Source organism: Gavia stellata, chromosome 28 (genome assembly GCF_030936135.1).
Source record: "Gavia stellata isolate bGavSte3 chromosome 28, bGavSte3.hap2, whole genome shotgun sequence".
NCBI lineage: Eukaryota > Metazoa > Chordata > Aves > Gaviiformes > Gaviidae > Gavia > Gavia stellata.
The window spans coordinates 8615276-8683127 of NC_082621.1; the positions used below are offsets into that span (position 1 = coordinate 8615276).

A 67852-nucleotide genomic window follows, 5' to 3' on the forward strand; every position below is an offset into this window, starting at 1 on the left:
TTCTCTGTTTTTTTTCAGCCATGACCCATCTGTCAACATATACAGAATGTATCGATGTATCAATGTATTCTCTATTCTCTACTTATATCTCAGACAGGACAGGTTCATAGGTTTACTGTGGTAAAAATAAGGAGTTTCTCTTTCATTTTATACACTGGGAATGAAGTGAAATTAATCTGGCTATATTCAGATGCCTATACTTGAGCAAACTGTCTAAACTTTCACATTCAGTGGGGAGAAACAAGCGCTTCTAGGGCATAATTATCTGATTGTATGAGGATGACGTTTGAACTGTCAAATGACACACATTCTTGAAATGACTATTTATTTTCATGAACTACCCCTGTTCATGGTGTAAGCAGACTAGTACAGATATACATGCACACATTGCTGACATCTGGTTTATGTTAGATTAACACTCTTCCCTCTGACAAGTGTGTAAATAAAATCTAAGAAACTCATTTTACACGGTACTTCTTTGATAGTCACTAATCAGCCAGTGGAACAAACTGCACAGATCTATTGACAGAAACAGACAATGTAGTATTCCCTGTTTGCACAACGTTTTTCCCACTAGACATTAATTAATTAAACAAACAAATAAAACTGTGTCAAAAAGAGATAATATACATGATTTTCAAAACATAAATACATCTAAATAGAGATTTTTTTCATTTTATTTTACCAACTTTGAATCATTTATGCAAATGTGAGCTCCCTTTCTCATCAGTGGAGATACACAGGCAGCCCAATAGGACTTCTCTTAGAAGTCTGTTTCAGGAAGTGAATTTCAGTGAGTGAATTCACCACCTGTGTGTGATTCAGCAGCCACAGGGTTTATTTTAAACAACTGAGAGGAATTCAGGCGCATAACTTGTATTTATATGTGTAAGTTCCTGCTGAAATCATTGGTCATTTGGCTTCAAACAGAGAAAATTCTGTAACACAGATTCATGGATTTCTTTCTCCTGTTCTGACACTCATTTTGTTGAAATGGCATGTCTTGCCACCCTCCCCACATCTACACTTGGCTCTTTAGTGGTAACATTCACATCCTACACCTATATCATTTCCACTATGTTGGGAATCCCATGAGCCCAAGGTTGGCAAAGAGCTTTTTGCACAAGCTTGGCTCATCTTACTGTTGTAATTTTGTGGTTTGACTCCACCATCTTCCTGTACATCAGGTGCTATCATCAGACTTCTCTGATTTGAACAAAATTCTGAATACCCTCAATACTGTTGTGACTTCCATATTGAATCCTTTCATTTACACTCTCGAGGAACACAGATGTGAAGAAAGCCTTGATAAAAGCATTAGGCAGACATGACAATGCCTTCCTTTCATTTACACTCTCGAGGAACACAGATGTGAAGAAAGCCTTGATAAAAGCATTAGGCAGACATGACAATGCCTTAAACTGACTGCAGAGAAAAGTAGATGGAATAACCATAAACATATAATGCACTGTTTTACTGCATGCCTTCGTCAGTGGTATTCCTCTTCCCTATCTTTACATGTTGGAGCAGACATCTACCTCTGAGTTAACTACTCAGGTTCTCTTTACAGTCACTGCAAAGAAAGACCATTAGTGTGTGTAGTTAATTAGGTGTGGTTTAGATACTATTCTTCTGACAAGTATCAGTCAAATGATGTCCTAGAAGTTCTTTTTCTCTCTGCTGTCTATGAGGAGATTTTAACTCAGCTGCAAATCTCTGCCTATAGGTAGTTGCATTTGATCAGATTAATGCCATCCATTTAATATTCTTATCTGGTTGACAATATTCCCTGCAAGGCAAAATGTCTGCATCAACTTTGATGGATAAGAAAAGAAAGATTTCTTCTCTGCCAAGGCTTAGTAGTTAGCATTCTGGAGTCCTGTCAAGTTCTCTTGGCCTTACAAGAATGAATCATTGTTCATCTGATGAAGAAGAATCACATGCATCATTTAGTCTGATGATTTTAAATATGTGTCATCTCCAAATACCACAATCAAAATGACAAAATTAATTGTTAATTTGAAAGTATCACTTTTGCTTATGAAATTGATATCCTGTTACAGAGTTTAATTAAAATTTCGGTTTACTGAAATTTTTTGTTTGCCTAGGAAATGGGCTCACCAGTGTCTTGACTGCAAGGAAGATGCAGAATTTTTACATAAAAAGCAGGATTCATGTAATCTAATATTGGATATCTACAATGTACATATTTCTCAAGTCTTCGTTTACAGTCAGCGAAGAGAGGCCCCTTCAGAGAGCCATTATTTTAATCCAAAAATTTTCAGTTAAGACAGGCCACATAACTAACTTTCTACATGTTCTTATTTCTGTATAATGGTTCTAGATAGATTTAGATTTCTAAATCTTAAATTAGATGTAGAGTTAGGCAGATGAGTGTCACACTCAGTTTCATATGGAGTCACAGCACAGTTAATAGGATAAATAGTTTTCACACAACCATAAGTCTGTCAGAATCCAAGGTCAAAAACATTACAAAATGTTTCCATGATATTTTACCATTTCTTTCTGTGTGCCGCCCCGCTTCCCTTTCCTGGAATTGTGTGACATGTCCTTTTTAAAGATGTAAAAACAGAGCAAAAGAGAACAGAGAATAAACATTTTTAAAAAAACCCCAACCCTATGTCATGGTGTCCCTGTCAGATGAGCCCTATAATGCTTGTCTATTGCGTTTTGGAAAAGAATAGCACATAACAAGACACAGTATATGTCAGATAAATAAAATAGATTAACACATTTTTACAATCCATATCAGAGAAGGAGAGCACAAGAATTATATTACTTATTCAGTAGAGAGTATTTCTTTCTCTGCATGTAGTATGTAGCCCAATTTTTCAACATACTTCGTATTTTGGAAAACCATTTCCTTAGTGTCTTCTGAAGAAAACCTACTGAAAATAATGGTACCCTACATAAGTTCTGTTCGTGATATATCACGAACTAGTTCTCTGCAGTCTTTGCAGATTACTGTTGGAGTCCATGCGTCAGTCTATAATTCTCTAGCATAAAGTGGGCACACATACTGCATAACACTTACCTCCAATATCTGGGGAAAAAAAGGGAGGTATGTTCTGTCTGTAACAGGAGTTCAGATTTTTAGTTCATGTAGAGTCACATTTCAGTGCCTGGATATAGGCATCTTAATCTCAAACTGAATTCCAGACAGATGTGATACTCCTGCAATTCAGACACAAATAAACAAGCAATAGCTGGGGTTTTATTTGTTTCTGTCTGAATTGCCCCACATAATCATACCTGTGCACCGCAGCCTGCCAGAACGCCAAAATTATAGTATGATGCTTCTAAGGGTAGGTGGAAGGTAAGACCATCTGCTTCATTAGGGTTATCTGATCAAGGACCTTTTCAATGCAAAAGGCAGTAATAAGTAGAGGGAAAAGTGAATAAACAAGAACACAGAGACACAAACCTGGTAGACAAGAGATAATGGAGACAATGGCAAAGACCAACTACTAATTAACGGGCCATTAAGAAACTCTAGGCACAGCTTTGGAGAGGCCCCCCCTAGACTTTTAGTGCATCAAGCTGGACCAGCTAGCGAGCAAGGGACTGTGGGGTGGGATCAGATGCCAGGATCCAGACAGGGGTACCAGGCAGACAGAGGTGCTGTGCTGATGCTTGGGGGATCCGCAAATGTGTGTGTGCTTGTGAACCCAAGAATGTCATGTGTGTGCCCGCACTAGTGACGTCCTGTCTCTGCCAGCCCCAGAGGAGGAGGAGACACGGCTGCTTGGGCTTGCGTGTGATGGCGGTCTGTGGGACTGGCTGTGTCAGTGTCCCCTGTGTGTGTCTGTCTGGGCATGTCCGTGTGTGCTCACCTTTGCTACTGGTTGAATCTGTAGACAGGAAAGTGACAGCTGCGTCCCTCAGACTGGTCAGAGATCCTGGGTTCCCAGGAACTGGGCTGGGTGCTGGAGTTGGCAGCCACTCCTAATATCCCTTTACAACCTCTGCACTCATCTTGACTGAAGACCATTGTACATCAAGGACTTAGCGCAGGCTGTAGCGCTGTGTTATGCTGCACTTCCAGTGTGGTCTTCAGGTCTGTGTTGTGCTGCACAAATCCCCTGGCTGCAGGATAAACTCAGAAGCTTATTGTAGCAGAGGAGCCTGCGGGCAGCTCCCACTTGGTACCAGCAATTACACCACCTGCATGGCCTTGCCTTTATCTAACAGTGCAGCAAGAAGTTCTTAGGTGAACATCCTTTCTGTTTGACAGTAGAAATGATGGTTATAATTGTTTTCTTTTTAAAAAATCCTATACTAACTGAAATGACCAAAATGGAGTAACCCTTCCATTGACAGAATGTACATGGTATGCTGTGTGTTAATCAGAGGCCCATGTGATGCTTCACAGCTTGGGGTTCCCAGTATCTGAAGTGATGCAGCTTTATCTATATTATGCTCTCCTCTACCGTGTTAGCTCTAATAAATAGCTTTTTAAAAGATACTTGACACAGTGTGTGTCTGTCTTATTGGGATCATAATGATCTAGCAACTCCTGATGCAAAACACCCTCCTATGCTTTTCCCATCTTAACGATTAATGTCACATTCACTGTCTTAACTTGGCAAAGAAAATGAGAAGAGTGAAGAGGTAAACTAGGATCCCATGAATCCTCCAGATGGGTACATACCACAACCAGAGGAAAAAAGGAAAAACAAATGAGGTTTTAACCTTCCGTTTTAAAATAATGGGTCTCAAACCAACTTCCCTATGACCACCTGTTTCCTTAACACTCAAGTAGTTTCTTTCATCCCACAATCAACCTTTTATTTGCACAAAAAGGGACATTGTTTTCATCTGCTCTCAATTCAGAAGCCTAAGATATAGATATGCTTACATAAACTTATCATTTTGACTTCACACACAAACAATATACAGCAGTGGAGATGTCTAAGTGATAGTTTGACTACAGCAGAAATCTAGTTTAGGACACATAAACTGTGTTTTTACTTTATCTGTTTCACTCCATTTAATACCAGTGGAGAACAGGGTTATCAGCCCAGCCATAGTTCTTTACATTCAAGATACTTGAAGTAAAGTGAATCACTACCCCTTCAGGCCTTCAAATAAACTTTCTTCACAGAATAGAGCTGAAGACCTCATCTGGGAAACATCTTAATCAGAACTCACCAGAGAGTAATGTCTTAGATATTTGTGGAGTGCTTCTCATTAGGTCTATTGTCCTCTTCTCTGATAATTTCTTTCCCTCATCACTGTGTAATTATTTTTAGATAAGCACCACAGAAATGTTTTCACAATATTCAGAGAATATTGTGAGTTTCATCTTACCACAGGTAAAGATTTCTGCAAAGTACAAAACTATTTCTGTATGGATGGACAGGACATAAATGATACAGTAGCATGCAATTCACTTGATCTGTATGCCCAACCTACCTTAAAATGACATGAAAAATAATCTGAAAAATACCTCTTAAAAAAACCCCAAATACCAAAATAAAAATGGAATTATCTGGAGGATTGACAAGATAGATATGAATTTTTGGTAAGTGATGGCAAATCATTGTCCTTGCAGTAATGCACACAATATCAAAGCTACTGCTAGATTTAATTTAATATAATTCATAAACATGTCACACTTACATTTTTGGCTATCAGTCTTTTCAAGGCTTGTTTCACTTCTTTGTTCCTCAAGCTGTAAATCAAAGGGTTCATCATTGGAGACATCAGTGTGTAAGAGAGAGGAGAGCAGTTTGGTACTGCTGCTTGAATAAAAAGCTTTGGGTGTCAAGTAGGTCACAATGCCAGATCCATAAAACAGAGTGAACACGACCAGATGAGATGAGCAGGTAGAGAACTTTTTTCTCTTCCCCCCAGCTGATGGCATCTTGAAGATGGCGTGTAAAATCTGGACATATGACACAACTATGAGTAAGAAGGGTACCATGATGAAGAGGACAGCTATTATGTAGGTGGTGATTCCATTCTTGTAAGTATCCACACAAGCCAGCTTCAGCAGAGGTGACAGGTCACAGAAAAAGTGATTGATCCTGTTGGGCCCACAACAGGGAAGGGTAAAGATGAAAGTTGTCCTCCCTAAGGCCACCAAGACCCCAATAAGCCAAGATACAGCTGATAGCAGGAAGCACGTATTCCAGCTCATGATGGTAGTGTAGTGCAGGGGATGGCATACGGCCACATAGCGATCATAGGCCATGGCAGCCAGCACACAACATTCTGTGATCCCTAAGAGGGAGAAGGCATACATCTGTATGGCACAGCCCAGAAAGGATATGCCCTTCCTTTTTGTGAGGAAGTTCACCAGCATCTGGGGGATTGTGGATGTAGTGTAGCCAATCTCCAAGAAGAAGTTCTTGAGGAAAAAATACTTGGGGGAGTGAAGGGCAGCATCTACGATCGTGATCATAATGATGAGGCTGTTTCCCACCAAAGTACTGAGGTTCACAAGCAATACCAGACAAAAGAGAGAGCCTTGGATCTCTGGAATGCTGGAGAAAGGTAAAAATTGGAAATGGGTCACCACTGTGTGATTCCAGCTGGTCGTGTCCCTCAGGTTTTTTTTAAGTGCAGAAATCATTACATATCCATTTTGTAGTTAATCTAGAGAAATACAAAATAGTATATGAAGTATTTATATATATTGCTTTGTAATAGGACAAGATCCCAGAAGAGGAAGTGATATTTTACTTACGTGTTTTAGTATTTTTAGTGATAAAGATTGTTTAGAGGAGGAGGGAAGGTGGTTCCCTTCACATAGCTTTTGATAAGTAAGAACAACTTTTCCAAATGAGTGTACTTTGCGTCTAGTCAAAGGAAAGGAAGATATGTCTTCTTTATGATGGTAGAATATTTTACTCTTCCTGCCTTTTAGGATGAGGATTGTACTCTACTGCCCCAGTCTCTGAAGTCTTATCCTGCTGAGATCTGCTACCCTAACACCTACAGCCAGGTAAAGAAGGCTGGTCCTTAAAACCCAGAAATTATTAATTTGTTGATAGAGTAGTTTTTTTGGCAATGAGTCCCTCTTGCTATCATTCTGTGGATGGGGCTCATTCTAGAAAAGACTTGCCTATTGAACACACAGAATCCTGTATACGCTCCACAGTATCACACATAATAACTATCGATCATCAGTGTGTGTATTCACTTCTATCCCCTTCTTATCCAAACAGTAAAGGGAGGTTTTCTGAAGATTTTTTTTTTCTTTTACACATACATTGAAGAGGGCAGGGAAGACTTTCTGTTCAAAATAGCTGCTCTGATTTCATTGACATAATTTGAATGGGATGGGGGACATAACTTTCAGTTAATAAGAAAAAAGCCAGACCCAAAGCACACACATGTGCAAACACACACAGAAAAGCCCAGACATTATAACCCCTTCCTGTTAATAATTAGAACAAAAAAAGTACTAAAGAATGTGGCGAGCTCTCCGGGAAATTACCTTTGTCCCAGGCACTCTTCAGGAGGATCAGTTGTTTTCAAGGATAAAAAGTGTCTTAGAATTTATTGTCTATTCCAATAATCCATTCACTTCATAGAGAGATGGGTCTCCCTTAAAGAGAAGCCCTGTGTAGGTGGCAGAAGAACAAGAACATACAGAAGAAGAGAAAGAAGTAAAATAAGGTAGCTCACCTGCCATTAGGAGAAGGCTGTGGTTAATATCTTTGGAAAAGCCACATCACAAACCTTGAGTATATCAATGTGTTTATGTTCCCAATGGGAAATAGTCTGTTGGGTATTGACTGCTTGCAATTGTAGGAGTCAGTTATTTTTTTGTTCATTGTTTAGGTACGACAAAACCTTCTCTCTGGTTCTCCTGTTAGCTCCTGCAACTAACTGTAAAGAAAGACCTGTAGAGCACTTGCATATCTATTTTAATCTGTTATTTTTTAACCAGTCATGGTCTTGGGGCTGATCCCACCTAAATTTAGGGATAAAAATTTGGTATCGATATAATCTACACAAACTAGGCACAGGAATAAGGCTTTGCAGGAGGAGAGGACATATGCATAGCTCATGTCTAACTCTGGCTTTAAGCTCCCTAATTAATGGTGAGGGACAGGCCCCTCCATGGGAGAACTCATCATGCCATCTCAGATAGGCCCTTCAGATTTTTCAGAAATTGTCCTCGATGGATAATAATTTTTGTCTTTATTTGGGTTATTCATACTATGCTTCCCTTTAATTAAACAAAGACACAGCACTTTTAAGCAGTCACTTACCTTATCATCCAGAATACACCTACATCACATTAGGTGATCACTTGCTCTCTGCTGTTCACAGAAGATGACTACAATGCAGAGGCCACTCTACAGTCAATGACTAAAGAGAAGAGTGGGGAAAGACAGTCCCAAGGCCACGTGAAAGAAAGTCAGACAGAATAAGATGTCTTAACTCTGGCAGTGCAGATGTCAGTCAGCAATTCCACTTTTAATCAAATACAACCCCCAGATTTCTAGAACAAATTGCTCTAGTCTCTGTCTGCACTTTGGCCAAAATCCCCAGAACACCACAAGTGGAATTTTTCTGTATTGATTCAAATAAGCAACACCTAGTGAGAAAAATCTAAGTCCATCATCTGGGCCCTGTTCTGATGAGTGGGGCTGGGGAGGGGTCAGGAGGAGCAGGGGGAGCGGTTCTCCATTGTATGATTTATCTGAAAAGCTGCAATACATTTCTGTCAGAGTCAGGCCTGGAGATAGTCAAGTCTGGGTGCAGATTGACTCTCAACTGAGTTTAACTGGGGTCTGTTTCAATGCTTAATGTCCAACTGAGATGATGTCATGCCAGTCAACAGCCTAAGGAGTACATTGCTTTTCTTCCGACTGTGGAAGATGGGCGTCATCTCTTCTGCATTTGGAGGGACGCTGATTTGAGAGAGACGATGCAGGGTTCCTTCTGGATCTCAAGAAGAAAGGCGCAGCAACAAATGGCTAAATAAAAGAGCTGTTTTAATTGTATACAATAAAAATCAATATCGGTAGTGAGCAAATCGTTTATCCCTTACAATGCTGGGAATCCTGCCTTCATGCAGAAAGGGATGGATTTTCCCACGGCGTGCTGCGTAGATCCTGTTTGTGGAGGTAGGTCTCCCTTTCGGACATTCCATCTATTACGTAATTCCCTCATGAGAAAACCACTCTGTTCCTAAAGGATGTTCTCATGAGAACTTGTTGCTTCACTTTTAGACACAGGCAAGGTGGTGGTGTCACTGGTAGTGAGTGGAAGCTGCTTGCAGGCCCCTTGCTTGCCATGAGCTGCTGAGTTTATCGTGCAGCAAGGGATTGCGGAATAATTGCTGGAGGTAACTTAGGAATTAAATTTATATTAAAGGTACAGGATTGAAGAAATCTTCAGGGTGGAGTGTGGAGAATATGCATGGAATCCACCCCACAGAAGTTCCCTAGACAACCTTAGATGTTGGCAACACCAGGGGAGCTTGGTGTGCTGACTCTAAGCGAAATTGCATGGAGAGTGGAGCGGATTGAAGACACCGCGGCCAGGCTCTGCAATAAGATGGGAACTGGAAGGTACTATGGAAATGACAAGCTGCATATTTACTACCCTGAGCTGCATATTTACCACCCTGAGCCAACAATCTGTCATTTTTTGACAAAATACTATCCTTTGGGTGAACTTTGCTCATTATAATCTCATTATAATACCAAAAAGCACACCTCCATCCCAAAGCTACCCACCTCCAAGGTGCGACCCCCCCTTGAAGTCTATACCTTTAAAAGCAGAACGAGAAACTTTTACACCAATTACAATAGAGGTATGTATGACTAGAGTCACTCAAGCTCCACCTGTAAGGACAAATAACATAAAAATGGCTTAAGAGAGGAGGGTTGCTGGGGAAAATACCATCGCAGACCACCTCTGACACCTGGAATCAGTCGACGGGCTGAGCCTCTCTTCCCCCCGCCCCATAAGGACGCCTTTGGGTAAGATTCTAACACTTGGTTATACGGAGTCCTTCCCTGGGAAACTTAAAAATCTCTATAGAGTTGCTTTATAACTTAACGCGTTTGTAGCCAGGCTATATTACTCATATTCTGGGTATTTGCACATGCTTTGCAGGCAGTAATTTTATCACCGGCAATCCAAAAGAACTTGTGTATCTGTTGCTTCAATAAACTGCCCTATTCACTAATCTAGCCGTGAGAGTTCTCATTGAACACCACCAAATCCCTTAAGTGTGGCCATGCTAGTTCATGGATCGAGACTAGACTGAAAGTGTATGTTGTTCTGAGTGTATCCGTAATTGTGAGAGTTCAATACATTGAACGTGACCGGACTTGTAACACAGAAAAATTGGGCATCACTCAGAATCTAAGCCTAGCTGCCCCTAGCCCCTCTGATATGTGAGGACAAGCTGGAACACAAGGGGGTTTATTTTCTCTAAAATTGCCTTGTCCTTTAACGTGACAGGGATGTGCACAGCACAACACAGACCTGAAGGCCATTCTGGATGCTTAGCACAGCACAGACCTGGGCTTTCTCAAGTGAACTGTTACATGCATCACTAGCTCCTAAACGTGCAATGGTCTCCTGATCAGGATCAATACGAGGCCCAGCTTAAGTCATCTTAAATGTAGACCCTGGGCTCATGGGCAGAGGGTGTGTGGAGGCCATAGGAGAGTCTGGGCAGAAGCATTAAGGCCTATTCGTGCACTCAGGGTCTTTATAAGTTGGTTTGCAGTTTAGCATCTCCTTGCAGATACCTACAAGGTTGTAGTAAGATACAGGTCATCTAAGTTTAGATGTCAAAGTAGATGATACATCTGTGTCTGAATTCTTGGTCTGGGTGTCTGAATGTCTTTTATAGTCAACAGAGAAAAACAAGTACTTCTATGGTCTGTTTCACGTGATTCTAAAACACTGCAAAGAGCAAGATGATCTAAATTGTAAAAGTGTCCACTTCTCCCCACTGAGTATAAACGTAGTCTAGATGACTGACTCTGGCCAAGACCTCTACACCTTACTAAAGTGGTTTGAGTCTCACTCCTAACATAATGTCTATATAAACGCTTCCTCCATGCCTGGATGTGAAGAAAGATACTCTTTCGAAGGTCAGTTCACCATTTCCCAAGGAATGTATCTGACGAGAGAGAATGAATTATGTTGCTTAGGCAGTCCTACCTTCATGAAATACTGTGGGTTGTGTGAAGAAAATTCTCAAGGCCTCTCACTTTCTCATTCCTCGAGGTGTAGATGAATGGCTTTAGTGAAGGTGTGAACACCAGGGTCAGCACATTCACAACCTTCTTGATATCAAGAGAAGTCTGTGAAATTCTCGTATCTATGAATATGGCTCTGCCCTAGTATAGAGAGGCCACTGAGACATGAGCACCACAAGTGGAGAAAATGTTTTGTATTCCTGAGGCAGATGTGATTTTCAGCACAGTGGAGAAGATGTATATATAGGAGATGATTGTTCATGTTAATGAGCCCAGTAAAACAATGACTGCTATCACAAAGTCTGCAAATTCTAGAAAGCTTCTTTCATTGCAGGTAGGTTTCCCTACCTCAGTCAAATGCTGAAAATGTCATAACAGAATCCAGATTGTTCAGATACAGATAAGTGAGTGGGAATATTTACCAAACAAGGCAGACACTGAAGATTTTCCTCTTTGTCCTTGTTTCTGATGAAAGCAGATCTTTTTCTGAATAGAAAATTTAAATAAAAAAATATGTATAGCTAAAATTTACTAGAATTTTCTGTAAAATGAAAGCAGAAAAATCAAGCTCAACATAGAGAAAGTGCCTTTTTCTACACCTGGTGTTGTCCCTGTTTTTTTTTTTCCCCTGTTTGTTAATTGAAGAGCAAATCCTATACTGTCAGACTAGTATTAAAAGTTAAAGAAATAGTGGCCCTTATCACTAACTTATATAGGTCAATATAATAATCAGTAAGCCATATATGTATGATCTGTGCATTTATTCTCTTATGCCTAGGAGGATTTACTTGGATGGTTGGCTTTTTATCTTTTCTTCCCTCAGTAAAATTGTCCTGAAATGTTTTCCTCTGCCTTCTCTATAGATTAAATTGAACTTATGTGTGTCTTCCCTTCCTTAGAGCCAGTTTCCCCCATCTGTCTTAACATAACCAATTAGGCCTGAATGTGAAATGTATATTTCACCTCCACTGGGCACCAAAGAGGGTTATCAAGAGCCCAGTGAGTCTTTTGGCTACCTCTCTTACATATAGCAGGCTAAGGCAATTGCCTAGCACATGTAGCTACTTAACTGCCAGGATTGTCTAGAGCTGATTCTGCCATGGTTCATCTGGGTGGATGAGGTGACCTGTTGAGTGCCTGGCTAGCCTCACATACTATGAATACATAGACTACCATGTGTTCAGTTTCACATTTCAGAGTGTTTTAGTCCCTGTATGTGGGACTTTTTCAGGCTTTTACAGAAACACTGTGGAACAAGTAGTTCCAAGAAGCAAGAACTGGAAGCTAAGCCATTCCCAAAAGAGTGTGCTAAGCAATAAGTTATAAAAATTAGCCTAGCCATTGAATACAACTCCTAGAAAGCCATGGAGGAAGAAAGCTAGCCAGGAAGCTAGAATGTCATTCATTCTTAAACCTCCTCAGTTGCACTAAATTGTTGACTAATATTTTTGTAGATTTCTGAAAAGCAGGTGATATTGTGAAATCCCATGTCCAGAGTTTGCATTGCCTGAAAGAGGACAATAAAATTTAAAGGAGGTAAATTCCAAAGTAGATGTGTTCCCTGCCTTTCAGTTTTGTGGTTTAAGTTGTCCTCATCAGGAGTATTTAAAAAATAAGGAAAAAGAATTCCATTTTTTATAAAAAGCTAAGCACAGGGTTAAATTCTTCTCTCATTTTTACACTTTCAATTTTGATCTGTAGCAGTGATTTATATATCAATGTCTGGACAGGGAAGTGGGTGGAGGAAGGATAGTTAGGATAAACATTGTGACTCATTTTAAAGATATCATTCTGCATTTAGTTTCTTAGACCTGTGTGCCGAATATTACCAACATGTCACCCCAAATGTATTTTCCACGCTTCATGCAGCTGTGTACATTCTATGGCAGTACAACTCTATTAAAAATAGTAAATTACTATAAAAAGAAAAGGACTTGTGACAACTACCTTTAGCGTACACTCACTTGGTTTACACAAAGCCTAGTGAGAAGAAAACATGGTACACTTACTGTACTGTACTAGTTTTGGCCGGGATAGAGTTAAATTTCATCAAAGTTGCTTGTATGGGGCTACGTTTTGGACTTGTGATGAAAACAGTGCTGATTGATAAAACACGGACATTTTAGTTATTGCTTAACAGTGCTTCCATAGCATCAAGGCCTTTTCTTTTTCTCACTCTGCCCAGTGAGTAGGCTGGGGATGCACAAGAAGTTGGGAGGGGACACAGCCAGGACAGCTGACCCCAACTGACTAAAGGGATATTCCATACTATAGTATGTCACACTCAGCAATAAAAACTGGGGGAAAAAGGAGGAAGGGGGGGATGTTCAGAGTTATGGCGTTTGTCTTCCCAAGTAACAGTTACATGTGATGAAGCCCTGCTTTCCTGGAGATGGCTAAGCACCTCCCTGTTGATGGCTTTGCTCACACATGCAGTTTTTGTCTACCTGTTAAACTGTCTTTATGTCAACCCATGAGTCTTGCCACTTTTACCCTTCCGGTTCTCTCCCCCGTCCCACTGGGTGGGGGAGTGAGTGAGCAGCTGTGTGGTGCTTAGCTGCTGGTGGGGGCTAAAGCATGACATGTATCCATGATCCTGACTTACAGAAGAAGACTCATGTTCCCATGGCTACAGAAAGGTATCTGAACAAGCACCTCCATCTGCATAGCAGATTGTGCAAAATGAGAAAGTCATGCATCTGCCATTAGAACTCCCAAACATACATCCCAGATCATGATGGTCTAATAACAATATGGTTTGTAGTTGGTCATTTACTGGCTGGTGGCCACTCCCCTTACAAGAAAGAACATCGCAACAACACTGAAGTGGAAAAAACTTCTGGGAACACCATCACTGATTACAATTTTTTAGTGCTATGACAGGAGAACTGAAACATTGTGGGAGCATCAACTGATGAGTCACTAGCATCCAGCAAAAACAATCCAGCCAGTCTGTGGTATGTGTATGCAGGTATGGAGCTGATGTTCACTGACCATTGTGTAACAGTTAAGATTCCCAAGCAGACATGAAGTAAATCAGGAAAGTCCTACAAGTTTTCTGCAAGACCCAAAAGAACATTCTGGCATTGTAGCCTTGTTCCATTTTGCATTCGAAGAAAGAAAGTAATAACCCTCTCCTTTGGTTCTCTCTGCAAAGTTAATATTACTATTACACAGAAAAAAAAAAAAAAAAAAAGCCTTTCTGCTATTTTCTAAGTTTAGTTTGGAGTCTCCAGCAGTTTGTGTTCCTTCCCACAATGATCGTCATAGGTGGGGATAGGAATGTATCTGTTCTTAGTCACCAGGGATCTGTTCACTGAAAAAGCGATGTCCCAGCACAGATTTCAATGATCATTTTGCAGGCCTCCCAATTTCCATTAGTGGCCATTAGTTCAGGATACATGGTAATATGCTTTCCTGGGAGCAAATTGAGACAAAGATCATAGAATCATAATAGAATCATAGAACCACAGAATCATAGAACCATAAAATCATAGACTCATAGAATGGCTTGCATTGGAAGGGACATTTAAAGATCATCTAGTTCAACCCTCCTGCAATGAGCAGGGACATCACTAGCTCAGGTTGTTCAAAGCCCCATCCAACCTGACTTTGAACACTTCCAGGGAGGAGACATCCACAACTTCTCTGGGAAACCTGTTCCAGTAGCTCACCACACTCATCACAAAAGATTTCTTCCTTATATCCAATCTAAATCTACGCTCTTTCAGTTTAAAACCGTTTCCCTTTGTCCTGTCACTGTATCCCCAAGTCCCTCTCCACAGGGCTGTTCTCAATCCATTCATGCCTCAGCCTGTATTGGTAGTGGGGATTGCCCCAATCCAGGTGCAGGACCTTGCACTTGGCCTTGTTGATCTTCATGAGGTTCACATGGGCCACTCCTCAAGCCTGTCAAGGTCCTTCTGTATGGCATCCCTTCCATCTAATGAATCAACTGCACCACTCAGCTTAGTGTCATCCACAAACTTGCTGAGGGTGCACTCAATTCTACTGTCTGGGTTGCTGATGGAGATATTAAATAGTACTTGTCCCAGTATGGACCCTTGAGGGACACCACACTTTAATGGTTTCCACTTGGACATTCCACTAGGCCATCTCTACCTGTTCCTCCTACCTGAGTGTCATGACTTTATTCTGTGGCTCTGCTCTCTATGTAGTTAAAACCCAGGCCTAAAGAGGATTCTGATCTGAAACATAGGGCAGCTATGTCTAGAGGACTAGTCAAAATTGAGGGTCCACAAACTACATTTGCAGGGCGGATTTACCCAATCAAAACTATGCAATCTGCTTTCCAAAAAGCACCTGACTCCTTGATGAGAAAATGGAAATAATAATTTTGATGTTCTGCTATCTTCCCCCAGCTCCTCTGGTTCCCAAAAAACAGTCATAACAATAATGTGGAAAACATTGTAACCAAACCAACTGTGCACAAAATAGGATGGGAAAAATCAGGTGTTAACTTAGGTGTCTACAAAAGGTATGTATCTGGGCCAATTACTTTAGCCTCTCTTTATAGTCAAAGGGGAGAAACAGTTCCATTTAAAACATGGTTAGTCTCATCTACCTGAGGATGATCTTAAACACCCTGTAGAAGACCTCGCCATTAAGCATAAAAAGAATCTAGACAAATACCTCTGACTGAGAACCTTGCCAAATTGGAATAATAATAAAAGGGAGGGAGTCAAAACCACAGAGACATAAAACCTGAACAATTAGCACTAAGAGACAATAACCAGGAATAAACAGCACCAGTTGATGAGCTCTCAAGAAACTACAGACGACTGGGAATTTGCAACTAGTAAGGATGCAAACCTGGGGTGTCAAGGACGTTGGATGGGGTCAGTGGGACCATGCCAGCTGATAAGGGGATGTTCAGGTGAAGGGGAGCCAGGAGGAACAAAGAGGGGGATAGAGAGAAAAGGGGTCTAAAAGGGACCAGTTGAGTGTAAACTGGGGTTGGTCACTGCTGGTCTGGTTGAGCCCTGCGCCTGATCACTGCAGTCTGTCCCATCTTATTAAATCTTTTCATAACTCTCTGCATATTCTCACTCTATCCTGTGTGTACATGTGCTGCAAGGACCAAGTACTAGCTACTGGGGACAATGGTGTGCGTGGATTTGATGCCAGCTACTGAAGTCCGACTGCGGGTGTGGGCACCCTTGGCCTCTGGTGTGAGCTACAGCAGCCAGTGGGGTCCCAGTGCAGCTACTGGAGCCAGTAGGTTCTCAGTCTACAGCCACCAGGGTGAGAACAGCATGTGCCCCCAAAACCAGTTACTGAGGGGACTGGTGTGAGTGAGGTGAGTGAGGGCCTCAGCGCTGGCAGCTGGAGCAAGACCATGGGTCACAGCTCTTATGCCTTGTGCTGGTTGCTGGGGGCAGGGGGGAGTGTCTATACATCCCCCAAACTAGGTGTGTGTGAGGTGTGTATGTATATTCACCAGCAAACTTAAAGCTCGACCAGGCAGTGAGTAGGAGGTCCGGGCAAGGGCATCAGATGGGCAGAGAGTCTGTGCTGGCGCCCAGGGAGAACCTGTGAGTGTGGGGTGCCTGTGAGATGAGTGTGTGAGTGCTGCGTGTTTGGTGCATCAAGCTGGACCAGCCAGTGAGCAGGAGACCTGTGGGCAGGTCAGAGGGCCAGGATCTGGGCAGGGATACCAGACAGACAGATGGGCTATGTCAGTGGTCAGGCGACTCACAAATGTGCATGTGATTGTGAATCCTGGGGATGTTATGTGTGTGCCTGCACTAGTGACCTCCTGTCTCTGCCAACACCAGAGAAGGAGGGGGTTTGCACTCATGTGTGATGCGAGTCCTCAATGTATTGTTTGTGATAGTCTGTGTGGCTGGCCATGTCAATGTCCTTTGCATGTCTCTGTGTGTCTTTGTGTGTCTGTGTCCTGTGAGTCTCAAGGATACATGCTTAACTTTACTATTGGTTGGACTTGCAAATGGGATAGCAGCAGCTGCGTCCCTGAGATCCCAAGTCCCTAGGCAGTGGGCTGGGCTCCAGTGGCTGGGCAGGAGGGTCCTGGGTCAGGGCTGCAGGAGCCTGCAGCTGCTCTTAACATCCTTTAATAATGCTAAAGGTGTCTGAGACTTCAAGGAGCCTTGGGATAACACTGAAGCCCAGCTTGTGGGTCTCTACATCCTCAATGACTAGAGTAATTTCTGAAGAAAACAATTTTCTTTTTTGCTCCTGTGATTGTCTTTAAAAGGCACTACATAATTTTGCTGCAAAAGGAATCTCATGATTGAACTACCGTGCAGAGGCTCATGTATGTTCTCATGTACTTGCAAGTCAACATGCATGTGCATGATGTAGTTTCATTGTCCCTGTTCCTTGAAACTAATTGATTCTGCTACTATTTCAACTAAATTTAAAGAACTTGAACAAATTCCTTTTCTTCTTCTCTTTGAGGCTAATCTTTGGCAACTGGCATTGTGTGTGAAGGGCAAGTAAATTCCATTTATGGTGCTTCAGAGAAAACATGCCTGACATTCCATGGAATATGCCATGTGCTAATGTCACCTGTGGCAGGTGAGCATCTGCATTTAAAATACAATTTAAAAACTGCAACGTAAGCTGACTGTAAGAGTCATCAGCCCAACACTGTCCCTAAGGTAAGAAAACAAAGAAAATTCTTCTAGTGAAATTTGCATGATCCATTTTGGAAGCACTGGATGGCAGAACTGCTGAAGGTAGGACACTTCGAAATGCTTATTGTGAATACATAAAGCAAATCCAAGGAGGAAGTGCGACCAAAACTTAACAGTCCTCATAGCCACTAAACAGGAATTACACAAAGTGGGAGTTGTTTCTGAGAGGTCTTCTGTGTTAGGGAATAGAATGCTAACCTATCAGTAAAACAATGACTGCTGTGGTTTTATTGACTTTAATTAACAGCTAATGACCAAAGCAAGAGTCTAAAATTTTCATAAGAGATAAAAGAGCAGCACTAGGTAGATTCTACTTCAGCTACATGGATCTAAGAAGTTAAGAAAATGAGTGTGAATGTGTGCCATTACAAACTGCAGGGAATTTTTAATGTCATTCTCTATTCTGTTATGCACAGGTTATACTGAGGTATCTCTCAAAATTTGGAGCTTCAAATACCACAGTGTTCTTTCTTTTCTATGTTAATGGAAACAGCCAAGACCAGAAAGATTCATTTTAAATACATCAGACTTTTAAATGCCTGAGCACGTTAGGAGTTTCTTTATTGTGCTTGTAAGTAAAGATCGTCTGTGGCTCCCCGTTCCACAGCTTTCACTTTCATGTTCATGTTAGAAGAACCCACTCACAAAAAGGAGTATTGTGTGAGTTAAGTTATAGCAGAAAGAGAAATTAGATGGAGTCAGTATGAGGAGTGACTGAATCATGATAGGGTTGTATGCAATGCTCTTGCTTTAATGATGTGTTCTTCTCCATGTGCTGTGGTCTGTTGACCAGGTCCATGTGTGTACAGTGGAAAAGGTGCTTCCCTGCTCTGTCCCCATATATGGATACATTTTTGCTGCCAACATGCATTTTGTGTTTTAAGATTTACCAGTGTTGTCCAGTGGTTGGTCGCCCCTTCGGTAAGAGATGACGAATCTGAAGAACGCAGAATTAATGACCACTTTCTCCTCTGTGGCAGGCTGATTTCTTCTCTCTTTCAGTGCACCAGTTTCCCATTCTGGGCAGTAAGAAAACACAAAGCTGCCATGGCTGGCACAGTGCTGCATGAATATCCCATCGGCACCACACACACCGCAACACTCATCAGGGTAAGAAGGCAATGTGACTAATGAAGCAGGTAGTACTGAGCTTTACCTTCTACACTTTCTTAGAATTCTCCATGGATATCTTTCCCTCTAATTATTGCTTCTTCCATTTCCTTTCTATAGACAAAGTGTATTTGGTTTTGCTTTTTTCGGTTTAGTTTTGCTTTCTTTGGACTGTGGGTGTTTTGGTTCTTAGCTGGGCATTCCCTTCAGTGCAGACAGCACCTATGGAACCAGCTGGGACCACAGACCTGACATCTGGGGGGAGCACATGTTTTCAGCAATGAACCCTACACCCGTAATGGAGCCAACCCTTTAATACAAACTCCTCGTAGTTGTATGCTTGGTCACTATCCCAAACTACGCAACTTAGAGAGCACTAACATCACGTGCTTTCAGAATGCACAGCCATTGCTGCCTTACTTTGTACAGCTAAGCCAGCTCTAGAGTTGCACCCTTCGATCCAGTGCCTCTCCAGGGATTCGCAAGAGACGCATTGCTTCAGTAACTGGTTGAAGCATCGTGATCTTGGTGCAGCGCCTACCCCTCCAAAAATCTGTCCATTTGATTCCTCCCAGATGAAGCCAACAGAGGGACCAGAACCAGGAAACCACACTCTGCTGACCAAATTCGTCCTCTCTGGATTGTCCAGCCACCCAGAACTGCAGCACTTGCTGTTCTTCACGTTCTGCTTGACTTACACCATTACCATCATTGGGAACCTTCTCATCTTCATGGCCACAGTGCACCCCACCCTCCGCATGCCCATGTACTTCTTCCTCCGGGTCCTGTCCTTCCTGGATATTTCCACAGCATCGGTTGTTGTTCCCAAGATGCTGGTAAACTTCCTGTCAGAGGACAGGAGCATTTCCTACATGGGCTGTGCCACACAGCTCTACTGTGTGATTTTTTTAGGAGCCACTGAATGCTACCTTTTGGCAGCCATGGCCTATGACCGTTACGTGGCCATATGCAACCCCCTTAGATATGCAATCATCATGAACAGCAGAGTTTGTCTCTCCTTGGTCCTGCTGTCATGCTGCAGTGGTAATATTGTGTCTGTGGTGCAGACAGCTTGGGTGTTCACATTGCTGTTTTGTGGGCCCAAGAAGATTAACTACTACTTCTGTGATATTCCCCCGCTCATTACGCTCTCCTGCACTGACACCTCCTTGTATGAAAAGCAGATCATTACAGCCACAGTGCTGGTCATCTTTACACCATTTTGTCTCATCCTAGTATCCTATGCCTGCATCATCTCCAGCATCCTGAAGATTTCCTCTGCAGAGGGCAGACACAAGACCTTCTCCACCTGTTCCTCACACCTTATTGTTGTAACACTGTATTATGCAAGTGGGACCTTGATTTACTTACGGCCAAAATCCAGTAATTCACAAGACACTAAGAAAGTCCTAGCTCTCATATACACAACCATAATTCCTACATTAAACCCCCTGATTTACAGCCTTAGAAATAAAGAAGTGAAAGGAGTACTAATCAAAATTATAGCTGAGCTAAGGAATATGTAAACTTATTCTGCTTGAAAGGAATCTTTTTTCTCCTCTGCATACTTGGATTTTTTGTTTCTTTTATGCTTGACTTTTTTTAAACACTCTAACTTGGAACACTTGGAAAATGGATGTATCTCAAACTCTACTCAAAGATTTTGTGTTTCTTCTGTCCAGTATGAGTTTATGTGAATCTTATTACTTCAGTATTAGTGATATACTACCTTGCATTGTCTGATGGAAAATGAGGTTTCAATCTTTGTTTCCAAGAAAAAAAAGGTAATATTTCATAAAGTACAGTCACTGTAGCAGAGACTGCAATGTGTCTTGGACAGGTATCTTGTCACCTGGGCCATAGTGTCATTTGTATTTTGCGTCTCTCTGTTCTTTACGCCATGAATAAAATTTTTTGGAGATGTGCCTGAGAGCCTCATACAAGCACTCACAGATAAATGACTCCAGGACCTTGGAATAACCAGATCTCCAACAGCCTCTGAGTGTGCATGTGTGCACATTTGTGTGTATGCATGTCCATGTATGCTCAGACCTTATTGAGAACTTCTTGCATACTTGGGTAGGTAGCAGAGGTGCCCACAGTGTGCTGGAGGTTGGTCTTGGACTGTGCTCAGTGGAAATGGGTTGCCCTTGTCCTTCTCAGTTTGTGCAGGGGTGGCCTACCTGCTGTTACATCATCATTTGCCCCAGGAGGAGTAGACCACTTGAATCTTTGTGATCCTCCTCCTGCCCTGAGTGACATCTGTGGAAGAGACTGTTCCCTGCTCTCCTCATCTCTCATACTGCCCTCATTCAAGGTTTTCTGCACCTTTGCAACACTCCTAATTTTAGAAAAATGCAGTACAGACATCTGCATTTTAGCTAGCTGTCCTTTTTCTCTACATAATGAAGAGAAACAGGAACTTCTTGAGAATAGGTCATCTGTCCTACTTTAAATTCCTAGTTTAGGATCAGGGCCTAACAGAATACTGTGTCCTCTTCTCTCTGGTGATATAGCCTATTAAAAAGGCCATGAAACAGCCGATCTAAACTACATCCGTAGAATATGACAGAAACATATAAAAAAGCTTTACAGAAAAAAACTATAGAAAATGCAGTTGTTGAAACCACAATTAGACATTAGAAGCAGAGGGAGGGGTAGTCATGACCTTATTTAAGTAGCACTTGGGAAACAGTCAAGACTGCAAGAGAGGTGAGTTCTCAACATTTTCAAACTGAGGGAATTGAAACCTATAGTGCCCTTACTGTTATGGTATAGAGTACAGGTGGGAGATGGGGGTATGGTGTTCTCTAGGCATCCTGCTAAAGCTGAGCTGCATTGCAGATAAGACAGAAAAATTTTAACTGTATATTTTTACTTTTCTTAAAGGGGGAACTTAAGGGATATTTTACCTCCTTTGCTAGTAATTGTAAATGCAGTTTGTTTCATTTGTTTCTGTGTTTGTTTTCTTCAGCACTTGGCACTAACGGACCTCAGTAAAGGATATGTCATTGTAGGTAGTCTTATTTCCTAGGAAAGACTGGTTGTCATTGGTTACGATCTATTCAGAATGATAAACAGCAAGTTCCAAGCCTCCACAGGAGATGGAAAGTTGCATTAGGCATCCTCCTGGTAGGACTGAATGAAAGTAGGACTCTCCACATTAAGAATGCAGCAGCAGAGATCCTCAATTAGCTGTTCCAATACACTCCTATATTTCAGAATAAAAGACTGAATTTCAGTAAGCCTCTGTATGCATCTAGGAGTAATTAGGCTTACTATCACTTCCTTTTTGAGACTTTGATTTATTAATTGTCTTTCTAAAAGGTAGAAGCTACTTCTATGAGTTTGAGCCCAATATCTCTGAGAAAATTGAACACTCCAACCTATCAAGACAGAGATGGCCATGGGCGATGGGAGAAGGATAAAGATGGGCTTGTTCTGGGCTTTTTCTGGTTTTGTTTTGGTTTTTTGTGTTTTTATCTTGTTGTTCATTTTACATTTCATGGGAGAGGGGGGAAGGTGTCTTCTGCTACTGTTGAGCCATTCAGATGTTGTAATACTATGTGGAAACTGATTCCATGAAGGTTTGTCAGCATTTTAGCAGAGAGGCAACAGAACTGTCAGAATGGAACATATGAGTCTCTAAGAGATCTACCAAAAACATGAAGTAAATTCTAAATGTGATTTATCCTCTGACTGTAGAAAGAGCTAAGATGACAACCTGGGAAACAGACAACTTGCAGGTATCTGGAGATGGCAGGCAGTGAGGAATTTGTCTTCCCTAACTCCAGTGTTTAATTACCCACACATAGGCATGAAGTACAATTTCAGAGCCCCAGGCATACCCTACCTCACCACCAGCAGCCAATTCAGGAAGTTTTGGGTCTCACTTATGTCCAGCATGTATCTGCCAGCTCCATGTAATGCATCACTCTATGGCATCTAAGTAGCACTGATCAGCTGCATTTGGATACTTGAATGCCACCCCAAGAAACTTAATGGAGTCTAGAGAGCATTTCAGCTCATTACATACATTGAGTTTGGGCAACTGAATTGTTACTGAAATTATGACAGCTCCAGATAGCTGGCTAAAACTTCTAAAGCTGTTGCATGTAGGTGTCTGCATGTCTCGTTGTTAACCCATGATGTTCAAAGGAAGTCTTATGTGTACAGTCAGCAGAGTCTTCATGGTGCTGGTTGATATGATATGGTACATAATGGAAACCTCATTCTCCTGCAGCTGGTTCTCCTTGAAAAGGGCACTCCAGGACTGAAAACATCCCTTTAAATCCATATATGTGATGCTATTTGAAAATCCATTAATTCCTACTCAGGCATTTTCAAAAAATTTTCCTGTGCTTCAGAGAAATACTTTGAAGTCCTGGTGGACACAAAAGTTGAACAAGAGTCAGCAACCTGCCCTTACTGCAAAGACGTCTAATGGTATTGTGGGTTACATCAGGCAAAGCATTGTCAGCAGGTTGAGGGAGGTGATCCTTCCCCTTTATTGAGTGATGGTGAGGCCACACCTGGAGTACTGTGTCCAGTTCTGGGCTCCCCAGTACCAGAGAGAGATGGACATACTGGAGAGACGCCAGTAAAGAGCCGCCGCAAAGATGATTAAGAGACTGGAGCATCTCTCCTATGAGGAAAGGATGAGAGAGCTGGGATTGTTTAGCCTGGAGAAGAGAAGGCTCAGAGGGAATCCTGTAAATGTGTATAAACACCTCATGGGAGAGGATGAAAAAGACAGAACAAGACTGTAGTCAGTGGTGCCCAGTGACAGAACAAGAGGCAATGGGCACAAATTAAAAAACATGAAATTCCATATGAACAGAAGAAAAAAACTTTTACTCTGAGGGTGCTCAAATAATGGAACAAGTTTTCCAGAGAGGTTTTGGTGTGTCCCCCTGCAAAGTTATTCAAAATGTGACTGGACAGAATCCTGGACAACTGGATCTGGTGAAACCTACTAAGTCACAAATACCCCAAGATCATTCTCTGAAGCCAGTTGGTCCCCAGCCTGTGCTGGGGCATGGGGTACTCCAGGTGCAGGATTTTGCATTGCCCTTTGCTGAACTTCATGAGGTTCCTCTGCCCATTTCTCCAGCCTCTTGAGGTCTCCGTGAATGACGTCCTACCCATCTGGTCTAGCAACACTACTACCAGCTTTGTATCATCAGCAAACTTGCTGAGAGTGGACTCTATCCTGTCATCCAGATCATTAATGAAGAGGTTAAATAGTACTGGACCCAATACTGACTCTTGGAGTACTCCACTAATGACTGGCCTGCAGCTGGACTTTGAGCCCCTGATCACAATCCTCTGAGCACAGCAGTTCAGTGAGTTTTCAGTCCATCCCACTGTCCAGTTAGCTAGTCCATATTTTGTCAGCTTGTCTATTAGGATGTTGCAGGACAGAGTGTGAAAAACCTTACTGAAGTCTCCCCTCATCCATCAAGCCAGTCATCTCATTGTAGAAGGCTATCAGGTCAGTTAAACATGAAATCCATGCTAACCTCTGAAGCAGCTCAAACCCCCTCATATGCTGCTAGTATCTCCTTTTCAGTTGGAGTGTAGCAACATCCTCCATACCCCCAGCTATAAAACCCTAGAGGTCAACCTTGGATCTCTCTGAATGTTTTCTGCCAAAGACTCCAGGTGAGACCATGCTCCCCAGGTGTGGTGTAGAGTACACTCCTCACAGCTTGTACTTTCTGGCCTGTCCCAAGGGCTGCTGCAGGAACTATCTCTTGTTTGATCTGTTCAAAGTCTTATTGCAGCTCAGGGTCCAAATGTGCCCTTCTTTTTTTCCCTGAGGTTTATTGCTGAGCACGACATTACATGGCATACAATATCCCTTTGGACAGTTTGGGTCAGCTGTCCTGGCTGTGACCCCTCCCATCCTCTTACCCAACCCCTAGCCTTCTAGCTTTTGGGTGGGGGGAAGAGAGAAAACCTTGATGCTGTGTGAGCACTGTTCAGCAATAGCCAAAACACTGGTGTGTTACTTACACTGTTTTAGCCACAAATGCAAAACACAGCACTATAAAGGGCTGCTGTGAAGTAACTTTCTAACTCCATCCCATATGGATCTTTCGATCAAGGGCAGCTGACAAAGGTCATTAGAAGCTGCTAGAGCTTACTGGAAGCTTGCCAGAAGTAAAGGACCCCTGTGGCTATCCTTATTCTATCCTTATCCTTTTCCTCATCTTTACCCTTAACTTGCAGCAGCAGGCACCCTCTAAGTTCCTCAGGGGTTCCTAGGAGTCCCCTGACAATCCCAGACAAAGCCTGCAAAAGTTTGAGAATATCCCAAGGAAATCTCCAAGAAGCAGAGCCCAGAAACTGCTGTGCAAACTGCTGCATCTGTTAGCTGCCTATTTTAGCTGTGTTGAGGATCTTTCAGTGTGGGAAATACCTCTGGAGGTTTCTAAGTCAACCTCCTTCTCAAAGATAGTTAAGTTAGGTCCTTGTCCAGTTGAATTTGAAATGTCTCCAAGGATGCTGTCCCACAGCTTCTCTGGGCCCCTGTTCCAGCATTTGAACAGCTTCATGGTGAAAATATTTCTTGTTTTGTCTAATCAAATATGACTTAAGCTTTCTATTCTTAGAACTGAACAAACCCAGTTCCCTTAGCATCTCCTCAAATGTCCTGTCTTCCAGTGCCCAACTATCTTCCTGGCTTTCCACTGGAATCACTCCAGACTATCAACGTTTTTCTTGTAGTGTGAAGCCGTAAACTGGAAGCAGTATTCCACATATGGTCTAACAGGTGCTGAGTTAAAGGAACATAAACACCCTACCCCATTGATCGGGCTCAGGATGCTGATAACCTCCATCATTTTTCAGTAGTGCTGCTAGCCAAGCAGGCAGTTGCCCCTCCTGTACTCATGCAGGTGATTAATCAATCCATGATGCAGGAGTTTGCATTTATCCTTTCTCAGTTTCATGAGGTTTCCCAGTTTCATGAGGTCCCTCTAGTGTGTCTAGGTCCTTCTGAATGGCCTCCCTTGCACCTGAGTATATTGACTGTTGATCAGTGCCAGTGATGGACAGTGCCATCACTTCACACTGATGTTCTCTGTAAATTGTATAAGACTGTTTTCTCTTTCCTCCTCCAGCTCTTTGATAAAGGTATTAAACAGTACAGATCCAGGGATAAACCCCTGAGCAAATCCCATCACAACCAGTCTCCAGGTAGATGACAAACCGTTCACCATTTCCCTTTGAATCCAAATACCATCCATCCAGTTTTTCCCCCATCTAGCGGTCCACCCATTCAGACCATAATATCCAAAACTAGATACAAGGAAGCTGTGGAAACTGCTAACAATATGTGGAAGGCGAGACCATCTGATCCCTCAATGTTATCTGATCAAGGACCTTGTCAAAATGGTATCATAAGGAAAAGGAGAAAATAGTAAACAAAACATTCAGACACACAACCCTGACACGCAAACAATGATGGAGACATTGAGAGAGACAACAAGAAACAGAGCTAACCAGTCACACTAATTGATGGACTGTAAAGAAACTGCAGGTATCACTTCAGAGAGGGCCAACCTGGACTTTGCAACTGATAAAAATGCAGATGCTCCCAGATACTGGAGGGGGCTTGTGGGACTGTGCACACTGAGGAAGAAACGTACAGGGGAAGGGGACTGGGGATGAACATAGAGCGAAATAGAAAGGGGTATAAAAGGGGCAGGTTGCATGTGAAACAGAGACAGTCAGTGTGTTTGTCTGGCTGAGCCCTGCACATGATCACTACAGTCTGTCTTGTCTTCTTATTAAAACTTTCCTTAACTCTCTCTCTGTGTACTCTCTATCCCATGTGTACATGTGCTGCAGAGTCTAAGTGCCAGCTACTAAGGGGACCAGTGTGAGTGGGTTTGGTGCCAGCTACTGGAGTCAGACCAGCAGTGTAGGTGCCTGTGGTGTCGGCTACTGCAGCCATTGAGGACCCAGTGTCAGCTACTGGTGCCAGTGGGGTCTCAGCTGCCAGGCATTGGGGCAGGAAGAGTGTGTGTTCCCAAAACCAGGTACTGGGAGGGACTTGGATGAGTGCAGCCCGTGAGATGGCTCAGCACCAGTGACAGGGTTGGAACTGTGGGTCTTAAGCCCGTGTGCCTGGATGACAGCTGCTGTGGCTGGAGGGGGCAAATGTTTGTATCTTCCCCAAACGTGGTCTGCATCAGGGGTGTATGTGTGTAACTCACTAGCAAACTTCAAGCTGGACTAGCTGTCAAGTAATGAGACCATGGGTCTGGAATCAGGTGGGCAGATGGTCTGTGCCCAGCGGAACCCACGAGTGTGGGGTGCCTGTGGACCAGTGTGTGACTGCTGCATGTTTGGTGCATCAGGTTGGACCAGCTGGCAAGTAGGTGACCTGTGGTGTGTGTCTGAGGGCTGGCAACCAGGTAGGGGTACCAGGTGGACAGAGGGGCTGCGCTGATGCTTGGAGGACCCACAAATGTATGTGTGCTTGTGAACCCTGAGTGTCACGTGTGTGTCTGCACTAGTGACCTCCTGTCTCTGCCAAGCCCAGCAGAGGGGACATGGCTGTCTGTGCTTGTGTCTGATGTGGGCCCTGTGTGCTGCTGCTGCTGGAGGCACCGCCTTGTCTGTGGCAGTGTCTGTGTTACTGGCCATGTCAGTGTCCTGCATGTGCCTCTGTGTGTGTGTGTCTTTGCCACTGTGTGTCTCTGGGATACGTGCTTAACTTTGCTACCGATCAGACCTGCAGATGGGAAAGCGTCAGCCGTGTGCCTCAGCCTGGGCAGAGACCTCAGGTCCCTGGGCAGCTGGCTGGGCTCCAGTGCTGGAGGCTGCATCTGCTTATACCATCCCTTAACAGAGACTATGTTGAAAGCCTTGCTAAAGTCAAGTAGGTTACATCCACAGCTCTCTTGTCATCCACAGCTCTCATCATTTCGTTATAGAAGGTAAGTTGTCTGGTCAGGCATAATTTATTACTGGAAAATCCATGTTGACTATTCCCAATCATTATCTTTTCCTTTCAGAAAGAACTTCCAAGAGGACTTGCTCCATGGTTTTCCCCTGGGTTAAAGGCTGACCAGCCTGTAGTTCCCAGATAGTTCTTACCCTTTTGAAGATGGGTGTAACATTTGCCTCTCTCCAGCCATCCTGATGATGGAGAGGCCTCACAGGCCTCACAGTGCCATCAGCCAGCCATCTCTTCACCGTCAGATACACTCCCCTAGGTCTCATGGTCTTGTATGGGTTGAGATTTCTCAAGAAGACTCCTTACTTGATTCTTTCCCACTATTGGTAGTTCCTTTTCCTCTTGAGGCTCTGGCTCTTGGAGACATTGCCAATGAAGATCAAAACAAAGAAGGTACTGGGTACTTCAGCTGTATCTCCATCTGCTGCCACTAAATCACCAGCAGCATTCAGGATGGACTCGCATTTTCCTTGTGTATTCTTTTTCGATTAATGGGAAAAGGTTTGCGTGGAGTGGAATGGCCACATAAACTGTGTACACTGCCAATATCTGCTCTCAGCCACTTGTGATCCCAAGCTAAACCAATGTTTTCTCTGGAAGGAAGTATCCGGAATAAGAGTCTGAAATTAAGACAGGGTCATACTGCAAGATACCAAAGGGTGTTTTGCTTTGTATTGTGGCACAGCATTGATTGTATGTACGGCAGACCTGAAGAGGCACAAGAAAAGACCACTTTCATGTGCAAGATCTGCTGAGATAGTGATTGAAACATTCTTGATGCAGTCTGTTTCCATACTGTCTCTCTGCAGTAATGGGTTTCTTGCTGGAACAGGGTGGTTCAGCTCAGGAGGAGCCCAGAATTAAATTAATCCATACAATAACTAAGCACTGTCCATTTATAGACACACACCACAATGTATTTAGGCAGAAATATCAATGATTACTCACTACAATTGTGAGAGATTTTCATGGCCCATTTTTAAATGTCAGCACTGGCGTAGAAAATTCTTGACAATTGCTCCAATGAAACCTTACTAACTGAAGTGTACAAGAAGAGGAAAAGGAGATTTCACTGTTACAGAGGCGAATCAGTATTTGGCAGTCGGCACAACTGGGGTTGGCAGTGATTCCAATGTTGCATTTAACATAAATGGGTTTAGCTGAACACCTTTTGAACCATACATGTTCCTCATTATGATACTTGCTTTTTTTTTAATTAAACTGTGTTGTTAGGGTTTTTTCAGGGTTTTTTTTTTAGCTCATTAATCTTTTGGGCAACACTTTGGTAAGGTCTAGATAGGAATAAGGGTAAATAGTAGTTTACATAGGGTAGGAACCATCTTTCTTAATTTTGGGCTTCTGCAAAACATAGAACTATGTCTGAACTAGACACCTAGACTACTTCATAGCCCATGGAAAGCATGAGGTGTTCTAGATCATGACTGGCCTGTTCCAGAGGTAGACTGCTGAGCAGGGCTAACAAATGAAGATCAGGAATTGCCTGTTTCTCCTCTTGGATTATAAATGGAGTTTAGGGAAATAACTCTTAGGTTAATCTCCATGCTGTAGGGATGTCACTTTAACTATGGCAAAAGATTCCTCACCAGTGCCTTTGCCTGTAAGGATCCCCAGGGCATGCAGCGATGAGGAACCAAAGTTCCATGACAATATTAATTATGCTGGGTTTTTTACCCCTCCATTTCCTCCTTCTCCTCTTTCTTTCCATGCTTTTTCCCACTAGGCAACACGGTCATCTTTGCTGCCACCTTTTCCAACCCCAGACTCCACAATCCCAAGTGTCTCTTCCTCTCCCAGTTGGCACTGGTGGTCATTGTCTGCACCACTATGATCATACCTAAGATGCTGGGAAGTTTATTGACCCTCAAGAATAGCATCTGCTTATCTGAGGGCATGCTCCAGCTGTACCTCTTCATGTGGTGTCTGGGGAAAAAGACAGCACTCTTGTCAGTGATGGCTTATGACCACTGCAAGGCCAATTTCTTCATCTTGCACTGCAGTACCTGAATGAACATGAGAGCATGCATGGGGCTGTCTGCCATGATCATTGCTGTGGTCAGTTCCTGGGTGCACAAAGGCCTGATCCTACCATTGACCTTCTGCAGTCCCCACATCATGAGCCACTCTTTCACCCGTTGTTGACACTCCCCTGCAGCTCTAAAAGGATCAGCAAAGTCATGGCCTTCATGGTAGATATCTTCATAGTGATGGGGAACTCTCTCCTAATGTGCTTCTCACACTGCTTCATTCTCAGATCAGTCTTGAATATCGTGACCACATGCAGGGAAGAGGAAAGCTTTGTCTACTTGCCTCTTCCCCTTCACTGTGTTGTCTTTTCATTATTCCACATCCATCTACATCAATATCAGGCTGTGCCCAGCTATTCCTTTGACAGAGAAAGGCTTGTAGGCTCCTAGTGCATTTTGGTGATGCCAGCTCTCAACCTAACTAGTCTGCCCTCTGGGGAACAAGAAGGTCTCAGTGGCCCTCAAGAAAATGGGACCCTATCTTTGGATATAGGCTTCCAGAGGACATCCATAACAGGGTTGTTTCCAGGTCTGGAGTTTTGGCATTCAATTTCCTGCAGGTGTATGACTCTGAGCAAGCTCAGCGATGTCTACAAGAAAGACCCAAGATGCCCATCTCTTTTTCCAAGGTTTCCTCGCTGGTCCAAAACTGGCTTCCTACCTGTATCCTCTTGGACCCAATGAGGCACACTGGAAAAGGAAAAGTCATGGAAGGGTGTCAGGAAGACAGGCCAACAAACTTGCCTGAAGAGCCTGTGTGGGTGCGGACTTTGGCTGCAACAGTGGCTGCGGAGAGCTCCTGGATACTCACTGTTTGTGGCATAGGCCCTGATGGGAGTGCTGGGTTGGGGTGGGCCTGCTCATGGGGCATGGGAGCCCTCACTTCTTCCTCATGCACCTCCACACAACCCCACCGGGAGGCAGTCCCAGACCACCCATTGCTTCTAGCCCTTTCTTGCACAGTCTCCTGCCCCAGCTCCCAGATATCCCCCAGGCAGCACACTGCCCCTCCCTGCCCTGCCTTTTTTCTGTTGCTTTTTCAGGTATTAATGCAAAAAACTCTGTACCAACAAGAAGTTATATAATGGCTTTTAGTTTTCTTTTTTTCAGTGAGTCATTCCCTTTCAGGCAGGTCTTACAAAAGTTTTGATCACATGTTTTAAATAGATATTTTTTGGTTGAGCATTATGTCTTGTAAACACTATATCTATAAGGACTGGCGTTTTTATGATTGTAGGATTCTAGGAGTATGTCATCTCCTACAGCAAGAAGTGGTGTGTAGTAATGGTGAAGCTTCAATAAGATGACTCGCTTGCTACACACTCCACTTCTTGCTGTAGCAGATGACAGCCACCTAGAATCCTGCAATCATAAAAACGTTTAATTACTTAAGTCCATGAAATCATGTAGATTGGAAAGGACATTGTGAGGTCTCCAGCCCAGCTTCGTCCTTTAAGTGAAGCCTGTTTAAGCAGGCTGCTCACGGCCTAATCCAGCTGAGCTCTCAGCACTTCCAAGAATAGATAGCACAGCCTCTTCAGATTGCTTTCACTGTTTGACCACCCTCAAGCTAAAAAAGCGCTTATTTATACTGAGTCAGAATTTCCCATGGTCCAGGCTGTGTCCTTTACACCTTCTTCCACTGTGCACTCTGAAAGGGGCAAACTCTGCCTCTGCCACACCCTCCATTAGGTAGGAGAGAAAGCAATACAATCTCCCCTTAGTCTTCCCTTCTTCAGGCTGAACAAGCCCTCCTCCCTTAGTATCTCCTGGAACAAGACTGCTCTTGCTGGGGTGCTCTAGCCCCCTAATTATCTTGCTGGCCTTCCAATGGACTTCCTCAAGTATTCCAGTATCTTTCTCATACACACAAGAAAGGTATTGTGTATCTGGGCACACAACACCAGGTGCAGTCTCATATGCAGGTATTGTAGGGGAGAAATTGTTTCTTGACCTGCTGGCTGCACTCTTGATAAGACAGCCAAGGATGTGGTTGGCCTTTGCTGCAAGGACACACAGACATTAAACCATGTCAAGAAGATCAAGTAATCAAGAAGATCAATAGTAATCAAACAATAGTAAACAAAACCCATGGCCTTGTTCACACAGGCCAGCGATCACCCTTCTGGGGCTAATTGATGACTGGTTAGATGACTAGCTTGGGGGTACATCTTCATATTGTAGACATCTGGATGTAGGTGAGATTCACACATTGGAGCATAAATGTTACAGAAGGATTTTTCAAGATATTTCATTACCTCTTATTCCCCCCAAAACCTAAAATTAAATTAGCCTTTTACCTTTATGCAGGTAATAGCAAAAGACAAGACCACTATTTGGTCAAAGGAAATGCCTGATGCTCCCTGTGTTTGATGAAGCAATGCTCTATGGAAAAGCTGAATTAATTGCATTCCATAATTACTTCTCTCTTTTCATTACCTCTGAGGTAGCCTGTATATCAGAGTTATGTCTGTGTGGCTAAATTTTGGTGAGATCAATTCCATCCCAACCAAGTGTATGCCTTACCTGGAACTAAATGAAAAGTGCTTCAAAACACCAAGATGCATGAAAGTAAATAAACAAAACTGAAAACACTATTTTTTAAACAGTTCCTGGGATGCTTTTCAATAAGGGACAATCTGTTTTTGGATATATACAGAAGTATTTCCATTATTTTCTCTGTAAAAAAAAAGAAGTCTAGTGATTACACTTACTGACATACATATACACAAACACACTCCTGCCTGCCCTATTGCTGGTACCCCAGACACATGATCCCCTATGACCCATAGTTCCCTCTCCAGTTGCAGGTTCTTACACCTCCATACAGTTGCACGCAGAATAGAGAGTCCCTTTGCACAGGAAAACAATTAGAAATGGAGCTTAATAAGAAGACAGTGTTACAAATCTGTAATATAAAAACTCATCTATACAATGTATGCAGGTGAGCAGGCACTTCTTTATTGCAACGCTGGACACACAGGGGATCGCTCCACCTAGCGTGCGTGCCTAGCTTCTCCGCTACCAAAGTTATATACAATCAAAGTATACATATTCATCATATTTTCCAAGAAACAATTAACATAGTCATACAATTTCTGAGAACTCATTAATATATGTAAATGCTCGTGACGCATGCGCCTTCAGGTACACAGATGGTCATCTAAGGTCCTCTGGTGGTCGTCCATAGTCTTCCTCATGGTGTCCTTTAGTTGAACCCAATCTTTGCGCATGCTCAGGTTGGTTGCAAAATCCCATTCTTGGAATCTTCTTAAGTTTTCCCCAGTTTACTGACCAGGCCTACAACTTATCCTTCTCTTGACAAACAAATTCTACCTATTCACAATGCTACATTGTTCATAGCTAGTTTATGATTAAATCAGGGATAGCTCATACCTAGTTACCCTTATACAGAAAATATATATATATATAATTTTTAATCTTTTATTAATCACTTTCTAGCTTATAATTTTCTGTCAATTTCCATGCCTATGAATAATCAGTGGTCATGTCTATTAATATCTATTGATTGGCATTCTTCTTATTAATATCAAGATGGGGAAGGTAAGGGCATTTTCAAGCAGCATCACTGGTGCATATCAGGTCAAACAAAACTTTTCTATTCAATTCTTCATCGTTCCATCTTGTTACTGTTAGTTCCTCAGTATGGAATGGCGACTCCCTGGTGAGGTTCCTATGGTTATTGTTTCTAACTTAACAATCCTAACTTATTTATTTATTAATTAAATTTAACCTTTTCTCTCTATATATATATATAAAATCATATTTTGATTATAAAAAAATCAGAATATTTACAACAGTTCCCCCCTTTGAAAGTTTTGAAAATTATTTCAATACTTTCATTTTTAATCAGTTAAGCATATTATATGCTTCAAGTACAGTTGTCAAATGAGTTAAACGGTTCATCATCCTCCAATTTATAATATATAATATTACTGATAGAATAAGACTGATTAGAATCAATATCAGGAGAACCACAATAGGGTGGCATAACTTATTTAGGATGCCTGTAGCAGGAGGTGACCATCCAAAAAGTGTGTCCCACCATTTATGTTCCGCATCCTTTTCCACCCCCTCTAAAACACGATGTATCTCTTTCACATTGTGGTGTATAGTTATTAAAGTTCTTTGTCCGTTTTCCTTGACCTTTTTCAAAATTTTGATTAAGTCTTGGTGTTGTAGCAATTGTTTCGCTAAAGTGAGATTCATTCCAATGGGTGTAGGCAACAGTTCCTGAATTAAGGTATAATTGGATTGCAAAAGCTGGTAAGATGTGACTGGAGCCAAATAAGAGAAATCACATCCTGTAATTCTAGTGAAATTACAAATGCAAAAATTTGAGTGATTCCTAGTATCTATAACTACATCATCTACAGATATAAAATCACAAGCTGTTCTCAAACATACACATCCCTTACCAACATATATAAGCACTGTTTCGGGGTTTTCGTAAGGGCGAGTCTCAAAATAACAAACATTTTGCTCAGTATCTAAACAGATATCCTGACCTCTGATTGTATTACCTTCACAGATGAACCCTTGTTGTTCTCGTACAATACAAGATTCCAAATCCACACTTTGCCACTTCTGTCCCACTTTTTGGGCCCATACTCCATGCTCAAATGGATAGAGTATGGTTCCATTGTGATTTAATCCTAATGCAATAACAGGGTAAATTGGATATATTGATGCATTATGTATAGTTAATGCATAGGTTGTAGCTGTACTTGTGACAGGATCGTAGGTAAAGTTTACCAAATTCCACCAGGATTGCAGGTTTTTTTCTCTAAATTAGTGGCCTTATTTCAAATTATTTTTCGAATCTTGGTGGGAACAGTGTCTTTTTCACCTTCTCTTATGATTGAAGCAGCCACTGATTGTGCCCACAGTTGTGCCTGGATGCAACTGAGAGCCAAAGATAGGTTATCTTGGACCACACTGAGTGCATCTACAATCAACTCATGGTCTTTCACATTCACCTTTTCCCATTTTGGTAATATATTTGACAACAGTCACTGATTAATTTCTAAAACCAATAGGGAAGATTGCAAAGGCCATTGCAATTTAGCCAATTCACTAGTTGTAGTAGCCAATTTGTCTCCTGACATATTTTACTCATTTGCCTTTTCAATGTCTGATTCATTCTTTTTACTTTTTCACTTGATTGAGGCCTCCAGGGGGTATGCAAATTCTAAGTGATGCCCAGAACTTTACTAATATTTTGTACTATTTCAGCAACAAAATGTGGACCTCTATCAGAAGATATCCCAATAGGTACTTCCAATCTTGGAATTATTTCTTGTATTAACCATTTAATGACTTCCTTTGCTTGATTGGTTCAACAAGGAAAAGCTTCAGGCCATCCTGTAAAAGTATCAACCCCCACCAGAATGTATCGATACCCCTTTTGTCTGGGTAATTCTGAAAAATTGATTTGCCAGTAGTCTCCAGGTTGCACTCCCAATTTCAAGGTTCCAGTTGGAACTTTTCTCTTTATCACCAGATTGTTTCGCAAACAAATTTCACACTTAGTAGAAATCATTTTAGCCATTCCTAACATTCTTATAGATACCACATATTTCTTTAAAAAGGTGATTAATGCTTCTGGGCCCCAATGACACTCTTTATGTTTTGTCTGTAATATCTCTCTCATCAGAAATGGGGGATTACTACCTACCTGTCCCTGAACTGTGACCCACCATCCTGCTAAATTCCTTTTTGCGTCTAATAACTTCCCTAATTTCTCATCTTCCTCTGAATATTTTGGTTTCTCTTTTGGTAGCGTAATGTTTTTTGTAGGAATTAATGCCATTTGCAAGGCATTCCTTTTTGCTATTCCTCTAGCTCCTTTATCAGCTAATCCGTTCCCTATAGCTTTTTTCCTATTTCCTGATTGATGTGCTTTACAGTGCATGATTGCCACCTTTGTCGGTCTCTGGACTGCTTGTAACAATTTCAATATTTCCTCTTTGTATTTGATGTTTGCCCCTTGAGAGGATAATAGTCCTCTTTCTTTCCACAATATCCCATGGACATGCACTACACCAAAGGCATACTTTGAATCAGTCCAAATATTTACTTTCTTTCCTTCCCTCAGTTCTAATGCCTTCGTCAAGGCTATCAACTCTGCCTTTTGCGCTGAGGTATTGCTGGGCAAAGCATTAGCCTCTATGACTGATCGCTCCGTTGTTACCGCATATCCAGCGTAGCGAACTCCATTCTCCACAAAGTTGCTACCATCTGTGTACAGTTCCCAGTCAGATCCTCCAATGGTGTGTCCTTCAAGTCCTGTCGGCTGGAATACACCTGTTCGACAGCAGTTAAACAGTCATGTTCCAATTGTCCTTCTTCCTGCACAGAATTCAGGAAAACTGCAGGATTAACTAGGTTAGTTGTTTTTAGTATCACATCATCTTGCTCCGTCAATATTACTTGATACTTCATCATCCTGCTGGGAGAAAGCCAGTGACCCCCATTTTGTTCCAAAACAGTCACCACCATATGTGGTACATATACCACTATTGTCCATCCCAAAGTTAACTTTCGGGCTTCTTGTATGAGCATTACCGTAGCAGCAACTGCCCAAAGACTGGTAGGCCATCCTTTACTTACTGTGTCCAGTTGCTTGGAAAAGAGCCCCACTGGTCTCTTCCAGCTTCCCATCCATTGTGTCAGTACTCCCAGTGCCAGATGCTGCCTTTCATGAACAAACAACTGGAAATCTTTAGTCAAATCCGGAAGTCCCAGAAAGTTTAAAAGGTCTATCGTTACCTTTATGCAGGTTGCTCTGTCCTCGGTGGCGATCAGTATATCATCGACGTACTGTAAAAGCAGATGACCAGGTAACTCTGGATGACTTTGTTTCCACATCTCAAGCTCTTTTGCCAGTTGATTGCCAAAGATGGTCGGGCTATTCTTAAATCCTTGTGGTAGTCTTGTCCATGTTAATTGTGTTCTTCGTCCTGTTTGTGGATTCTCCCACTCAAAGGCAAACAATTTTCTACTTTCCTTTTCCAGAGGTATACAAAAGAAAGCATCTTTTAAATCAAGCACTGTAAACCACTGATGACTTTCCCTTAAAGTTGTTAAAAAGGTATATGGATTCGCAACTACAGAATGAATGTCCTTTACTATCTGATGTATTGCCCTTAAATCCTGAACTAATCTGTATTCACCTGAAGGCTTCCTAACCGGTAAGATTGGAGTATTATATTCGGATTCACATTCTTCCAAAATTCCACATTCCAAAAATTTATCAATTAATTTCTTAATTCCTTGCCTAGCTTCTGATTTTATTGGGTATTGTTTTATTCTTATCGGTTTGGCATGTTCCTTTAATTCAACCTTTACAGGCTGGGCTACCTTTGATCTTCCAGGTATTTCAGTGTTCCAGATCATAGGTATCACAGCCTCATCTACTTCTTGTGGTATTTCTTGCATTTTTGCTTTTTCCTGTATCAATAATATACCCCCTGTCTTTGATTCAGGTATTTTTAAATAAATGTCCCCTTTTTCAAAAATTATTTGTGTATTTAATTTAGAAAGCAGATCTCATCCCAACAAGGGCATCAGACATTCTGGCATATATAGAAATTCATGTGTAATTACCTTACTTCCAGATTTCAAATTAAGGGGTTTTAGGAAAGGCCTTTCTTCTTGTTTCCCAGTCGCGCCAATTACATTTGCAGTTTTATTTCCCAATTTCTCTTTACAGGTGTTCAAAACAGAATACGTTGCCCCGGTATCTACTAAAAATTCAACTGCAGAGTCTCACAGCTTAATTGTAACCAGAGGCTCAGCTGGGTTCTCCTCCGGTCCCCTTCAATCATCCAAAGTTATCATTCTCACAGATTCCTGCTGACTTGCTTTCAATTTGGGGCAATCTGTTTTCCAATGCCCTTCCTCCCAACAGTACGCACACTGATTTATCCCCAATGTCATATTAAATCCTTTTTCCCCAGAATTCCTAAATCCTCTTCTTCCCTTCACTTGTCCCCTTCCTCTGCCTCTCGTCAAACTTCCTGTTAAAAGAGCCAGCAGCCTATTTTCCCTAACTTTCCTTTCTTTCTCCTTTTTCTGTTCTTCTTTCTCCCGATTATTACAGACTCTCCATGCCACTTTGAGCAGCTTATTCAGATCCCTTGAATCTTCCCCCTCCAATTTCTGAAGTTTCTTTCTTATATCTGGGGCTGATTGCCCCCTAAAGATAGAAGCCAATTGAACAGCCTCTTCTGGTTTTTCAGGGTCCAGATTAGTGTATTTCCTGGCAGCAGTTTTTAACTTTTCCAGGAATAATGAGGGGGATTAGTTGTTGTCTTGTTTTACTTCATATAATTTTGACTGATTCATAGCTTTTGGCAGTGCATGCTTAACTCCATACAGTACCCATCCTTGGTAACGAGTCAATTTCTGTCTGTGATCCACAACATTCGGGTCCCATTGAGGATTCCCCAAAGGGAAATTCTGTTCTATGGTTCCAATAAGTACACCACTTGCACTTGCTGCCTCTGCCTGTGTCTTTGCTGTCTTTAACACCATCTGTTTCTCAGTGCTGTCTAGTAAGTTATCGAATACCACTTGCAAATCATTTCAATCGGGATCCTGAGTCCTAATAATTGTTTCCACAACTCTAGCTACCCTTTCTGGATCTTCTCTGCATGCTCCTGCTGCCTGTTTTCATGCCATTAAATCAACAACAGAAAACGGAACTTTCACATATCTTTTCAACAGCTAAAGCCATCACTAAATTATCTCGACTTACCAATTTACATTCCTTCTGCCAATCAGTTCACTGCCTTAAATAAAAGAACAAATCCACATACGGTATTTCTTTCCATTTTCCTTCTCTTCTACAAAACAACATTAACTGCAAGATAGTATTATAATTCAAAGTTTCTTTCTTTGGCCACTTTTCCTGGTCTTCTAAAACATATAAAGGCACCAGTGATTACAACATTCAATCATTTGACTCCTACTCAAATCATCATGCAGCTTATTCCAATGTGCTAACAAATATTCCAAAGGTGACATGTCATCAATAGTTAAATTCCCTGCATTCTTATTCTTAAACAATTTGTTAGCACCATTCTATATGTATGTATTTTTATATATATTTATATATATAAAAATAAGAAATATAAATATTATTAAACAAATACAAATATTATAGTTATATATATATTTAAATAACAAATATAAACAATATCTTAACCAATGCAAATATTTGAATTCTAATACCAATACGAAAGAGGTATAGAATATCAAATATCAAATTAATGCAAAAGATAATTGTCCCTCATGCAGCTTATTCCAATGTGCTAACAAACATTCCAAAGGTGACATTTCTGGTACTTTCTCATCAATAGTTAAATTCCTTGCACTCTTACTCTTGAAGAATTTTGTTAGCACCATTCTATATATATTTTTTATATATATATATTTATATATATAAAAAACAACAAATATAATTATTATTTAATAAATACAAATATAATTATATATTAATAACAAATATAAATAATACCTTTACCAATACAAATATTTGAATTCTAATTCCAATACCAAATTGGTATAGAATATCAAACACCAAACCAACACCAATATTTGAGTTCTAGTACCAATAAGAAATTGGCATAGAGTATCAAATACCAAAACCAATACCAATACCAAATTAAATACCAGAAGACAATGGTCCAATTTTGCAAATGTCCAACCCAGTAATAGCTTTCGCTTATGACTTATGGGCAGACGCCTAGGCTCCCAATACACAAACGGGTACCCTCCAAGCCCCAACCCTGCGAAGCTTTCACCGCGCCTTACAGGCAGGCTACCAAATGTTGCAAAATTCAACACACCAATTCCAAAATTCCGGAATCCAAAACCAAATGTTGCAAAATGCAACACATCATTCCAAAAAAAGAAAAGAAGTGCCTTACCTTTTTATTTCTCCAGGGAATGTTGCGAGGAGCTTTTGGGTCGAGGAAGATGGTCCTCCTCCGAGAATCCCTCGGTGACGGCTGGAGTCTGATCCACGCTCGATCCCTTCCAGTCTCACTCACAAGGTCCCATCTGGGTCGCCAAAACTGTTACAAATCTGTAATATAAAAACTCATCTACACAATGTATGTAGGTGAGCAGGCACTTCTTTATTGCAGCGCTGGACGCACAGGGGATCGCTCCACCTAGCGTGCGTGCCTAGCTTCTCCGCTACCAAAGTTATATACAATCAAAGTATACATATTCATCATATTTTCCAAGAAACAATTAACATAGTCATACAATTTCTGAGAACTCATTAATATATGAAAGTGCTCGTGACGCATGCGCCTTCAGGTACACAGGTGGTCGTCTAAGGTCCTCTGGTGGTCGTCCATAGTCTTCCTCATGGTGTCCTTTAGTTGAACCCAATCTTTGCGCATGCTCAGTTTGGTTGCAAAATCCCATTCTTGGAATCTTCTTAAGTTTTCCCCGCTTTACTGACCAGGCCTACAACTTATCCTTCTCTTGACAAACAAATTCTACCTATTCACAATGCTACATTGTTCATAGCTAGTTTATGATTAAATCAGGGATAGATCATACCTAGTTACCCTTATACAGAAAATACATATATATAATTTTTAATCTTTTATTAATCACTTTCTAGCTTATAATTTTCTGTCAATTTCCATGCCTATGAATAATCAGTGGTCATTTCTATTAATATCTATTGATTGGCATTCTTGTTATTAATATCAAGATGGGGAAGGTAAGGGGATTTTCAAGCAGCATCACTGGTGCATATCAGGTCACACTGTCACAGGACTCATACAAAACTTTTCTATTCAATTCTTCATCGTTCCATCTTGTTACTGTTAGTTCCTCAGTATGGAATGGCGACTCCCTGGTGAGGTTCCTATGGTTATTGTTTCTAACTTAACAATCCTAACTTATTTATTTATTAATTAAATTTAACCTTTTCTCTCTATATATATATAAAATCATATTTTGATTATTAAAAAAACAGAATATTTACAACAACAGGACAGACTGTGGTGATCAGGTACAGGAGGACATCACCAGTTAAGTGTACTGACCACCAGTTTACACATTACCAACCATTTTTATCTGTTTTCCCTGTTTCCCCATGCTTGCTTGTCCCCAATTCACCTTCATTCCCCTCTTTCCCCACCTTTGACACCCCCCCCCCCCCCCCCAACCACATCTCAGTAAATTTTTTGCAATCCCAGAATGGTCTTCCTAGCATGCCATAATGAGTTCCCAGTCTTCATAGGTAGTAATCCCCCTCAGACTCTAAGGTGATCTGGGGACATCCTCTCCTGTTCACTCATGTGGTGGGTGCATCACACGAGGACAATGTGGGTGACAGTCCTCTTGTGGTAGCCCTGAGAATGTCCCTGTCAGCATCCTCTGCTTGCCTTCTTTAGTTATTGGGGATCCTCTGCCTGTTGTTTCTCCTTTGGCAGACTCTCCACAGCCCCCCATATCCAGACCTCCCACAAACGGCAATTCTCCTTTAACTCTAAGCCACTCATATTACGAACTCTGCACTCCATCCCTCCAAAATCAATTTTAAGTGCCACTATAAAAATCTGAATATATTCTTGTTACAAACTTCATGTCTTGTTCCTGTAAAACATATAATCAAGAACATCTTAACAGTTGGAGTTATTCTCTATACCTCAATATACAAGCAAATCACTGACATTCTACAAGCAAAAAGCAAAACCTTTAAGGAATGAACCAGGGCTTCAACAGCAATATTTCATCCAGAAGCAAAACATGTCATGAACAATGTTCATTTGATACAGCTGTATTGGGTCTGGCTGAGACAGAGTTTATTTTCCCCACAGCAGCCCTCATAGTGCTGTGCTTTTTATTGGTAGCTAGAAGGGTGTGGATAATACTCCAGCATTTTGGCCACTGCTGAGCAGTGTTCCACAGCATCAAGGCTGTCTCTCCAACATTCCCCCCTACCAGTAGGCTGGGGGTGAGCAAGATCTTGGGAGGGGACGTAGCCAGGACAGTTGACCCAAACTACCCAAAGGGATATTCCATACCATATGACGTCTGCTCAGCAATAAAAGCTAAGAGAAGAAGAAGGGGGGGAGGGCATTCGTTATTTATGTTTGTCTTCCGGAGCAACCGCTGTGTGTACTGCAGCCCTGCTTCCCGGGAAGTGGCTGGACATCGCCTGCTGATAGGGAGTACAGAATAAATCTTTTGTTTTCCTTTGCTTCCATGTGTGCGGCCTTTGCTTTTGCTGTATTAAACTGCCTTTGTCTTGACCCACGAGTTGGGTTTTTTTTGTATTTTCTCCCCCCGCGTCCTGCTGAGGAGGGGAGTGATAGAGCGGCTTGGTGGCATCTGGTGTCCAGCCAAGGTCAACCCACCACAACAGCGTAGTCATTTTCCCCATTCAAGGAGTAAAATTCACTGAACAGTTTCCCTTAAACTTACCCCCCATCCTGTAACATTAACTGAGCTGTGACCTTTCCCCTGTGCTCACAATTCCTTAACTTGCAGTCCTAGATCTCTGAAGGGTTTTCTGTCCCGCTCTATCACATCCTCCCCCCATTTTTTTCAGGTGCTTCTGTAAGTACCAGCATGTAATATGGGAGCATGGAGAACTCCCTCTTGATGTTTCTTTCGGTATCAGGTATAACATTGGACTCTTAGCATTACCTTTGGCCATGCTTCTGATCATATGGTAGTTTTCCAGTATGCACTTCAGCAGATACAGGTCACTCCTTGATCAACAGAATGTCCTACTGGGTTACCAGGTGATACCAGAAGGACGTAGGTAATTGCTCCTAATCACTGGAGCTTTTAGGCAATCATCAGTGATCATGACCTTCACAGGCTCCCTCTTCCCTCACCTGTAAACAGACTCCAGCAGCCCATACTCCAGCAGCCCAAGCAGCTGCAATCAACTGCCTTCTTCCCAGTCCCTTCACAATGTCTCTCTTTCACAGGGTTGAGAGAATTGGGCTATTGCTCAACATAGCCCTCCATTATCTGATACAATAGCCCACCTCCATTGCACAGGCCAGTGAACACAGGTGACATAGGCCCCAAACTCTGAAGACCTCTGTACTTCTGAGCTTCATGGCTCCAGTTTCCCAGCACCTTCCACAGCCACTGCAAGGGCGTTTTGGTACAGTGAGTTTCCCACATGTATTTAATTTCACTCTGAGTAAAGGGCAGTTTACCAGCCACTTTCTGGGGAACAGAACTCCCATTTCCAAAGGTCTGCTCAATTAGTGTAACTGGGGTTGCCTGACAGGAGTCTGTGTTTAATTTGTCATTGGAGTCCTGAATTTCCCCAACCCAGCTTTCCATACCCCACTCCATGGCAATCACCTTAAGCATGCTAACAGTTACAAACTTCTGAACAAGGGTCTCTCGCACTGTGTTAATGTTTCTTTTAAAAGATCATTAGTCTGACAGAAAAAGTAATTTCACTTCTTGATTCTCAACCTCTGTTAAGTGGTCCCAATCTTTTGGAGCTCTACCTGAAGCAGATACTACACCTCTGCACTCTCTCATACCAGCAGTGCATCTCTCTCCTGGTGCTTTTTATGCATTGTATCATTTTTACAACTCCTAGACTAATACCCTTGGGTTTTGTACTGGGAGACAGTCCGTGTTCCAGGCCACGGGTGCATGCGCTTGGAGCAGTCACTGTCCTTTCTCTTCCCAACTCTCTTCCCATCCCACTGCTGTTTTCATGGGTCACTTTGGACCCCCATTTTCCTGACTGTTTCCACAGTGTTCCTCACATATATTTTGGGTGCACGCCTCACACTGCATAACAACAGAAATTCCTAATACCAGAATCAAGGCTTCCAGCATCTCAAAGTCAGTCCAAATATTCCAATTTCAGATCATGATATTTGAAAAGTCCAACATTTTGAAAAGTTGTGTCAGACTGGTGAAGTTGCCAGTGACTGGAAAAGGGGAAATATAACTCCCCTTTTTAAAAAGGGAAAAAAGGAAGACATGGGGAACTACAGGCCGGTCAGTCTCATCTCTCTTGCCAACAAGATCATGGAGCAGATCCTCCTGGAAACTACACTAAGGCACATGGAAAATAGAGAGGTGATTGGTGACAGCCAACATGGCTTCACTAGGGGCAAATCATACGTGAAAAATTTGGTGGCCTTCAACAACAGGGTTACAGCATTGGTGGATAAGGGAAGGATGACTGACATCATCTACCTGGACTTGTGCAGAGCATTTGATACTGTCTGTGCTGGTTTTGGCTGGGATAGAGTTAACTTTCTTCATAGCAGCTAGTATGGGGCTGTGTTTTGGATTTGTGCTGGAAACAGTGTTGATAAAGCAGGGATGTTTTAGTTACTGCTGAGCAGGGCTTACAGAGAGTCAAGGCCTTTTCTGTTTCTCACACCACCCCACCAGCGAGTAGGCTGGGGGTGCACAAGAAGTTGGGAGGGGACACAGCTGGGACAGCTGACCCCAATTGACCGAAGGGATATTCCACACCATATGACGTCATGCTCAGCATGGGGGAAGAAGAAGGAAGGAGGAGACGTTCGGAGAGAAGCAAAAGCCATGCAGGCAAGCAAAGCAAAACAAGGAATTCATTCACCACTTCCCATTGGCAGGCAGGTGTTCAGCCATCTCCAGGAAAGCAGGGCTCCATCACGCGTAACGGTTACTTGGGAAGACAAACGCCATTACTCCGAATGTCCCCCCTTTTCTTCTTCTTCCCCCAGCTTTATATGCTGAGCATGACATCATATGGTATGGAATACCCCTTTGGTCACTTGGGGTCATCTGTCCCGGCTGTGTCCCCTCACAACTTCTTATGCACCCCCAGCCTACTCGTTGGTGGTGAGAAGCAGAAAAGGCCTTGACTCTGTGTAAGCACTGCTCAGCAGTAACTAAAACATCCCTGCTTTATCAACACTGTTTTCAGCACAAATCCAAAACACAGCCCCATACTAGCTGCTATGAAGAAAATTAACTCTACCCCGGACAAAACCAGCACAGCATCCCATTGGCTAACCTCCAGTCCACTGGGACCTCCCTGGTTAGCCAGGACTGCTGGTAGATGATGGAATGGGGCTTGGTGAGCACTTCCGCCAGCTCCCTCAGGACCCTTGGGTGGATTCCACACGGTCCATAGACTTGTGGGTGTCTAAGTGGTGTAGCAGGTTGCTAACCATTTCCCCTTGGATTGTGGGGGCTTCATTCTGCTCCCTGTCCCTATCTTCCAGCTCCAGGGTGCTGGGAACCCGGAGAACAACTGGTCTTACCATTAAAGACTGAGGCAAAAAAGGCATTAAGTTCCTCAGCCTTTTCCTCATCCTTTGTCACTGTTTCCCGCTGCATCCAGTAAGGCATGAAGATACTCCTTAGCCCTCCTTTTGCCACTAATATATTGATAGAAACATTTTTTGTTGTCTTCTACGGCAGTCGCCAGGTTAAGTTCTAGTTGGGCTTTGGCCCTTCTAATTTCCTCCCTGCAAAACCTCACAACATCCTTGTAATCTTCCTGAGTTGCCTGCCCCTTCTTCCAAAGGTCATAAATTCTCTTATTTTTCCTGAGTTCCACTCAAAGCTCTCTCTTCAGCCAGGCCGGTCTTCTTCCCCTCCGGCTCATCTTCCGGCACATGGGGGCGGCCTGCTCCTGCGCCTTTAAGCCTTCCTTCTTGAAGAGTGTCCAGCCAATGTGTGCTCGCAGACCAGAAAACCAGTCGTAACCTGCGCTGTATCAAAAAAGTGTGGCCAGCAGGTAAAGAAAGGGAGGTTATTCTCCACCTCTGCTCTGTTCTTGTGAGACCTCACCTGGAGTACTGTGTTCAGCTCTGGGGCCCCTGTTGTGGATGGAGTGATAGAGAGTGTACTTCATTTGCAAGAAAGAAGCAACAGTATGTTTTATTGATATGAAATATTGAGTTAACAAAGTTCAATAATATGAGAGTGGTTTAACAAGATCTGATGGCAAGGTACACTTGGATCGTTTACTACACAGAGGACAGGGTCAGACAAAACTATCAGGGAGACCCTCCCATTGATTCATGAGGTTCAGAAAGGATGCCCTTGCTTTCTAAACTCCTCCGAGAGGAGTCTAGGTATGGCTGGATCCAATCTTAGTCCCAGACTTGGTCATTGGTTTATGTCTAAAGGATTATATATGCGCAATCAATCCTTTATATCCCTAAGGTTTCAAAGTTTAGCATGCTCTTAGTCATTTGCCGAGAATCTGTTGCGGCAAGGAATCTCTTAACCTTGAGGACTAACCTTGAGAGGTGTCCCTACTCAAGGGGACATCCTGGTGTGCAGCCCACTGTCATTTCAGGAGAGCTCAATGGGCCCTGGGCTGTCCACTATTTGCATACCTGCAAGACATCTGGTGACTGCTCCAGACAGCACTTGGCTATTATGTTGCCACCCGTCTCCCCAAAGTCCACCTCAAGCTGGATGCAGCCATCACAATCCCCACTGGTGGTTATGGCTTAAGCGGGGGGCGGGGGGGGGGGGGGGGCGGGCAGCACATCGCCACAGCCCCCAGCATAAGAAACCCATGGACCTACTTGAGCAGGTCCGGAAGAGGGCCACAGAAATGATCAGGGGGCTGGAGCACCTCCCCTATGAGGACAGGCTGAGAGAGTTGGGGTTGTTCAGCCTAGAGAAGAGAAGGCTCCGGGGACACCTCATAGCAGCCCTCCAGCACTTAGAAAGGGCCTACAGGAAAGGTGGAGAGGGACTTGAAACAACATAGTCGGTACCGGGCCTGCGATCGGGATGGTTTTCCAAGATGAATAACTCAATAACAACTAGTTTGTTATTAAGCAGGCATTCTTTAATACAGCGCTGGGCAGCACTGGGGATTGGTCCATCATGAGTGCTCCAGTGGATTAGCAAAGTACATCAGTTCATATACAGAAAAATCATACATATTAATCAGATTTCCTGGAAAGGACAGTCTTATGAGAACAAGTTCCTGGAATTCATTTGCATAGTCCAAACATGTGCAGTAAAATTAGGGTTAGGGTCTTTTCACCCTCTGGTGGTCATCCATAGTCTTCCTCACACTGTCCACAAGTTGAACTTTGGGCTTCCTTCGTGCATACGTGGTTATGGAATTGTCTCATCCTTTGGCCTCGGAATGTTAAAAAAGGGTCAGTTTAAACTAGTTCTTTAGCACCTATCCTGTCACAAATGTCCTGAGTCCCTGTTATCAGTGATATACTCAGGAGGCATAACGAGCTATCTCAAGGCCTGTTTGATCTTGCCAGGCAAGAAGTTACATGTCTTGAAATATTCTGTTATCAACTCGGCTCACAAATAACTAAAACTACGCAAGAAAAGCTTTTATGTATCACAGTAGGGTCTCAGCCAGGGACTGTCAGTGATTTAACCCTTCATCCAGACTCTTTATCGAGGCATGTAGTGATAGAACGAGGGGTAACGATTTTAAACTGAAAGAGGGTATATTTAGATTAGATAGTAAGAAGAAATTGTTTACTGTGAGGGTGGTGACGCACTGGACCAGGTTGCTCAGGGAAGTTGTGGATGCCTCCTCCCTGGAAGTGTTCAAGGCTAGGTTGCATGGGGCTTTAAGCAACTTGGTCTAGGGGAAGGTGCCCCTGCCCATGGCAGGAGAGTTGGAACTATATGATTTTTAAAGTCTCTTCCAATCTAAACTATGTTTCTGTGATTCTATGACAGATCATGATGTTGCCCATATCTTCCACCAGTTACCACCACAGGCAAAACAGTCTCAAGGCAGGGAAATTTACTTGACTATCTTTCCCCAACCATCACTTGGTCTCAACTTCCTGCATTTTTGCTGTGGATTACATTCAGCCTGCCAAGAAAATGCTGGCAAGGTGATGGGCAGCATAGGAGGTTGAAGTGGTATGCGTAACTGTTTTCTGTTACTTTACACCCAGCCATTTCTTTCTGACACCCTAGGCTTATTGGTTTTCTGCCAGTTTAGCAGGCAGGAGCACTCTGTTCATAATGTGCCTGATCCAAAAAGGCATATAGATGCACTTCGTCCATTCACAGGTGTCCATGCTCCGGCACGAGCAGCTTATGGGTCATAGTCCTTTCACAGGTTGCACATGCTGTAGCGTGGCGTATGAATGGAATGCTGTCCCTTCAGGGTATATATACCCCTTTGCATGCAGTGTCCTCTCCCACCCTACCCCCACCAAAAGTGTGTCTCCAGCCTGTATTGGTCGCTAGCTCTTATTTTATACATGTTTGACCAGGAACACCATGTGCTTCTCTGAATATGTAAAGTTTTGGTGTGCAATTCCCATGGTTGCATCATTTTCAAAGCTGGGTGAAATAGATTTTGACTGATGCTTGACAGTTCATTATCTCTTCCCACAGAGATCACCCTTGCAGGCAACTACTTATTAAACCAATTTATGCCCATTAGAAAGGCAGGCTGCTATTCAGAAGGATTTGGATAGGCCGGAGAAATGTTCTGATAGAAATCTTCCCGAGTTTAAAAAATGCAAACACAAAGTCTTCATCTGGAATTCAGTAACACTATGTAACAGTGCTGGCTGGGGGGTGGGTGCTGCCGATCATTAGTATCCAGTTTTGCAGAAAAAGATCTGTGTGTCCTAGTGCACAAGTTAGGTGTGTGACTACAGGGTGTCCTTGTGGCAACTAAGGCCAACTGCATTCTGAGCTGTAACAGCAAGAGTTGTCAGCATGTGTAGGGAAGTGATCCTTCTCCTCTGTTCAACACTTGTGAGAGCCCATTGGAGTATTTTCCCCATTTTTGGCCTCCCCATTACAAGAAAGACATGGATATATTGTAAGAAGTCCAATGGAGGACAAGCTAAGAGAAATTATTTTGTTCAGCCTTAAGAGGAGAAGGTTATGAGGAGAGCTTATTGCTGTCTTCCTCTACCCAATGGAAGGGTGTAGAGAAGGCTGATCCAGAATTTTCTCAAAGGTGTACAGTGGTAGGATGAGGAGCATAAGACACAAGTTGTACCATGACAAAACCCAGCTAATTTAAAAAAATCATCTTTCTTTTACCAAGAGTGGACAGACTTTGGAATGGGAGCCCAGAGAGGCTGTGGCATTGCCACAGAGATACTAAGAGATACTCCAAACTCGATTGGATAGGTCCCTTAGCAATTTGCTTGAAACAGGAGGCTGGACTGGAAACATTCAGAGGACCCTTCATCCTACATGATTCTGTAATTTGCTGATTCTGTAGCTGTGAGCTGACAAATGGGTTGTTCTTACTAAAGTGTACATACAATTAAACCACACAGTTAATGAGCCAAAAATGTATTGATTTGCCAGGTTTTACCTGTTGACTACTGACATGATCCTGGCATGTAACTCATAGTATTGTACGGAGTCGCATAAAGTATTCAGGCTCATGGAGCTTAGCACAGAAGGACATTTGGTGAGCCTTTTATGCTTGTGGGATTACCATCTATGGATTAAAATGAACTATGAACTTTTTAATTCATTCCTTTATGACACAATCCGTAAATCTCCCAAATAATACTGTTCCTGTTTTCTTTTTTTCTTGATCCTGTTATTAAACCTCACAGGTGTTTCAGAGAGAGGGTCCGAGATTAACAGTTGGCACAGTGCAGTCCTCAAAAACATAACAGAAGGAAGTTTCATAGGACAGCTAACTCTTTGTTCACTATTTTCTCTCCATGCTTTTCTCCATAGTTTATGTCATAACTCATCTAAGGAACTTCACCATCGTTGTCATGGTCATCTGCAACCCATGGCTTTATAACCCCATGTACTTTCTGCTGGCCAGCTTGCCTTTCTAGGTGTCAGTGACTCCTCAGCCAATGCTCCCGATTTACTCATGATGACTTTCTCAGACTTGATGGGACAACAGTTGCAGCAACAGGCTTTAAGTGCCCTGAGCTGCCTGTACATCCTTCTTTGTAATCCTTCTCTGCTGTCTCTTCTCTCCCCAAGGGTTTAAATGCCTGTGTTCAAGGTCAGCACTGATATAATGTGGTTGTTTAACCTTGTATTAATCTGCTGTGAAACATCTAAGTTATGAGAAAGCTGTGGGAAACTTCATCTGGAAACTCCATTCTGCCAATTGGTTCAGGACTTAAGTGTTTAAGCTTAGGTCCTCTTCTTGTTTCTTGCCCTAGCTATGCTGCAGGTGTGCTATGCCTGGCCTTGTATCTTCCTGGTTTTTACCTCATCTTGACTACTTGAGTTCCTGGCCTAAATTTCAACCTGCTTCACTACTATGGACTTGCCTAGCTGACATGGGAGTATCATGGCCGTGTTTTGTCCAAGAGACAAGTTGCAGTGCAAGCAGGAGCTGGATGTAGTGAGCCATGGTAAATAAGACAATGCGAACAAGCCATGAACAACCTTGGATCAACAACGACAATAGAACAATGTCTGAATCTGCTCGAATGATGTAATTGTGGACTTTCTGATTGGTAGCCTGCTCTGACATCTGCTGTAGTAAATATAGGAGGGTAACATTGCTACAGTGTGCAGATGCAGGGCACCTGAGGGGAAGCTGTCACGTGTTGGTGCCAACCTGCTACCCAAGAACCCAGTCCTGAGACTGTCTGGAGAGTGTCATCTTCCCCTGGGCTCGACTGTGCTGGCTCACTGGAACGGTAATTTTGGCAAATCTCAGTTAATTGTGTATTTGCATGTGTGTGTGAATGTAAAAATTTCCCTTATGTAGCATATCCTTCGCTTGGTCCACTTGCCACGTTGAGCTTAGTGGTATTATGTTCTCTAGCATCCCTTTCCCTCTAGCAGTCACTGGACTGTTGGCTGTCTGGTTACTTTCAACGATTCTGCTCTGCTCTTTTTTGGTGTATACGGTGGGACTGCTGCCTTTGCTGGTGAGGTGGGCTGCTCCTGTTTGCCTCGCTGTCACTCTCAACCCCCTGGCTTGCCTTCCCTTGAGGAACCATTCCTGCTCCCTGACATCTCTGTTTTCAAGGGACATAGCACACAAACCATGACCAGCAAATTAAATAGGTATTGCTAGTCAGAGCATCTGTGAGCAGAAGTTTATTGTTTCATATGAAAATCTGAATAGGATAAGGGAGAAATAGGTTACTCTGAATTTTTTAATGACACAGCCATGGCACAAGCTCAAATTCTCTGCCAATCCCTGATTTGGTTTATCCTGTGGTCTCTCTCGGAATTGAACATCTGATTCTCCATGCAAGAGGATGCAGACACAAAGAGGAAATGTCCCAAATTCAGGCTTTGTCCATGCCAGCCATTCAGACAAACTGAGTCAAAACAACTGACTCTGTAAATTTCAGCCCCTACAAAACCAAGAAAGCAGCAGCAAGCAAGGCTTATTGTCCATAGCACAAGATAATCTGTCATCTCATCAGTACAGACAGGAACTGAGGTAAATATGAGAGAAACTTTTTATGAGGACAAGAAGAGTTCACAGGGATTCTGAGAAAGTGTGGGAGGAGCATAAAGAATGCCCGGAGAAATGCACAACACCTCACATTTTCAGATGGGAGAAACAAAGATTTCACATGTTTTGGGCAAGTAATTGGGACACACAGAGAAAATGGAACAGGCACAAGGAACTTCTGCTTCTGGTGGGTTGGAAACAGACTTGGTAAATGGCGAAGTATACAAAGTGTCTGGTATGCTGAGTCACTGAATTTAAGACAAAGAGAAATAGGGACTGGAGTGCAGGATCCCTGGAGTGAGACTGAATGGCGAAAGGAAGTGGAGCGAAGAAAGTCTGATGTGAAAAATGAAAGCTCTGAGGTGTGACATGGAGTTCTCACAGACACAGGGGGAACAGGGTGAACTAGAGCAGGTAGGGCAAAATAGAAGTTTTTCTTGTCCTGGAATGAGCACTGGGCACCTAAAGGCTGTCAAAAGTGCCTCTTTGTAGGCTCAGGGGTTAGAATACTGGTCACATATCTTCAGATAGCTACAGGATAGGAATCCAGATATAAGCTAGCCTTTTGGGCTTCATTAGAGTCAGTGGTGAGAAACAGGCACTCCCAGAGCATAGTTTGTCTCATCCTAGGGTAGCTATCAAGACTAGAACAAACTGATCACATTCTGCAGCTGCCGTTTCCTCAACCTTTACTTCAACAGGACTGCACGACTAGTTCATGTACAGAGGTTTAGGATGCTGAGAGCTGAGGTCAAGAGAGGTGCAGTCCAATGTATGTATCTAAAAGACATTGCAGGTGGGATCCAGCTTCCTAAACAGAAATGCCATCTGAATTTCAGTTGCTATACCTCAAGGGCATGTGTCACCCATAAATCATGCATTCCAGTTTCCAATCCAGTGTAAATCTTGTGAGTATTTTAGGACATGTGTAATTTGAACATTTACTTTTAGAAAGACAGTCCCACTTTTGTGATTGAGCTAATTGTCAAGGTCTGCTTAGGACCAACAACAAGAATTAGACACACTCAGAGGATGATTGAATCTTAATTCAGGTATCTGAGATAAGTAGAATGAAGTGCCTATGCCTGTACAAATGAAATGAACTGCAGTCTGCATATCCCAGGACCTCTCTGAATGTAAAGGCTAGGGCACACCCCCCTGCAGGATATGATGAAGAGCTCTGTGGGCTACATGACAGATTGTCTTTTCTCATTCTTCAGATTGCTTGTCTCACAGTACTGGAGAGCAGTTCAAGAAACTGGGCATTCTTTTGCATGCTGAAATGTTCTTTTTTTTTTCTCAGATTGCCTCTGCCCTGAAACAGACATGTCTGCAAAGTAAAGAATGTGCAATACGTCCTGTTTCCCTTTGTCTAACACAGGAGTAGCACAGTAAATGCTACTACACCATAAAATACTCTAAAGTATTTATTTTCTTAATGATTGCCAGAGCAGGAATCCCTTAGTGGCTATAGCAAAACCATTTTTGTTCAGACCCAGAAAAGTTTGTATAGATTTCATAGTAACTTTGTTCCTAGCATCTGCTTTGATGAGGATGAGTGGTTTGGTTTTATTTTGTTTTGTTTTCTCTTTGGAGTCCTCTGTGGAGGAGGTGAATCAGGCAACTCTGAGACTGCAGACAAAGCAGTCCTATGAGGCATAAGGGCTGTTGATGTGTCAATGGAAAAAGGCACTACTAGAGATAAGTACTGTTGCACCAAGGAGGGGCCAAAACCTGCATTAATGGGGAAACAGAAGTCTATTTATGAAGATAGCAACTAACTGTGAAGTTACACTGGATTTTAAGGGTATAGATGAAGAGGAGCTAAATTAAAGATCAAAGAAAACAGTTCCCAACACTAAGACTACCTCCACTGAATAAAATTTCTGCTGTATAGTGCAGGGAAATAAGGAGGTTTCTAGGATGGGGGTTTCTGATCCAGGGGAGTGGAAAGATCATATCTCTTGGTATTGAAAAGCTTACTTTCCTCAGTTTCCCTTCTACATTGTTCGTCTCACAGGCATGTTCAGATGGTAGCAAATGGAGCCACAGAATGTAACCAACCCTGTGATGGAATTTGTCCTCCTGGGCTTCAGCCACAGTCTTGAGATTCAGCAATTCTTCTTCATGGTCTTCTTCATTGTCTACCTGATGACCTGGTTGGGAAACATCACCATCCTCACCACTGTTGTCACTGACTGCCACTTGCACACACCCATGTACTTCTTCCTGGCCAACTTAGCATTCACAGATATCACCGAATCATCAGTAAATACTCCTATTCTATTGTCAGGTCTCCTCTCCCAACACAAAACTGTTCCATTCAAGGAATGCATGTGTTTTTCTTCCACTTCATTGGTGGTGCTCATATTTTCCTTCTTGCAGTGATGGCAGCTGATCGGTATGTGGCTATCCATAAGCCCTTGCAGTACTTAACAATAATGAAATGTGAGGTGTGTTTAGGTCTAGTGGTAGGGTCATGGGCAGGTGGATTCATTCACTCTGCAATACAGATTGGTTTGCTTTTCCCTTTACCTTACTGTGGTCCTAACACCCTGGACAATTTCCACTGTGATGTCCCACAAGTACTGAAACTGGCCTGCATTGACACCTACCTGACAGAGCTGCTGATGGTCTCAAATGGTGGACTGCTTCTCATACCAATTTTTGTCTTGCTGCTCATTTCATACACTGTCATTTTAGTCAAGATAAGGAGGCAAGTCACCGAAGGAAAGCACAAAGCTTTGTCTACCTGCATAGCCCAGATAATGGCAATAAGCATAACTTTCATTCCAGGAATATTCATCTATGCTCGGCCCTTCAAGACACTTGAACCGGACAAAGTGGCCTCCATCTTCTTCACTGTGCTTGTTCCAGTGCTGAAGACACTGAGAAATACTGAAATGAAAAAGGCCATCAGGAGACTTGTTTCTAGGGTTCTGTCCTTAGGAGAAAAGGGAATAACTTAACTCCCTGCTGAATGGTCACCCTTTTTCTTTGCAACTGTTGTAGCTTATCATTATTGAAATACCTGAACTTCCAGCAAAGACACTTGCAGATGGGAAATCCTTTCTGGAGAACTGAGACAGAGGAAATTCAACTTAGGTCCCTTTACATTAAGTGTAGTTCCCATTAATACGGTCTGTGGAGTCTAGGGCAGGTTGCATCTTGTTAACACTAAATAAGGTGTGCTGAAATACCCTTTTTGTTATTTTCAGGAGTAAAGGGATCCCACTGGCTTTTCACTGGCATAATTTCTTTTTCTGTTACCATGTCTAATGCTGAGTGACTTGTCTTTTTTGAAAACCAGTCACCTTATGTCCTTGTCAGATAAAAATCAATTTGTGCTACAGAATGATTCTTCTTCAGGTACTTAATTCTTCTTGACACAACTCTAAGTTGCATGTACAGCCTACTTTTGATCATCTGGAATATAGTATTTGTAGCTTCACTGAGAAGTCTAATGACATAAGAGATTCTTCCCAGGTTTAAAAGTACATCTTCCTATGCTTTCTCCCTTGCCTAGGAGATGTTTGTTCTTCCTGCGTTATTTGTTTTGAGTCATATATATTCTTCTTCTTTCCATTTTTTCCACAGTAGGATTTTCGTAGTGTGTGATGACAGTGTTTCCTAAAGAATGTCTACTCCTGTAACTTGTGCCATTAATAGCCACCTGAAATCCTTCCTTCTTATAAAAAATAATGTTTCCACATTTGGATGACTTTATTAAGATACCCTGGAATTTTTTGATTCTCATGAGTATATTGTGATTGATTATCTACTAAGTTTTTGTTTACACTGTACATTTATATTCTAAAGGAGCAATGAATTCAATTTGACAGACTGTATCTGTCTTATTTGTTTGGTCACACTTTGAATGTTAAACTCCTTTAGACTGGTATTGTCTGTATCAGATGAACCACTGTGGAAGAAGAAATAATCAGTTTTCTTAAAGCAAATGAGCATGCTATGAGGAGACAAGCTTATGGTCTACAGGTTAAGGAACATGAGGGTTTTAGGTTCACAGAAAACATCTGGAAGCCTGCAGCTCCCTAAGATACTGTCAGACTGCTGGGATGAGTTGGTACGAGACAGCTATCGCAGAGACATAACTGTAACAGTCACTGAGTTGACTGAAACCAACCCTGTAATCAAGAAGTTCAATAAGAAGGACAGAATTTTTTTTTGTAAAAAAGTATCTTTTGATCATTGCTTTTCTACTTTAGGTAACCACTCTGAGGCATCCTTACTTTAAAAGTTAGTTCTTCTAATTTATATTTCAGTAAAAACTAACTCTGGAAATTTTAAAGATTTTGGTCTTTAGGGAGTAACCACAAGTAACATGTTTGGGCATATCCACCAAAAAAAAGAGCTTTTATTTTCTTCAGGTTCCACCACATCAACTAGAGACACCAAGAAGTTTTAGGCGAATAAATCATCTTATTTATGCTCTTTGCGCCATGACATGTGTCCTCTTGACCAGGTGACAGTATACAGGATCACAGAATCACTAAGGTTGGAAAAGACCTGTAAGATCATCAAGTCCAGCCATCAACCCAATGCCACCATGCCCACTAAACCATGTCCCGCAATACCATGTCCACATGTTCGTTGAACAGCTCCAGTGATGTTGACTCCACCACCTCCCAGGGCAGCCTGTTCCAGTGCTTCACCACTCTCTCAGTAAAGAAATTTTACAAGGCAATAAGAATGCATGAAGATGTCTACCTGTGAGTTAACTCCTTACATTGCCATTATAGTCAAGGACTACTGGGTTTTCCTACAGTAGCTTTAAGTTAGGCATTTAGTGTCACTTGAGGTACTCCAAAGTCTCTGAGATGTCCAGATGTGAGACAACACTTAAAGGTGATCTGCACCCTTCTGAGCTAGCAGCTGAAGACTAGGCTGAAAGCTTATTATGAGCTGGCAAATGAAACAAGCCAATGAGTGCCACTCAATGTGATCACTGTATTTGATTTCCCAATTTTTGTTGTAAAATTATAGTTGTTTCTCTTTTGTATTAGAAAAGAATAATCAAAAATATGTATGAACAATGAGCTCTGCAAAAGGCAGCGTTTCAGAACATTGAAAAGCATAAATACAGTGGAAATCTAGGTCATTAAAGAAGATAAAATACTACAGTGTTATTGAAAAAGAATAGTGTTCACAAATATATAATTGATTTAAGTCAAGTATCATCACTGAATCACTGCGGACCTATGGTTTGGTATTCAATTTATCTAATTTTGAAGATCCAAATTGTGGATAGCTCCACTAGTCATAGAGACTCCCTTTAAAATCAATGTAATGACATATGCATTTCTAGGGTAAGCATCCTAAGGGAAATACTTGAAATGCCTAGAGAAAACCCTTCCAAAAAGTACCTATTTGTCTGCCTTGACTCAGCAAAGAGATACAGAATGACTAGTTCAGGCACAGACATATTAAACTGCAGTGGTTTTGAAATTCAGGCTGCAATCTCCACAGATGGCAGATTCAGTTGTGCAAGCATAGATATCTCAGTTTCATTTCAGAGATGTCAAGGTATCGAAGACATCCACATAGCATTGGCAGATCTGATACAAAGTCTACTAGAGACTCACTTCAATCTGTAGAGTCTGCTGAAGATAATCTTTCAGGAGGAAAGATAATCTACAGTGCCTAAAATGACATGTTAAGTCATGCTAAGACAATATCTCACTCATACTGACATTTCAGACACTGTTGAGTGCTTTATCTGTCCTCAAGCTGTCAGTTGGTTTGAACAAGAGGACTCCCACAGGTCTTCTGCCACATCAGCCAGGGCTAATTGGACTACTTTGATATTCCAAGGGTACCTCAAAGAGATTAAGGCACTTATGCATAGGAATTGAATCCCATCCTAAATGTTTGAATCTAGAGCTAAAATCCACACATAAATTTAAGAGATCTCTCCTTCTGTCCTCCACCTTGCACTGGGTCTGGTTGGGATGGAGTTAAGTTTTTTTATAGCAGCTTGTATGGTGCTGTGTTTTGGGAGGGCAAAAATAAGGAAAAACTCTTGAGTTGAGATAGGCACAGTTTGCAAAAGCAGTCTCCCACCACCAGCAGACCAATGCTCAGCCACTCTCAGAGCAATGGCTACTTTTGAAAAACTCCCTCCAGTTTTATTGCTAAGCATGATGTCATATGGTATGGGATATCCTTTTGGACAATTTGGGTCAGCTGTCCTGGCTGTTTCTCTTCCCAACCTCTTGCTCACCCCAAGCCTATTTGTTGAGGGGGGAGGGTGGGGTGAGCAGCATGAGAAACAGAAAAGGCCTTGATGCTGTGTAAGTGCTGTTCAGCAATAACTATAACATAGGTGTGTTATGAATGATGTTTTGGTCACAAGTCTAAAACACAGCACGATAGGGGTTGCTATGAAGAAAGTTAACTTCATTCCAACCACACCAAATACACGCCTGCAGTCTTAACTCTAGAGAATAATTTTGTGTTTTGAAGGAAAAATGATATTTTTGTATTTTATTAGTAAATTGAAATTCAGTAGAAAGAAAGAAAAAGAAAAAGAAAAAGAAAGAAGAAAGGGAGGAAGAGAAGTAAGTAAGGAAGAGAAGGAAACAAGGAAGGAAGGAAGGAAGGGACGGAGGGAGGAAGTGCCTTAAGGAGAGTTGTCTGTCTCAGTAAAAATAAAACAAAGTAAAAATGTGTTTTCTGGCTGACTTCCCACTCCATATCTATATAATTTACCTTAAAAATATGAATGTGGTGATGAAATTGCAAGAATAGGCTGTCCAGGTCTCCATATACTCAATGAGGAATACTAAATTCTGAATAAGTCAGTGATGAACCTTTGAATCTCCTACCTTGGGCTATGTTTGTATAAAATAAGAAATTAATTACCTGGAAATTAAATGAATAAGACCTCTATTCTTGTGCAATGGACTTGTTCTCTATTCACTGCTGCTTGATTTCCTGGAATACTTTTTTATATTGATAATGATAAATGTTCAGTATTTCATTGCAATGCATTTATCTGAACAAACAAATTTTCTTATAAGAAAGTAAGTGAGGAAAATTTTAAATAGAATATGTACTTATATTCATCTTTAAGAAACAATCAAAAATATTTTCATGTATATTGTGGAGTTGCATGTTCTGCATTTTTTAACCCAATCATGAATATTCCACATGAAAACATGAAAACCAGAAACATCCATATATAAATTCCCTAGCATATATTAGAAATCAGAAACTTAGAAATTAACTGAACCCTTAGTAGTGTGAGCTACCGTAATTAAAAAAAAGGAGGCCTTTTTGTTGTTGCTATTGCTGTTGAATTTCTTTATAATGCACATTCACTGTTTTAATAGTGAGCAAAAACTTTGGTTGCCAGGCAGTTATGACGTTGAGAGACAGCATTGTCATTTTAGTCACATGCTAATTATTGTTATTTAAATTTCCTTCTTTGTCAAAAGCAAAAGTCAATTATGAAGTTGACAGTATCTGCTTTGTTTTTACATTTCTCTGTAAAAGGAAACAACCATCTAAGAAAGGAAGGACAGCTGTGAATTTCTCATTCTGAAAAAGATGTTGTTGAGTAATCTGTTGATGGCATTCTTCATCTCCGTGTTCCTCAGTGTGTAGATCATGGGATTAAGCATTGGAGTGATGACTGTATAAAGAGATGACATGGCTTTGTCCACCACAAGCTTTTGGAACGGACGTGCATAGATGAAGATGCAGGGTACAAAATGGATGATCACCCCTGCAACCTGAGCTGCACAAGTGGAAAAGGCTTTGTGCTTCCCCTTTGTGATATGTGTCCTGATTTTGACCAGGATGACAGCATATGACACAATCAGGGCAATGAAGATGAGGACTGTAAGCAGGCCACTATTGGACACCATGAGTAGCTCAACCACATAGATGTCTGTACAGGCCAGTTTGATTACCTGTGGGACATCACAGTAGAAATTGTCTAGAAAATTTGGTCCACAGAATGGCAACTGAATGACCAGTGCTACCTGCACAATAGAATGAACAAACCCCCCTACCCATGCTCCTATTACCAGCCCGAGGAGAACGTTGTAATTAATAATGCTTAGATACTGCAAAGGTTTATGGAGAGCCACATACCGATCCAGAGCCATCACTATGAGGAGGATGGCCACAGCACCTCCTGTGAAATGGAAGAAAAACATCTGTGTAATGCACCCCGAAAAACTAATGGTCTTAACCTCAGACAAGAGGTCCCATAGCATCTTGGGCAGAATCACTGAGGATTCACTGAGGTCTATGAAGGCTAAATTTCCCAACAAAAAGTACAAAGGCTTGTGGAGCTGTTGATCTGTGATTACTGTGGTGATGATGGTGACATTTCCAAGCCAAGTCATTGAGTAGATTACGAGGAAGGTTGTAAAGAGAATATACTGCAGCATGGCACTTTCAGTAAAACCAACAAGGAAAAATTTTTTCACAGTGGTGGTAGAGTTCTCCTGCTCCATTGGTACCCTGTAGCATGCAATCAACAGAGATAACACTAGGTCAACTAGTTATTATTCATTGACATTTTTATTCAGAAGAGACTACTTGATCTTCTATTGCTATTCATCAAATATGATAGGCCATCGAATTCCTTCAGCTCCTTTTCTTGCATAACAGTTTGTGCCTGTAGAAATCCTCTTTGCACAGTTTTCCAGTATGTACTTGAAAACAGTCAACCATAAGATTAATCTCATCTGACTCTAAACAGGAGGATTAAATTCAGAATTTCTACACCTACATTTACTAATCTGGTAAGATATGTACATAAAAGATATGTAAAGACACTCTAGGTGTCTTCATGTAAGCTATGATTCTAATCTTCCATTGTAGTCAAAACAGGTGAGCATAATTTGACTAAATGTAGGTGCCCAGTACCATTTTACATGTCCATGCATAATTCATCTATAGTCACAGAGCTGACAGATGTGACACAGCATCCATGGAAAAACTTTGTATCATGCTTTTCTGGAGCAGCAGCTGGAGACAGTTCACAGGTATCACCACAAAATCTCGTATGGCATTACACATTTGTGTTTAGTCAGCTGAATCCCATTCTGGGGATTTGTCAATAAAGTCAAGCAAAGACTAGATCATGATAATGCTCTCCCTAAAATAAACTACACTGTCTCAGTTGTCCATGTTCCAGCAAATATTCAGTCTATGGAATGGATTCTACTGGAATTTCCATAGAGATGTCCTGTATCTTCCTTCCTTCCTTCCTTCCTTCCTTCCTTCCTTCCTTCCTTCCTTCCTTCCTTCCTTCCTTCCTTCCCTCCTTCTCCTCATTTATTCATTCATTCTAATGATTCTCCATGCAACTGCAGACATACTCGATTTATTCCTCATCTTGTAACGTAGCTGCCTTTTTAATCACACCAAAAAGACCTCAGAAGGGCTAGGGAACTATTTTGATCCTTGCATTTATGTCAGTAGGAAGGCTGAAATGACATACCTAGCATATTCTGGAGTTTCTTCTTCTCTGAAAGTGGTCTGGTTCCTGGCCTGTGATATGGCTGATGAAGAGCTGTGATACGAAACATTCTCTTGGGAAAGCTAGCTTTGAAATCAGCAAAGATGATGTGAGGTATGGATTCTTCTGATACAAAAGAGCCAAGAGACGTTTGCTATTCCTTGCATAATTTTTGGGAGGCTCAAATATCCTGCTGATTGCTAAAAAGATTGATTGTGTTGCAGATAACACTTCATTTTTATGTAATATATTAGACACTAAAATCAACAATAGTTTATCTTCAAGGATTTTATAAATATTGTGGAAGCTGCAAGCTGTCTGTACTCAGTGTTACTTGTTCTTTTTGGAAAATCAGAACTGTTTCTTCAGTCTCCATACTCAGTATAAATATGCTGGCATTTGGGTTTTTACCCCTGTCTTCAGTGATGCAATTTGCCTGTCAATATTTTGATATTTGCAATGTACAAGCCTCACCTTAGCTAGCTGCCTAGGCTGCTTTCACACAAAGCAAAAAACATTTTCACAGAACGATATTTTAAATGTCTTTTGGGTGTTTACCCCAGAGTAATAAGAAATCAAGCTCAGTAAGAATTGTTTTCTCCTCAGACAAAATAATCCCACCTGAGGACTTGCCAAAGGCTGCAGAGGCGCAACAGGTAGCTGTCTTGCTTAGTAAAAACGTCAGAATTGAATATGTGATTGGCTGGTTTAAGGCAACAGGGAAGCGGGTGCATGCCACATAACTTTAATTAGGAGTGCAGAGGGTAAGCACGTGAGCACGTACACAAGCAAGCAAGCAAGAAAGGTTGTTCACGGATTTATTTTTTTTTTCAGGCGATGAGATCTGCAAGGTAGCACATTTGAATGCAGAGAGATAGGATTCATCTCACTTACTTAAACAGAGCTGCCTGAAATTTAGTTGACGAAGTCTACCCACATTGTCCAGACCCTATCTGTACTGAATGGGAGAAGATAGTTATCTGCAAGGACAATTTACCTCTTGACAGTTGTCCAACACAGGTCAGATGAATCACCACAGCTGCTGATATAATTTCAAAAAGGGGAATAACATTCATTTATCAGAGAAGGAGTAAGAGGGCTGGAGCTCAAATTTCTCTAGACCTGGTCTAGGAGATGAGCTATTCTTTATCCAGTACACAGGACAGCAAATATTGGATTTACCTCACTGCCTTGAGGTGTTTTAACATTTGTCATCTTAGGCAATATCTACAATTTGCCAACTGAACTACCTGTGTGATTTGCCTCCAATGCCTCTTCCCTGGGATTACTCATGCTTCATGGTTCAAGTCCCTTCTCAGGTGGGATGCTCTGAAGCCTGGTGCATTTCTGAGGAAAGTTCATTCCTTTTTCAGTTGACACCACACAAGCTTTGATTCTTTTCCCCAGAAACAATCTTGCAAAACTATCCCAGCTTTTGCTGCACTCTCAAACACTCCTATAAGCCCTTGCAATATGTCTTGGACAATGGCACATTTGTATTCAACATCATGTCTGAAACATATTTCTGGGTTGTGGTTCATGCACTTTGAGACAAAAAAAAAAATCAAAACAGAAAACAAACCAAATTTGAGCATATAACAATAATTATTATGCTATATAGGGCTCAGAGGAAGATCTAGCTTAACTGGATGTAACATGAATACAGAGCAGTGAGCATGAGCTGCACTGCCATATTTGTTTAGAGGGAAAAAAATAACTCCTTAGGACAGATCTTCATGTTAGAGGTAAATACATCATGCTGGATCTGACAGCCCAAGCGAGGTGAGGTTGATGCAGCTCCATGTCCCCAGGTCCAACCAGTAGCAAGGCTGAAAATGTATTCCCAGTAGGCACACGCGCACACACACAGAGCACACATATACACCATATATATACACATATATACATAGCCAGCACACAGAGCACTCACATGAACACAGAAAATGTCAACAGCCTCACCCTACTCCCCTTTCCGTCTGGACAGGATGTAAAAGTCCACTAGTGAGAATATATATATATATATGTATATACATATGTACAAGGTGAATCCTCCAGCAGCTCAGCTCAAGACAGTCTGCCCAGTAATTGACCCCTGGATCCCAGTCTCCCCACTTGCTGGCATCTAATACAATGCTGGCTGTATTCTAAGAGTAATTATTTTAAAAGAAAAAAGAAAATACAAAGTTTGAAGAAATTCCTTATCTATATCTTATACAATCTTAATTGTATCTATACAATTATAATTATAATTATACAATATAATCTTAATTTCTTATCTATATTTTATACAATCTGCTAAGACAAAGTAGTAAACCAACTGCTCCTTCCAAAGAAATATATTGACTAGGGTGGGGCAGTTGCCAGGTAGGACTTACAGGTGTTAGCTCTCAGAAGCTAAGGAACTAAGGTCACATTACTGAAAAACAGGTAGAGTCTGGTCATCCAAAGTCTAGCGTGATGAATCAACCTACAGACTGGGATTGCTGTGATGAAAGGCAGACTTGTGTAGTTTAGACTTGTCTAGTACAGATGTCCAAGGGTAAACCAGTTACTTTAGGCACTTTTAGCACCCATTAGAGATGTAACCTGACCCCTATACAAACACTAAGTAAATAGAGTCCGAACCCTATCACTCACTTGAGCAATAACTCCAAATAGAACTCTAACCTTAAATTACATCTTAAATCTGTTCCTAGTCATTATCCTGTTGTAACTCTAAACTTAATCTTCACTTTCATACTACCCCAGTCTTATTTTATCCCTTGTCCTGGTCTTACCCTATTTTTAGCCTTAACTTAGTGAAATCTTTGACCCCCAAATGGAACTTCAGTTCTGGCTTCCCATCCTATTATAAACCTCAGAGTTTAGGGAACAAAAGATAGCTTTGACTTTCACAATACAATAATGTGAGTTTCAAAAGCTATGATATTTTAGAATAAAATGTATTACATTTGTCTTCCCTCTAGGGAACAGTTATCCCAACAAATGTTTTACCCCTCAATGAATTAAAATGTTCCTCCAATTTGAAAAAAAAATAGGACATTAAAAAGGTCAACATTTTATTAACATTGGTTAATAAAAAGCAAACAAACAAAACAAACCTTCTTTTTGGTACCAATACAAAGAGACCCAGGAATGAGAAATTTGCCTTACAGAATTTTGTAACAGAAATATTAATTTTATGTGAATGAAGTATGAACGGAAATGTGTGTTTGAAAGCCTCAGGAGAAACTGTAGAAAAAAGCTTAAAAGAATATTGTGTTTTAATTACTATGTTACATTGCATGTGATTTCATTCAAACAACCATAGAGCATGAAGCAAAAAAAGAAACTGAAGCAAAAAAGATAAAAACAAGATGAAGAACAGGACTAAACCCATAAAATGCCTACATAAGAAGTAGAAGGACAGTGAAACTGAGGGATTTTGCACACCTCTGGGTTGCATATCAGTGGTAATGACCAGACCATTTGGACACAAGCTTCTTAATAGTTATAGGTGTGTAGAGGCAAAAATGAGTGAAACCTTCGTGAGAATGAGTATGAATGAATGAAATCAGATGTTTAAAATTAATATCACCTTCCCTTTCCAGAAGATTTCACCTTGTAGAGTGCTCCGTTAATTGCATATATCCCAAGGTCGCATACATGCACCTCCCTACGTATCAGTGAAATTTCTACACATTGAAGAAAATTTCCTCCAAACCACCATGTGAAGGAAGGGTTTTAAAGCTTATTCCGAATGGAACAGGTACTTTGTCTTGGTTAATAGCCTGGGCCTAATCCTGCAAAATTCAAATTATAGTTTCCATATTGAGGTCAAGCAAAAGAAATCTTCACTACCAATGTGATTATGCTGATCTTTGAGGTTGTCTCTGTTAGGAAACAGTACAAGTTTCAGCTGACCTAGTTAACCGACAGTAAAGGCAGTAAAAGGGGGATGAGATTTTTCAGTAGCATGTTCATTTTTTTTAGTTTGCTTGTTAAAGAGAAAGGCAATGTAAGTAATCTCAGGATAAATTCATTGCCTGACTTCAGAAACTTTACAACAACTTGTTAATGGCAAAGTGGTTAATTACATTTGGCAATGATGTGTTTGTTTAGACCCCTCCAGGGAACTTAACTTGCCTGTGTTATCATTGGAACCCTTTTTTCTTCATAATTGAAACACTGGAGAACCAGAATTAAGGAAACTTCATTTAAGCTTCTACTGACTTTGCTTCTGGGATCTGATCTACTTTTACCTCTGTGAAAAGAGTTGGAGAATTAATTTTTTCTTGTTTTATTCCTTGAAAAGGCAAGTCTGAAAGAAGCCTTTCTTTACAAAAAAGCTTAACTGCTCTCATACAATAACACTAGTGTGATTAGCCTGAATCACTTTAAGGGACATTGCAATTCAAATGGTTAACGCTTTTAAATTCATGCCTCTTTTAAAGATGTTTCAGATTGTACTCAAAGAAGAGACATCCAAAATCATTCATCCATCTAGAGTAAACCTTTTCTATAAGTGCTGTAGGGCCCTTCCATCAAACACTACCAGTGACATACTGTGTTCCCTGAATTCACCCCTTCTGCTCTCTGTTTCCATATGCCACATGTGGATGAAAGATACTCCAAAGGAAGAGCTTGCACAAGCAGGAACTGGTGTGGTAGACAGTGAGACAGGTCTTCAGCTAGTGTAAATCAGAATTTCACCTCTAGGAGGGAGCACTGATTTTTGGTATCTAAGAAATATAGACATTGATTTTGCTAGAGGCTATCACAATTATGCCATCCTGTCTCCTCTATGAAGAAGGGGAGCTCTGGTTAAATTATGCCATTTGGTGGACTACAGCTTCACAGGCTGTAGCCAAAATAGACCAAGACAGCAGTTTGTGGCTGGATTCATCTCCCCAGTCCCAGTACATGAATTATAGATTCTAACATGCCTAACCTGATTTCAATCTAGTATTAATTTTATATATTTTTTCCTGTGCGTCGAAGAGAAAGGCATGGGACTCTATAGAGGACATTGCCTTCATACATGTAAAGTTAATCCAAACCCCAGCATATAGCATATGAGATTACATGAGGAAAACAGAGAGATTTTGGTGAATATGTCACAGAATGCAATATGGGCTTTACCCTTAGGTAGCCCTCCACAGAACCACCATGGTACAGATATTGAAAAGGTGGGTATTTTTCATCACGTGCTGCTGTCCCACAGATACTCTCAGGCCTCTCATGAACTGAGACAGTGCTCATATCTGGTTCCTTAGGTGCCTATCAGAAATTAATTTAAACCGTTAGCTTCATTCAGAGTTCATAATAAGCTGTAACAGAGCCAAACTCATGCTATGGACTACAATAAAGAAGAAATAGAAGTTGCAAAGGCATTTTGTTGGCTCTTCCCCCTCCTTTAAATATTAACGCATATATATGCATGTATGTATGTGCATCTGTGTATGTGCACAAACACAAAACCAAGCACAGCATGCTATCTAAAGTAAATAAATGTACTGTATTTGTGATATGTTACAGTATCATGTTTTCGTTTAAAGGGAGGCTTAACAAAAGCTAAAAAAAAAGAAGAAAAAATATAAAAGGCAAGGAAGTCAATTTCCTTACATTACTGAAGACCATATCTAAAATATGTTTCACTTACTGTGAATGCATTTTTATGGAAGAATGCATTTTAACAAAAAGAATACATTTTAACATTTCTTTCTGTTCATTATTTTCAGAAGTGTGTGAGAAATTATATTTAATAACTAGTTAGTTTTCTTTTTCTGACAATAATTTGTACTGATCTAAATGATATGGTCTTGGGGTAAGAAAGCATATTAACACTTTTCTCAGGTTTCCTGCTAGACAACTTTTCAATGACTGCACCCATCTTTTTCTGATTGTTCTTTTGTCTCTAATTTCTTTGAGTCCATGTATAGTCAATGCAGAAAAGTTGGTAGAAAAGGGCAATTCTTTCTACCCTGTAATACAGAAGAGTTGAATCATAGTGTGGAGGTGCACATCTCTCTCCACTGAGGTTCTGACTACTCTTCTGGGATCCAGTTGAAAGTAGTAGGATTTTAAGTATTTGTGAGAGAGGTAGGTGTCTGGTCCAGACCAAAAACGTATTTAAGAATTCTTATTCCACCAATTCCAAATGCCTTTCTTGATCTGGGCTGCTGAGCTCCTGAAATGCTGACACAGGTTATGGTTCTGTCAAGATCACCTCCATGTGCCCTTCCGTTGGAGTAGAAAGTTTGTCTGCTCTCATGTATCTAAACCTTAAACAGTTCTGGGCAAACTTTAAACCTGTGTGTGCACAACCAGCACCAAGTACAATGAGATCCTATTCCCGTGATTCCTTTTAAATATTAGTACTAGTTTTGACATTACAATATGGGTCAGTAATAATACACCAGTAACAATTTACATTAATAAGGAAAATGTGCATTTTTTATAAATAGATAGCAAGGCTTGGCATCCAACCTTGATTGTAATGGGATATCTGACTAGCTGATTTAAGCTTCTTTTTTGTCCATCTTTCTCATAATAACTCATTGTTATCATCACGTTGTTTTTCTTCTACAGGTGGTAAAGTTTCCTGTGCCACCAAAGTATTTCAGATTTTAAGTACTCCCCTACTCTATATAGACACAAAAACTATGTGTAAGTATGTATATGTATATATAATACACTTGTTTAATAAGAGATAATGAAATAAATAGTTACAGTTTAAATGTGAATAAAAAAAGAAACAGGTTGGGGACCACTGCTTTACTGGTCTACTGAACAAGTCCTAATGTGTTTGTGGGGATAGGGCTTAAAAGGGGTGGGTGAGCACTGAACAGGGTGGAATTACATGAAGAAGACTCAGCATGTCTACAGGGCAGGGGATCAACCCTCTGAGCGTAATCAAGAGACCCCCACCTCATACAAGGTCCTGAAT

General features: G+C 41.6%; 2 protein-coding genes and 2 pseudogenes across 2 annotated transcripts; 2 read left to right on the forward strand and 2 right to left on the reverse strand.

Annotated features, from left to right (window-relative positions):
• Positions 1 to 5622: 5622 nt before the first annotated feature.
• LOC132319442 (olfactory receptor 10A4-like) lies at positions 5623 to 6598 on the reverse strand (annotated as a pseudogene).
• A 12971-nt stretch (positions 6599 to 19569) lies between these two features.
• LOC132319443 (olfactory receptor 10A7-like) lies at positions 19570 to 20520 on the forward strand. The gene has a single exon (XM_059830233.1). The coding sequence runs from the start codon at positions 19570 to 19572 to the stop codon at positions 20518 to 20520; it is 951 nt and encodes a 316-aa protein (XP_059686216.1).
• A 32948-nt stretch (positions 20521 to 53468) lies between these two features.
• On the forward strand, positions 53469 to 54397 carry LOC132319444 (olfactory receptor 4D1-like; annotated as a pseudogene).
• Positions 54398 to 58954: 4557 nt separating this feature from the next.
• Positions 58955 to 59914, reverse strand: LOC132319445 (olfactory receptor 4D1-like). The gene has a single exon (XM_059830234.1). It carries the CDS (start codon positions 59912 to 59914, stop codon positions 58955 to 58957), a length of 960 nt encoding a protein of 319 aa, XP_059686217.1.
• Between the last annotated feature and the right edge of the window lie 7938 nt (positions 59915 to 67852).

Bases quoted from the DNA above. Each gene is read 5' to 3' on its own strand.
- LOC132319443 (XM_059830233.1), top strand. From the start codon at position 19,570: ATGAAGCCAACAGAGGGACCAGAACCAGGAAACCACACTCTGCTGACC.
- LOC132319445 (XM_059830234.1), bottom strand. From the start codon at position 59,914: ATGGAGCAGGAGAACTCTACCACCACTGTGAAAAAATTTTTCCTTGTT.